Here is a 72089-nt window from a genome sequence, read left to right as displayed (position 1 = left end):
CAGAGAAAAATCCCCACCTGCTTCCTTCAGGGGTATGGGGAAAGTAACCATTTTGAAATCTACCAGAACACTGTGTTCTTTAGTTTTTCACATTTAATTTATTTGTTTCTTTATGGTTGCACTGGGTCTTCATTCCTGTACTTGGCCTTTCTGTGGCCTTTCTATGGTAAGTGGGAGCTACTCTCTGGTTGCAGTGCATGAGCTTCTCATTGTGGTGGCTTCTTTTGTTGCTGGGCACGGATTCTAGGGCATATGGGCTATGATTGTTGTGATGCATGGGCTTAGTTACCCTGGGCCCCCTGCATTGGCAGACAGATTCTTAACCACTGAACCACTAGGGAAGTCCCTTTGTTTTCATTATGAGGCCTGAGCTCAAGAGAAACTATTTTGTCAGAACCTAACCACATTCTAAAGGAGATCAGTCCTGGATGTTCTTTGGAAGGAATGATGCTAAAGCTGAAACTCCAGTACTTTGGCCACCTCATCCGAAGAGTTGACTCATTGGAAAAGACTCTGGTGCTGGGAGGGATTGGGGGCAGGAGGAAAAGGGGACGACAGAGGATGAGATGGCTGGATGGCATCACCGACTCGATGCACATGAATTTGAGTGAATTCCAGGAGTTGGTGATGGACAGGGAGGCCTGGCATGCTGTAATTCATGGGGTCGCAAAGAGTCGGACACGACTGAGCAACTGAACTGAACTGAACCTGCTAGGGTTTTATCAGAGCCTAGATGATCTGGGGGAGGGAAAATACGGAACTCTGCTTCCTGCTAGCCATCCTGCCACACCTAACAGTGTAGAGGAGAAACTGCTAAGTACACGTAAAGTTCACAGAGGCACAGGCTCACTTAGAGACCAATCCCTAATCACAGGACTCTAGAACACTTCCTCTCCCTCCACACCTCACCACCACAGTACTAAAGGCCTATTTACAACAATTCATTTTACTCAGTGTATTATGTCTATCAAGAAAAAATGACAAAACATGCTAAAGAGGAAAAAAGTTTGATGAGCCAATACATGCATCAGAACCAGAATCAGATAGAGCAGAAATGTTGGAACTATTGGAAGAGGAATTTAAAACAACAACGATTAACACGTTGAGGTCTCTGATAGATAAGTAGGCAGCATGAAAGAATAAATTGGCAATGTAGGGAGAGAGATGGAAATTCTAAGAAAAAGTCAAAAAGAAATACCAGAGATCAAAAATCTGTGACAAAAATGAAGAATACCTTTGATGACTAAGTAGACTGGATTTATCATGGCTGAGGAAAGAGTCTCTACCCTTGAGAATATGTCAATAGAAACTTGCAGAATGGAAAAGTAAGGAGAAAAGAGAGACTGAAAAAAAAAAAAAAACAGACTATCACAGAACTATGGAGAAACTACAAGTCATGTAACATACGTGTCACAGGAATACCAGAAGGACAAGAAAAAGAAAGGAGTACAAGAAATATGTGAAGCAATAATGACTGAGCATTTCTCCCAAATTAATGTCACACCAAACCACAGATCCAAGAAGCTCATAAAACACCCAGCAGGATAAATTCCAACAATTAACACTGAAGTGTTTCATACACAAACTGCAGAAACTGAATACAAAGTCTTGAATGAAGCCAGAGGAAAAACACCTTACCAATGGAAAAGCAAAGATAAGAATTATAGCAGACTTCTCCTCAGAAACCATGCAAACAAACAAAGAGTGCAGTGACATATTTGTGTTAAGAGGAAAAGAAAAATGCAAAAATCTAGAATTTTGTATCCTCAAAAATTATCCTTCAAAAATGAAGGCAAATAAGGACTTTTTCAGAAAAACAAAAATTGAGGGAATTTGTTGCCAGTAGACTTACCTTGCAAGAAATGTTAAAAGAAGTTCTTTAGAGAAGTAAAATGAATTAAGTCAGAAGCTTCAGTTCAGTTCAGTTCAGTCGCTCAGTCATGTCTGACTCTTTGCGACCCTGTGAATCGCAGCACACCAGGCTTCCCTGTCTATCACCAACTCCCGGAGTTCACTCAAACTCACGTCCATTGAGTCGGTGATGCCATCCAGCCATTTCATCCTCTGTTGTCCCCTTCTCCTCCTGCCCCCAATCCCTCCCAGTATCAGAGTCTTTTCCAATGAGTCAACTCTTCGCATGAGGTGGCCAAAGTACTGGAGTTTCAGCTTTAGCATCATTCCTTCCAAAGAACACCCAAGTCTGATCTTTAGAATGGACTGGTTGGATCTCCTTGCAGTCCAAGGGACTCTCAAGAGTCTTCTCCAACACCACAGTTCAAAAGCATCAATTCTTCGGCACTCAGCTTTCTTCACAGTCCAACTCTCACATCCATACATGACCACAGGAAAAACCATAGCCTTGACTAGACGGACCTTTGTTGGCAAAGTAATATCTCTGCTTTTGAATATGCTATCTAGGTTGGTCATAACTTTCCTTCCAAGGAGTAAGCGTCTTTTAATTTCATGGCTGCAATCACCATCTGCAGTGATTTTGGAGCCCCCCAAAATAAAGTCTGACACTGTTTCCACTGTTTCCCCATCTATTTCCCATGAAGTGATGGGACCAGATGCCATGATCTTCGTTTTCTGAATGTTGAGCTTTAAGCCAACTTTTTCACTCTCCTCTTTCACTTTCATCAAGTGGCTTTTTAGTTCCTCTTCACTTTCTGCCATAAGGGTGGTGTCATCTGCATATCTGAGGTTATTGGTATTTCTCCCGGCAATCTTGATAGATCTGCATAAAGAAAGGAAGAGCATTGGAGAAAGAGTAAGTGAAGGTAAAAGAAAATCTTTCCTTTTTCTTATTCTTAATTGATCTAACAGATAACAGTTTGTTCAAAATAAAGCAACAATATAGTAGATTAATGTATAAGTGAAGTGAATGATGGCTGTGATACAAAGGATGGGAAGAAATACCTTTGTTACTATAATGTACTCACACTACCCATGAAGTTGTGTGGTGTTATTTTAAAGTGGATTTAGATTAGTTGTAACTATATATTGCAAACTCTAAGGCAGCCACTATGAAAAGAAATAGAACTTGTACCCTTAGAAAGAAAATGGAAACACATAATGTTCAATTAAAACCATTAAAGGCAGAAAAAGACTGGAAGGCAAAAATAGGAACAAAGAACAAGGGCAACAAATAGAAAATAGTAAAAAATGTGGTTGGTATTAATCCAGCATTATCAATAAATGCTTTAAATGGCAATGGTTTAAATATACTAAATGAAGACAGAGATGGTCAGAGTAGATTAAAAAGCAAGACACAACTACATGTAGCCTATAAGAAACCCCTCTTTATATTGTATATAAAGACACATATAGATTAAAAGTATGGAGAAAGATACACTTTGCTGCTGCTGCTGCTGCTGCATTGCTTCAGTCATGTCCGACCCTTTGTGACTCTATGGACTGTAGCCCACCAGGTTCCTCTGTCCATGGGATTCTCCAGGCGAGGATGCTTGAATGGGTTGCTGTACCCTCCTGCAGGGGATCTTCCCGACCCAGGGAACGAACTCATGTCTCTTATGTCACCTGCATTGGCAGGCAGGTTCTTTACAACTAGTGCCACCTGGGAACCCCACACCTTGTTAACACTAATCAAAAGACAGTGAGAATAGTTATATTTCAGACAGAGCAGAATTTAGAGCAAGAAAAGTTATCAGGGATAAAAAAGGGTATGGCATATGATAAAGGGGCCAGTTCTCCAAGAAGTCATGATAATCCTTAGTGTGTGTGTGTCAAAACGTGTGAAACAAAACATAGAACTGCAAGAAAAAAATAGGATGAATCCACTGTTATAGTTGGAGAATTCAGTACCCCTTTAACAAAATGGACAGATCCAGTAAGGACATAGTTGTACTCAAAAGCACCATCCATCAACTGGCTATAGTTGACATCTGTTGACTACTTCCTCCAACAATAGTAGGATACACATTCTTCTCAAGCTCACATGGAACATTCACCAAAATAGATCACATTCTGGGCCATAGAACACACCTTAACACACTTAAAAGAATAGAAATCATACAATGCCTACTCTCAGGTCACCATGGAATTGAACTAGAAGTTAAAAACAAAAAGATAATCAAATGTACACTGCATATTTACTAAGATGGACTGTATTCTGGGACAAAATACAAGTCTCAATAAATTTAAAAAGTTTCAAGTCATACAAAATAATTCTATGACTATAATAGAATTAAATTAGAAATTAATAACAGGCAAATATCTGGAAAAATACCAAATATAGAGCAGCCAAGTAACATACTAGTAAATAACCCATGATTAAAGAAGAAGTTTTAAAAAGAAAAATTTTAAGTTATTTTGATTTGAATTATAAAGAAAACAACATATAAAAATTTACGGGATGTTGACAAAGCAATTCTTAAGGGGAAACTTATAGCATGAAATGCTTATATTGGAGAAAAAGAAAGATCTCAAAACAACCTCAGTTTCCACCTTAAGAAACTAGAAAAAGAAGCAGAATAAAGAGAGTAAACAGAAAATCAACACAGAAATCAATATAAAACAGAAGAACAATAGCAAAACAAAACAAGAACCAAAAACTGGATCTTTGAGAAATCAAAGTTGATAAACTTCTGGTTAGACTGATTAGAAATAAAAGAGAATATACAAATTACTAATATCAGGAATAAGAGAAGGAATATCATTATAGAATATATAGATAATAAAAATTTACCAGTAATACTGTGGACAGTATTTACTAATAAATTTGAAAACTGACATGAAATGGACCAATTCCTTGAAAGATACAAACTAGCAAAGCTCACTCAAAAAAAAATAAATATAAAAGCTACCTGAATAACCCTATATCTACTAAAGAAATTAAAATTTTGTTTAAAAAACCTTCCCTCACTGTAAACTCCAGGCCCAGATGGCTTAATTGGTGAATTCTACCAAACATTTAAAGGGGAAACGATACAAATTCTACACAAACACTTCCAGAAAAATGAAGAGACTAAAAGGTTTCTTCATTGTGAGATGTATGGATGGCATCACTGACTCAATGGACATGAGTTTGAATAAACTCCAGGAGTTGGTGATAGACAGGGAGGCCTGGCGTGCTGCAATCCATGGGGTCTCAAAGAGTCAGACACAACTGAGCAACTGAACTGAACTGAAAAGGTTTCTCAACTCATTCTAGGCAGCTAGCATTACTCTCACACTAATACTAAAATCAGACAAACACTTCAAGAAAAGGTAACAATGGACTCCTATCTTCATGAACATAAAGTAAAAATTGTTAAAGTTTTATTAAATCAATCCAACAATATTTATGGAAGTATGGTACATTCTTATCAAATGGGTTTATTCCAGGAATACAGGGTTGGTTTAACATACAAAAATCAATCAGTGTAATTCACTGTATTAAACTATATAAAGTCCCATGATCATCTCAACAGGTTTGAAAAAAATTTATAGGAGTCCAGTATTCATTCCTGAAATAAATTTCCAGCTGCCTGGAAATAGAAGAGAATTTCTACAAACTGACAAAGGACATATATGAAAAACTACTGCTACCATCACACTTAATATAAAAGATAGAATGCTTCCCCTCGAAGATCAAAGGAATGCGATAAGGATGTTAGCTCTCGCTACTGATATTTGACATCGTACTAGTGGTTCTAGCAAGTGCAATCAAGTAAGAAAAGGGAAAAATGGCCTCCAGATTGTAAAAGAAGAATTAAAGCTATCTTTATTTACAGACAATGTAAAGCACCTGATGGAATTTACAGACAACCTAGTAGAACTAAAAAAGCGAGTTGAGCAGGTTTTCAGGATATTATATACAAAAATCAATAGTATCTCTATAGACTAGCAACACTGACAAATCAAAATGAAAATAACATTTATAAATAACATCAAATATATAAACCCTAAGGATATGTCTAATGCTATATTTTAGCAATCCTTATGCTATATTTTAAAAATTAACCCAAAATGGGCCATAGACCTAAACATGAAATATACAACTATGAACCTTCTAAAAGAAAACATTGTGACCTTGGGTTAGTCAAAGCATAACCCATAAAAGAACACAGTGATAAATTTAAAATTTCTCTTTACAAGATATTGTTAAAGGCAAGCCACAAAGTGGGAGAAAATATTTGCAAACATTTTAAATATAGGACACGTATCAAGAATATATAAGAATTCCTGAAATTCAGTAAGGAAACAAATAACCCAACTTTAAAAATAGGCATAAGATTTGAATAGACAAATTATCAAAAAAGATACATGAATAGCAAATATGCACATTAACATACAGACACTACTATATATGGGCTTCCCAGGTGACTCAGTGGTAAAGAATCCACCTGCTAATACAGGAGATGCAGGTTTGATCCCTGGGTTGGGAAGATCCCCTGGAGAAGGAAATGGCAACCCACTCCAGTATTCTTGCCTGGGAAATCCCATGGACAAAGGAGTCTGGCTGGTTACAGTCCATGGGGTCACAAAGAGTCAGACATGACTTAGCAACTATACAACAACTACTACTATATATAAGATAATCAACAAGGTACTACTGCATAGCACAGCGAACTCTATCCAATATTCTACATAAGAGTTCATAGGCATTTTATTTGTAATAATCAGAGAAAAACACCCCCAAAGTCCCTCAACAGGTGAATGGATAGCAAATTGTGGTACATCCATATAATGGAATATTATTCAACAATAAAAAGGAATACGCTGACATGATAACATGTATGAAGCTTAAAATAATTATGCTGAATGCAAAAATCCAAAAAAAGAATTCGTGCTTATGATTATAATCTGGAGCTTATAGAACTCTAAAAAATGCAAACCAGTCTGTAGAGAAAGAAATCTTGGTTGCCTGGGGGAAGGTGTTGTACAGGAAGAATGGGAGGAAGAAATGGGCTGATGGACATGTTCATTATCTTGAATGTGGTGATGGTTATGTGGCATGTACATACATAGGTGAAAACTTATCAGATCATAAGCTTATTTGTGTGTAGTTTCAGTTCAGTTCAGTCACTTAGTCGTGTCCGACTTTTTGTGACCCCATGAATCACAGCACGCCAGGCCTCCCTGTCCATCACCAACTCCTGGAGTTCACTCAAACTCATGTCCATTGAGTCAGTGATGCCATCCAGCCATCTCATCCTCTGTCGTCCCCTTCTCCTCCTGCCCCCAATCCCTCCCAGCCTCAGGGTCTTTTCCAATGAGTCAACTCTTCACATGAAGTGGCCAAAGTATTGGAGTTTCAGCTTAAACATCAGTCCTTCCAAAGAACACCCAGGACTGATCTCCTTTAGGTTGGACTGATTGGATCTCCTTGCAGTCCAAGGGACTCTCAAGAGTCTTCTCCAATACCACACTTCAAAAGCATCAATTCTTTGGTGCTCAGATTTCTTCACAGTCCAACTCTCACATCCATACATGACCACTGGAAAAACCATAGCCTTGACTAGACGGACCTTTGTTGGCAAAGTAATATCTCTGCTTTTGAATATGCTATCTAGGTTGGTCATAACTTTCCTTCCAAGGAGTAAGCGTCTTTTAATTTCATGGCTGCAATCACCATCTGCGGTGGTTTTGGAGCCCCCCAAAATAAAGTCTGACACTGTTTCCACTGTTTCCCCATCTATTTCCCATGAAGTGATGGGACCAGATGCCATGATCTTCGTTTTCTGAATGTTGAGCTTTAAGCCAACTTTTTCACTTTCCTCTTTCACTTTCATCAAGTGGCTTTTTAGTTCCTCTTCACTTTCTGCCATAAGTGTGGTGTCATCTGCATATCTGAAGTGATTGATATTTCTCCCAGAAATCTTGATTCCAGCTTGTGCTTCTTCCAACCCAGCCTTTCTCATGATGTACTCTGCATAGAAGTTAAATAAGCAGGGTGACAATATACAGCCTTGACGTACTCCTTTTCCTATTGGGAACCAGTCTGTTGTTTCATGTCCAGTTCTAACTGTTGCTTCCTGACCTGCATACAGGTTTCTCAAGAGGCAGGTCAGGTGGTCTGGTATTCCCATCTCTTTCAGAATTTTCCACAGTTTATTGTGATCCACACAGTCAAAGGCTTTGGCATAGTCAATAAAGCAGAACTAGATGTTTTTCTGGAACTCTCTTGCTTTATCCATGATCCAGCAGATGTTGGCAATTTGATCTCTGGTTCCTCTGCCTTTTCTAAAACCAGCTTGAACATCTGGAAGTTCATGGTTCAGGTACTGTTGAAGCCTGGCTTGGAGAATTTTGAGCATTACTTTACTAGCGTGTGAGATGACTGCAATTGTGTGGTAGTTTGAGCATTCTTTGGCATTGCCTTTCTTTGGGATTGGAATAAAAACTGACCTTTTCCAGTCCTGTGGCCACTGCTAAGTTTTTCAAATTTGCTGGCATATTGAGTGTAGCACTTTCACAGCATCATCTTTCAGGATTTGAAATAGCTCAACTGTGTGTAGTTTATTGTACACCAATTATTTCTGAATAAGCCTGTTTAATTGTTTAATTTTTAAAAACAACAGGGCACGTGTATACCTGTGGCAGATTCATGTTGATATATGGCAAAACCAATACAATATTGTAAAGTTAAAAATAAAAAATAAAAACAAAACAAAGAAATTGTAGAGATAAGAATAAGGGGAATAGTGAAAAATAGCTACATTAATTTTTTAATTTATTTTTATTTTTTTGGCCACACCATGTGGCTTGTGGAATGTTAGTTCCCTGACCAGGGATTGAACCCAGGTCCATGGCGATGAAAGCACCAAGTCCTAACCACTGGACTGCCAGGGAATTCTCTATATTAAAAATTTTAATAATAATTTAAACAGTATTTGCATTGTCAAAGGTAATATTTTGAAAACTTTGACTTTTAATTTTATTGAATAGTGAATTGCTATCTTTTCTTCGTATTTACAAAACATTTAAAATTTTAGATTTATGAACACCAATTAGAATGACTGTTTGAGTGAATATTTTGGCTTATATATTATGTATTTTCTTCCAATTATCTTTGAGTACAGAGCTGCTCTAGTGTGTTCTTCATTTATGAATCATATCAAGTAAATTTTCATGCACAAACATTCCTAAAAACAAAACAAAACAAAACAAAACAACAGGGCAAGTCCACTGGAAATTGTTAAGGTCAAGGATATGTGTATTCTTTTCTCATATGTTCCATGGAACCCTATGCCAGGCCTGGGTGTGCAGAAAGCCGTTGACAATCATTTAATTACCTTCATCTCTGCAACATGTACCAGCACAGAAAAAAAAACTCATTGAATGGGGATTGTTACTTGTGCCACTTGGCTGAGTGGAAATTGTGATTTACTGACGTAGCCAAAGTCACGGTGGATGAGGGGAATTGGTGTGGTCACTCATTTCTCTGGACTTCTAGTTCAAGTCAGTTCATTTACATCTGAAATGTTTGCAGCCCTGGGTGGGTTTTAAAGAGACAAAACACATGCCACACAGCCAGGGAACAAAATGGCAAGAGGCAAGAATGATGATGATGGTGGAGGAGATGATAGTCATAGCAGTAATATTATCTACCACTTGCTGGGCACTGACTATGTGCCAGGGCTGTATTGTTCCATGGCTGTTAACCCTCTCCCTGGGCCTATGAGGAAGCTGTTCTCCTCCCAGCTTGGAGAGGAGGAAGCCAAGGTGGTGAATAGCAAGAGCTCATATGGCTAGTAAATTGTAGGGTTAGAATTTGAACCCATATCTGTCTGATTCCAAATCTCTAATCGTTAAACTGCCCCATTTCCAGGCCAGCATAGGTGTTTGAACCCATGTATGAATTCCAGTTGAGCTGTTTAAAATCCTAAAAGATGATGCTGTGAAAGTGCTGCACTCAATATGCTAGCAAATTTGGAAAACTCAGCAGTGGCCGCAGGACTGGAAAAGGTCAGTTTTCATTCCAATCCCAAAGAAAGGCAATGCCAAAGAATGCTCAAACTACCACACCTTGCAGTCATCTCACATGCTAGCAAGGCAATGCTCAAAATTCTCCACGCCAGGCTTCAACAGTACGTGAACTTTCAGATGTTCAAGCTGGGTTTAGAAAAGCCAGAGGAACCAGAGATCAAATTGCCAACATCCATTGGATCATCAAAAAAGCAAGAGAGTTCCAGGAAAAAAACATCTACTTTTGCTTTATTAACTATTCCAAAGCCTTTCACTATGTGGATCACAACAAACTATGGAAAATTCTTAAAGAGATGGGAATATCAGACCAACTGACCTGACGCCTGAGAAATCTGTATGCAGGTCAAGAAGCAACAGTTACAACCAGACATGGAACAACAGACTGGTTCCAAACTGGGAAAGGAATACGTCACGGCTGTATATTGTCACCCTGCTTATTTGACTTATATGCAGAGTACATCATGTGAAATGCTGGGCTGGATGAAGTACAAGCTGGAATCAAAATTTCCAGGAGAAATATCAATAACTTCAGATACACAGAGGACACCACCCTTATGGCAAAAAGTGAAGAGGAACTAAAGAGCCTCTTGATGAAAGAGAAAGAGGAGAGTGAAAAAGTTGGCTTAAAACACAACATTCAGAAAACTAAGATCATGGCATCCAGCCCCATCACTTCATGGCAAATAGATGGGAAAACAATGGAAACAGTGACAGACTTTACTGGGGGGGGACCTCCAAAATCACTGCAGATGATGACTGCAGCCATGAAAGTAAAAGACACTTGCTCCTTGGAAGAAAAGCTATGACCAACCTAGATAGCGTATTAAAAAGCAGAGGCATTACTTTGCCAACAAAGGCCTGTCTAGTCAAAGCTATGGTTTTTCCAGTAGTCATGTATGGATGTGAGAGTTGTACTATAAAGACAGCTGAGCGCCAAAAAAATGATGCTTTTGAACTGTGGTGTTGGAGAAGACTCTTGAGAGTCTCTTGGACTGCAAGGAGATCCAACCAGTCAATCCTAAAGGAAATCAGTTGTAAATATTCATTGGAAGGACTGATGCTGAAGTTGAAACTCCAATACTTTGTCCACCTGATGTGAAGAACTGATTCATTGGAAAAGACCCTGGTGCTGGGAAAGATTGAAGGCAGGAGAAGGGGATGACGGACGATGACATGGTTGGATGGCATCACCGACTCGAGGGACATGAGTTTGAGTAAGCTCCAGGAGTTGGTGATGGACAGGGAAGCCTGGTGTGCTACAGTCAATGGGGTTGGAAAAAGTTGGACAGGGCTGACCAACTGAACTGAACTGAACCGAATGTGCATCAGTGCATACACAAGACCACCCAAATGCACGCACGTTCAAAATAACATATACATACATGCATGTATACACATATTTGAACACGCACTTTCACACCAATTGGCCACCCTGACATACACATATGCACAAACACATGCCCCCTGAAGACAGACAAACATGCACATACACATTTGTGTGACACATATAGCCAAACACACACACACACTGCATGTGCACATACACACAGGCACACACTAAGGCCGTCCTAAGACCATACATTCTGCCCTATCTGGCTTTCCATTAGTAGCAGCCAATGCTTCTCCCATTTTGGGCCCCAAGCATCTTGAGGACACTGCAGTCCTGAGTCTGAAGTGAAATAATGCTCAGGTCCTGATCTGGGAACTGCATGCAAGTCAGGACAATCAGATGCATCACATTTTCCCATGAAAGAAATCTCTGATGGGCTTATTAACCTTTGAAAATATCAGCTCTCAGTCCGAAAGACTTCCTGAGTCCAGATCGAACTGAAAAATAACCTTGTGACAGACCACCCGGTTCTGAGCTGATGGGAATTACTTTCAACCCAGGCCAGCATATCCCTCAGACAAAATGTTCCACATACCAAACCTGACAGCAGCCAGCTCTCGCGAGTAGGAGAGCCAAGTGTCTGCTATCATAGATCATATCCACTGTGGCTGAGACAGGCGGTGATCCTCTGGGCCTGCATCATGATGGGGCTCCAGAATGGCAGGAAGGAGCTGGCCTAAGTGCCTTTGATATCCATGTCCTTGTGCCATAGGACAGAGAGCTTGCCTGTCATCACAGACAGATGTAGCCTTGGCTTTGGGCAATCATTTTCTGTTTTGAGTGTTCAGTTTGGGGTATAATTGTAGTTCAGTAGGTGCTGTCGGAAGAAAAGAGACAGAGTGTCATGTGGAAAATTGAGGATCAACAGATAATTCCAGGGTTGGAAGAACTGACTCATCCACCCCATCATCTTGTGGGGGAGGACAGTCTCCCCGCCTGCTCTCTTTTGGGCCATGTTCAGTCTTTATTATTTCTGCAACTATCAGTGTTTTTTCCTCACCCTACTAAACACACGTGAAGCAGAGCTTTTCTATTGTAACGGCTGCCAGGGACCACAAAGTTTATAGCCTTGTCTCTAAATCGGGTGGCCCTAGGCAAGACCCTTAACTCTGCAGAATCTCAGCTTATGTATAGAAGATGGGAATATCAGTATCTGCCTTGTCTACTTCATCAGTCTGCTATGAGGACACACAGGACTAATGAGAAGTCTGTGCTCTGAGTGAGTGGGAAGGTGGTCTGAGTGAGTGCTCTGAGTGAGTGGGAAGGTGCTTTGTCAGGTCTGATAACATCCTTACCATTGCTTATGGTTCTTCTGCTCAGGTACAGCCTTGCACAGGCTTCCAGGCACATCTTCAAGTATTTTCTGTTTTCCTTCGGAACTAGCAGAAATAGTTTCCTGGCTTCCAGATCTTGATTCCTTTCTAGCACTGCTTCAGACCCTCCCACTACTTGGTGGACTGTGTGGATTCAAGTTCTAGCATCAGAGCCTTGTGCACAGCCCCCACCAGCTCCTCAGACTTTTCACTCCTGCAGCTCCCAATACAACCCTGCCTTTTCTCAGCCAATGACTTTGCTTTCCACTGCTCAGAGAAGAGAGGCTGAGAATCAGGAAGGCCCTCTGATTCTCCACTCAAAACCTATCCACACTCCACCATCTTTACCTCCCTGCCTCCTGGTACAAAGGCCCCATCCCATCAATGGCCATTGTCCCCACTTAGACCTTATTTGCTGCAGCTTCTTTGGGAACCTCCCATCATCATGTACCTCTTCTCACTTTACTCTTTTCCTTGCTAATGGTTCCTTCTCAGTGCACAGAGGAGCTTTGGCCTTGGAATTTGTGTGTGTGGGAAACTTTTGGAGATTTGGACCTTGAACAGGAGCAGGGGAAAACATTCTGGGTGAGGATAAAAATGGGGGCAAATGTGGCCCTTAGGGACAGCTTCAAAGATAGGGTTTTGAAGATTATGTGTAAGTTGCAAGGGTGTTGCTGAAGATTGAAAGGGTTCTTGGATTGTCCAAACTGTTACCCTTCTCCCTCAGTCTCTGTCATCCATCTCCCTGACATCTATCCTCACACCCTTATCTTGAAGAATTCTAAAAGACCAGGGCAAAATCCTAGTCCCTTTAGAGAAACAATGAAAAGTTCAGACCTTGTAAAATCACAATTGAATAACTGAAACATCACTACATTTTTGCTTGACAAATAATAGGACTCATTCTTGCTCCACAGAGCTGGTGATCCCTCTCCCGTATTTTACCTGATGAATCCTACTGCTAGATGCAGCCACGTTGTCTTGGAACTGTCAGAGGATCAACTTCCCGTTTCCGGGTAAACAGAGCCCCATCAGGGCAATCCACTTCTCTCACCAGGAACTTAAATTTGGTGGGAAGCATGTAGAGTCATCCCTCAAGATCCACAGAGGGCTGGTTCTGGGACTCTCTCAGACACCAAAGTATAAGGATGCTCTAGTCTCTTACATAAAATGGCATACTGTTTGCTTATAATATACACACACTCTCACAGTTTAAATCATCTCTATATTACTTATAATACCCAATACAATGTAAATCCTATATTGTTGTTGTTGTGTATTGTGCTAAGTTGTGTCCAACTCTTTGTGACCCCATGGACTGCAGCACACCAGGCTTCCCTGTCCTTCACTATCTTCCAAAGTTTGCTCAAATTCATGTCCACTGAATTGGTAGTGCCATCCAACCGTCTCATCTTCTGTCACCCCCTTCTCCTTCTGCCCTCAATCTTTCCCAGCATCAGGGTCTTTTCCAATGAGTTGAGTCTTCGCATCAAGTGGCCAAAGTATTGGGGTTTCAGCTTCAGCATCAGTCCTTCCAATGAATATTCAGGGTTGATTTCCTGTAGGATTGACTGGTTGGATCTCCTTGCTGTCCAAAGCTATATAAATAGTTGTAAATACAATGTAAATGATATGTAAATATTTGCTGACATATGGCAGATTTAAGCTTTGCTTTATGGAACTTTTAAAAACGTTGTTTCTTTTAATATTTTCGACATACAGTTGGTTGAACCTGTGGATTTGTAATTCAGAGGGCCAACTGAGTTGGAATCAAGTCATTCTGACATCCTGAAGCAATTTCTCTTAAGGTCTTGCCTTTGGGGACATTGGAGCCTCCATCCTTCAAGTCTTTCTTGAGGCTTGGCTGTTCAGCTTTCTCTTTAACTCTGTGAGATATTAAGCATCCTTCCCATCACTTCTGTCTCTGTTTTGTAAGAAAGATTTCTGTCACTTGTAACCAGAGACTCTTAACCGATGACCATATAATGCTGTAAAGCTTTCCCTGTGACGATCTTCAGAAAGCCACCAACTTGCTGCCACATGACCTTCTTGCTTCTTGTGTCCCCTTTGGAAACACCAGGCATTAGATCTTGAATGTACTTTGTCCTCAGAGTCTGCAAGATAAGTACTATCATCATACTCAGTTTTTGGGTGAGAGACTGAGGCTCTGAAAGATGTGGGCATCTGCCCAAGGTTACAGCTGAAATTAAGAATCTTGGTAATCCATCAGTAATTTAGTGTAGCCCAAGAAAAGGAGGTTAATACAGGAAGGTGGGAGCATCTCTGGGCAAGATAGCACACCCCTCCCTTCCTCTCTTTCTCAAGCACCCTAGTTTGCCATTTATGTTTCTGATCCCTCTTCCTGCCTTTCTCTGTAGACTGGCATTCTCTCTGCTTGTTGATTAGTGAGCATATTGCTGGAAAAGTCTGCTCCAAACCTTTCTGAACAGTTACCCAACCCTTTCTGAACATACCCATCAACTATGTTTCTGAGTTTGAAATATTGAGATAAAATCTGCTTGGTGCCTGCACAGCTGGGGTCAGCTGAAAATGTTCCTCCTCCTGAAAGGGTATTTATTTCCCAGTTCCTGTAACCTATGAATGTTATATGGAAACAGGATCTTTGCAAAAATGATTAAGCATTTGAAGATGGAGAGATTATCCTGGATTATCTGGGTGGGTCCTAAATGCAATCTTATGTATAACCTTACAGAGTGAGGTAAAATGCAGTTGGACACAGAACAGAAGGTGCAGTGAAGCAGAGATTATAGTGATGCAGCCATAAACCAAGGAGTGTTTGCAGTCACAAGAATCTGGGAGACAGGTTTTCCCTTGGAGCCTCTGAAAGGGGCACAGCTCTGCTAATACTTTGACCTAGCTGAGTGATACTGATTTCAGATGACTGGTATCCAGAACTGTGAGAGGATTTCTGTTGTTATAAGTAACCAAATTTGTCATAATTTGCTACAGAAGCTATAGGGAACTAATGCAACGTCCAACGAGTCATTTCTCCTGCATTACGTGTCCACTCATTGTCCAATCAGTTTTATCTAGGAGGATGTTAATAAGACAAACACAACCACAGAAGCCTATCCTCTGGGAAAGTAGGTGGTATATTCTCAGAGAAAGGACACGGCTGGGAGACACTTGCGTGCATCCCACTAGCACTCCCTGACACCTTTTATCTTGTAGGTGTGAGAGGAAGTGTTGGGACATATTGGGCAGCAGTCATGCCTGAATGCAGCACCAAGCCTAGGGCTCTCTCTTTCCCTGCCCAAATAGGGTATGAGTTCATAAACAGAGCTCTTAACTGGGCAATGATGAGGTCAGGTTAGAAGATGAGTTTATCTGTCTAGCAAATTCAAATAGTTGTTTACTTAATGCCTCTTTTTAGTCAGATGTTGGGAATAAGTTAGCACCGGCACCAGGCTAGGGGAGGATAAAACCTGCACATCCTGGACAACTGGGAAGAACATAACAGGATCCTCTAATCGTTCATTTAGTCATTTATTCAACAAATGTTTCCTGTGTGCATATGTACCAGGCTGGGTGATCTTATAACACAATATATAATGTCATTGATTTCATGGCATGAGAAAAATAAGCAAGCAGATAAATGAGCAAAATAATTGAGCACAAATTGAGAAAAGAGCTGCAAAAGAGACTTAAGATTCTGAGACAGAAAAAGGTGTGTGAGTTGAAGGGGAATGATAGGTGCCATGGCAATCGGGGTCTGGAATCAGGTGTTATTTGGCAACCCACTCCAGTGTTCTTGCCTGGAGAATCCCAGGGGCGGGGAAGTCTGGTGGGCTGCCGTCTATGGGGTCGCACAGAGTCGGACACGACTGAAGCGACTTAGCAGTAGCAGTAGCAGCAGTGGGGCGGGGTGGGGGCGGGGGTTGGGGGCGTGAGACTTTTGAATGGAAAAGTAGGATGCTGAGGCAGTTGGATTTAAACCTGGGGCTGGGAGAAAAGGTTTGGGCAGGAAGTGGGAATTTGTTATTTAGAGCCATGGAAACGAAGGAAAGGTCCAGAAAAAAGGTCATATAAACACCTTTTACGTGTGAACGAGCTGTTTACAAGAAACAATCTATTGTTTTATAAACAAGTTTATTGTTTTATAAATAGGAATTGTGTCGCTTCCTCCTTCTCCTTCATCCAGACTACATTTCCCAGGGTGCCGCGCGAACCGCATGAGACCCAGAATCTTTCTCAGCCGTTTCCGGCGTAAGTGGCCCGGATAATGATGGCGACCCTCAGAGTGTCTTTATCGCTGTGGAATCTCCATGCAGGTTCTCGGGGTGCCGGGCGAGTCTATTTCCGGGCCCGCGCTCGGCCCCGGCCCGGCGACCTGTTCCAGCCTCTGCCCGGGGTCTGCGGGGCGGGAACGCCATGCCGTGGGCTCTGTTCCGAGGCCGGTGAGTGACCTGCTAGGCGTTCCCTGGAGCGTTCTTCTGGGAGATCTAGAGCCTTTCAGATGACGAGACCCACGCGGGGGCCCCAGTTCTTCCCGTGGCGCGCCCTTAGACCCAGGCGGCTGTATCCTGTCGGACGTCACCCGCGTTTGTTGATTCGTTCCCTTCCCTAAGCAGCACTGCTTGAGCTCCGCTCTTCGTAGAGCACCAAGCTAAGTTTAGGGGTTAAGGGGGACTAACACTGACATCGGTTTTTGCTTGAGGGAAGTCGTGGTCCAGTGGGAAGAGGCAGTGCAGTGTGACCTGGACTGTGATGGGGGATGGAGAGGAGTGAGTGAATAATAGTCGCTCAGTCGTGTCCGACTATATCCGCCCGAATGGACTGTAGCCTGCCAGGCTCCTATGTCCGTGGAATTATCCAGGCAAGGATACTGGAGTGGGTTGCCATTTCCTTCTCCAATGGAGAGAAGAGTGGCGCTTAAACTAGGCTGGAAGGGCAGGGGAGGTTTCCTAGAAAATGTGACCACAGTTGAAACTTGGTTAATCGTGTTGAGAAAACCAAGAAACATTTCAAGTGCAGGAAACAGCATAAGCAAAAGTCCAGAAATGAGACTGAACCCAGGTAGTCTGGGAACCCATTGTGGAGGCAGGAGAAATGAGATGGGAGAGGGAGTGGAATTAAATATCTGTTTTGGATGCATTACATTTGAAATTTGAAATGCCTTTGAAATTCAAGTGGAGGTGTCAGATATGCAGTTACATATAAGGTGAGAAACATTGGAGTAAAAATGTTAACAGAAGCTGGGGGGAATGGGTGAGGTGGTCTGAGGTGAGAGGTGGTGCTGAGCGCTATTGTGTGTCAGGCACTGTAAGAGACCTTGGGTGCCAGAGACCAGTACAAGACAGGGCTGTTGCCTTGGGAGAGCACAAAGTCTACTGGGGACACAGTTTCAATTATTAGTTGGCTGTATATACATGAGTTTATTTCTGCACTCTATTCTCTTGGTCTCTGTGTCTTTTTTTATGCCAGGACCATACTGTTTTGATTTCATGTTAATGGCTTGAAGTCTGGAAGTGTGATGCCTCCTGCTTTGTTCTTCTTAGGATTGGTTTGGCAATCACATGGTCTCTTGTGATTTCGATTCCATACAGATTTGTCAATTGTTTTTTTCCACTTCTGTAAAAAATGCTGTTGAACTCTCAGTAGGGGTTGCATTGAATCTGTAGATAGCTTTGGGTAGTATGGACATTTTAATGATATTAATTCTCTAATCCATGAACACAGAGTACCTGCCCACTTATTATACGTTTGATTTCTTTCATCAACGTTTTGTGGTTTTCAGCAACGCAATCTTTCACCTCCTTGGTTAAATTTAGTACTAAATATTATAATGTTTTTGATACTTTATTACTTTTTCAGGTAATTTGTTGTTAGTGTATAGAAATGGTATTGGTTTTGGGATATTAATTTTGTATCTTGCAACTTTGCTGAATTTGTTGATCTCATAGTTTATTGATGGAGTCTTTAGGATTTTTATAGATAACATCATGTTGTCTGCAGAGAGAGACAATTTTACTCCATTTCAATTCTGATGCCTTTTATTTCTTTTTCTTGGCTGAGTACTCAGACTAGAACTTCCAGTACTGGGTTGTATAAGGAGTGGTGAGAGTGGGCAACCCTGTCTTGTTTCTGTTCTTGGAGAAAAGACTTTCAACCTTTCCTGACTGAGTATGTTAGCAGTGTGTTTGTCATTTATGGTCTTTATTGTGTTGAGGTGTGTTCCTTTTTACCTGATTTGTTAGAAATTTAAAATCATTAATTTTGTCACGTGCTTGTTTGCATCTATCAAAGAAATCTTTTTCCTTCTTTCTATGAATATGTTTCATAATGATTGGTTTGAGTATGTTGAGCCGTATTTGCATCCCAAATCTTCTTTGATTATGGTGAACGATCTTTTTAACGTTCTGCTGAATCAGTTTGCTAGTATTTTATTGAGAATTTTTGCATCTGTATTCATCAGGGATATTGGCCTGTAGATTTCTGTTAGTATCCTTTATTGATTTCAGTATCAGGATAATGCTGGCCTTATAAAATGAGTTTGGGAGTGCTTCCTGCTCTTCAGTTTTTTGGAAGAGTTTGAGAAGGATTGGCATTAATTTGTCTTTAAATGTTTGATAAGTCTCCTGTGAAACCATCTGGTCCTGAGCCTGTTTTCACTGGAGGATTTTTTATTATGGATTCAGTCTTCTTGGTAGTAATTGGTCTGCTTTGATTTTCTATTACTTCCTGATTTAGTCTTGGTAGATTGTATGTTTCTAAGAATTTTTCCACTTCTTCTAGGTTGTCCAATTTGCTGGCATATTGTTACTCATAGTAGCCCTTTATGATCCTTTGTAATTCTGTAGTATCAGTTGTAATGTCTTTTTTAGTTATAATTTTGTTAGTTTGGGTCCTCTTTTTCCCTTGGTCTAGCTAAAAGTTTGTCAGTTTTGTTTATGTTTTCAAAGAACCACCTCTTTATTTTGTTACTCTTTTCTGTTGTTTGGATTACATATTTAATAAATGACTGTGATTGATCTGTGGAGAATGGTCAGAATGGAGGCAAGGAGACAGGTTAGAAGGCTGAGGCAAGAGATAGGATGGCCTTGACTAGGGTAGTGGCAGTGGGAAATAGAGAGTTAAAGAATGATTTATAAGACGTAACAGGCAATTGATTTGTGTCAGTGTCCTCTTGTAAAAATGGGACTAATCATAGTATTTACGGGGTTGTTATGAGGATTAAATGTACCAAGTATGTAAAAGTATTAGTCAGTACTGGCACATAGTAAATATCTAACAGATGTTAGCTGTTAACATTACCATTTTTATTATTGATGCTGTTGGCTAGATGTGGAGGGTAGTGGGGAAGTCAAGAATGACTGTAGGTTTCTGGCCCACGTGACCTATTGGATGGTGCTAAGGATAGGAGGAAAAGCAGGTTTGTGACAGAAGAGAAGTTACGAGTTCTGCTTTGGCAGTATGACGTACATGCGAGATGTCCGTTGGGTAGTTGGATGGAAGATGATCTGGCTGGAGATTCAGCTTTTAGAGTTTCTAGGTAGTTAATAGTTACAGAAGGTTAGGAGATAATCCATCAAGAATGTGAGAAGGGAGAGAAAAATGTAGTTCAGAATCCTGTGGGACACCAGCATTTATAGGGCCAGCAGAGGACGAGGTGGTTGGGACGAATGGCTTCCCCCACCCCAATGGCAGTGGAGGCTGGGCAAAGGGATAGGCATACTAGGGCGGGCAGAGCTGAGATCTGCGTCTCCGCTCCTGTCCAGCTTTCTTCCATAACATCACATGGCCTTTTCAGTATCGTGTCCCGTGATCCAGGCCTCTCTTTCCTATGGAACCCCTCAGCCTAGAATTTCCTTCCCTTTTTTTCTCTGCCCTATTCAGGGTCCCCAGGAAGCATTCTTTGACTCTACCATGCCTTTCTCTGCTCCCAGGCTAAGTTTAGTTTCAGTCTCTGTTATCATACAACCCCCTGTACCTCCCTTGTATGTAGCACTTACTCTGAGGAACATGATGGTAAATTGAAATTGATCTAGGTTCTAGAATCAGATAAACTTTGGTTTAAATCCTGGGTATATCATTTAATAGCTAATTGTCTTTGGCAAGCCTCCAGTATCCTCATATACAAAACTGGGATATCAGTACATACTTTGTGGCTTGGTGTAAGCCTTCCTGAAAATGTGTGTAACTCCTGTCAAATAGGAAACAATTCTTTGGTTGGCAGTAACCGTTATTGTCATTAATATTGCATTAACTACTTTTATCCTGTTGCTTCCTTCACTAGACTTTGAGTGCCTTTTTGGCAGAAACTGTATCTTGATCATTATGAATGCCCAGTAAATTTTAAATGAATGAATGAGTCTTGTAGGTATTAGCATTGTGCATACTGAGGTAGACATGGTGTTAATCATTTTTATCATTGACTTTTTCCATTTAGATGTCTTGTTGTCTTGTCATTTTTGCCATCTTATTTACTAAAACTTATTTAACAGAATCTGGTAGCCCAAAGATCAAGAAACCTACTTTTATGGATGAGGAAGTCCAAAGCATACTCATCAAGATGACAGGCTTGGATTTACTGAAGATTTTTAAGCCAGCAGTACAAGAAACGAAACCACCAACTTACAAGCTAATGACCCAGGCACAGTTGGAAGAGGTATGTGAACGTAGGAATATTGGTAGAATATCTTTCTTTAAAAGATTAAACAAAATTTTCAGGGTCCCTCCAGATTTGAGGGGGAGTTCCAGGCACAGAACTGAGAAAAGAAACTTGTGCAGTCTGGCAGAGAGGAGTAGGGAAGATTGCCAGAATTAGACAGACTGCACATACGGGTCAGGTCTGGCTATCAGGCGGAACCACCTCTGCTCCAAAACCAGCCTAGCATCCTTCCTCTGTTCTCCTTGCTCCAGCCTCCTTCCTGCAGAAACATTGGTTGTGAGCTGCTTTAAGGCTGAGGCTTGGTGAGATTGTGAGATCCTTCTGAACAGTATTCTGTTCCAGGCAGGTGTCCTCCTGCAGTCATGGGTATTGAGTGCTTTGTGGAAAACCCTTTCATGTATGAATATGTGAAATATTGTTGCTTTTCTTTCAACTCAAAAATCATTGAGAGCCATAGCAGAGTTCAAATACCCCAAAGTATATAGCACATGAAGAGTGAAAGGCCCCTTTCATCTCTCAGAGAACCACTGTTAGCAGTATGGCATGGAGCACTGTGCTCAGTGGTTAAGGGCATGGGCTCTGGAGTTAAATTGCCTGGGTTCAAATTGTAGTGCTGCAGCTTGTTAGCAATTTACTTAACATTTGTGTGCCTCTATTTTCTTTCTCATAAAATGACCTCTAAACAGTAACGCTTGGCTCATATGGGCAGTTGTGGCATTAAAGGAGCCAGATGCACTCAGAATATTTGAGCAATATCTGGAACATAGTAAGCACCCAGTAAGTGAAATCCTCTGTCCTGTTTTGGGTGGCTCTTGTGGCCTGGCTCTGTCTCAGAGCCTCCCTTTTCTGTTTTTGAGAGTGGTTGAGCCTGTGACGGATGCTGTCATCACAGAGACAAAGGCCAGGGCCCAGGAGCCCAAGTTTGGCTTTTCACTCACTTATTTGTACCTACAGGTTCTGTCTGAAGTCTTTAGCACTTTTCTTTATTAGTATCTGCTTTTGTCAGATGATCCTTTTGGTCTGTAACTTTGTGGCTTTCCCTAAGATATATTTTATTTCATTAGGCTACAAGACAGGCGATTGAGGCAGCTAAAGTCAGATTAAAAATGCCACCAGTTCTGGAAGAGCGAACACCAATAAATGATGTGTTAGCTGAAGATAAGATTTTGGAAGGAACCGAAACAGCCAAATATGTGTTTACTGATATATCGTACAGCATACCACATCGGGTAAGTATATGTCTAATCACAAAATGATTCTGCCCAAGCTAGATTGACTTCAAAAAGCTCAAGCTTTTTGAGAAGATGGAATGCTTGCTGATGCCCCCAAAGCTCAGACTTCTCAAAGGATTTTCACTTTTCAGAATTTGCAGTAAAAATATCCCACTTGCCCAGATAATTTTTAGGTACCACTTCATCTGCTGTAGTTTTTATTGTCTAGCTCCTCTTCACTTGATTGGCAGTTCCAAAAGAACACTCTAGCACTTATAAAATAAAATACATTAGTTTTGTGTTTGAGCCTTTTCAAGTAATGAGTGAAAAGAGTAATTTGCATTTTAGCCCACAAACTGCAGTAGAATATTTAATAGTGATAGGGTTGAAAAAAGGGCCACCCCATGCTAATCTTTTTATCATATTGATTATGGTTAGAAGACGCGATGTGAGCAGTGTCCATGTCTGTAGTCAGTCACCTGTATATCTGACATAATGAATGGGATCAGAGTTTCATTTTATTAGAATTTTTGCTTTGAAGTATTTTAATATACGTTTGCAGTGCTGTGAAGGCTGGTTATGGGAGCATTCTATAACCTGAAAGGGAGAAAGGAACTTGGAATTCAAATTGCCAAAATCCGTTTGAGGAACAATTGTGTTACTTTACCATCTATTTTATTTTTTTCTGTTTGCAGTGCTTGATGAAAGGTTTAATTATATTATGCTTAAAACACATTCAGAGACTTATTAAAGTTCTGAAGAGTTGAGAGTCACTACCATCTGGTTAAACATTAATCAGATGTGTAGCATTTATCAGCTGTGTGGAAAACTCTGTGTAAGTCCTTCTGGGTTTTGTAAAGAATTATAATCCAGTTCCTGACCTTTTCTAGTTCTGAAACAAAGTTAACAGTATCTATGAGGTGTCAAGAATGCTGCCTGTGCTAAATTAGATTGCCAGTTGAGTGGTACAGACAGTGAGTGGAATTCACCCAGTAGGTGAAGGAAGCATCGTTTGGCCTGGGATGATCTTTGATTTTGCCCTCAACACCTTGGTTGCGGTCACCGTACTTGTTTATCCAAACATTCATCAGAGCAATAGTTCTTTAATTTTTCTTCTGAGATGAGCTCTCTGAGCTTATTTGTCGCAGAAATGCTACAGTTTAAAATTTTAGATGTTAAGTTGAAACTCTGTAGTTTGAAACCTATGCTTTAGCTGGATCACCTTGCTAGAGTAGCTGTAGAAATTCTCTCTGTGGGGTGGGGTGGGGTGGGCTCCCCTAGTTTTCCCTTGGCGTTGGAACTACCCGACAACCTGGATGAATCTTGAGTCCGAGACGTCTGTTGTACGTGCTGAGCCCCAGAGTCGACTTTCCAACGCTTTTCTCTTCACTCCCTCTTTCTCTTTTGAACGTGTATAATCAAGTCAAAATTAGACAATGCTTTTCCTTGGCCATTCCAATTTATAGAAGAAACCCTTAGGAGAACAGGAATGTTATTTGTGTAAGGAGTCCATATAAATACATAAATAAAACAAGAATTTCCTTAGAAAAAAAAAAAAAAGAGTGAAGAGACCAGAGGCAGGTGCACCAGTCTCTCTGACACATTTGTCTCTTGCCAGAATGAGGACTCGCAGAGGTGTGGAAGTAAGATTCCACATTCTTGGGTTTGTTCCATTTATCCTTGTCACTTTAAATATGGACCATAAAATAGTCAAGTCTTATCTGGGTGAGACTTTAGGATAAGAAAACAATTTAAAAAGGTTTATAGCACTTCTTTTTTCTGAAATGGATTTAGATGAATCTCAAATCAACTTTTTTTAGTTGAATCATTTTATGCATTCAACTCACTTTACCACTGTAGTTCATATTTAGTAAATACTTTCATTAGATTTTTGATCGTCAGAGGCACTGCAGTGATTAGTGAACTGAACTGAACTGAAAGTTTCTTAGTTGTGTCTGACTCTTTGCGACCCCATGGACTATACAGTTCATGGAATTCTCTAGGACAGAATACTGGAGTGGGTAGCCTATCCCTTCTCCAGGGGATCTTCTCAACCCAGGAATCAAACCGGGGTCTCCTGCATTGCAGGCGGATTCTTTACCAACTGAGCTATCAGGGATGATTAGTGAAGGAAGTATCAAATCTCGCCAAATCTGAGGTTTAAAATTATTATTGAAATCATACACGATTGCATTTTGTTTGCCCGTTGCATTTTATATTGTTGATTGCAAACTATTCTTATAATGGTGCTTAGTGGGACACTGGAACTAAAAATCAGCCCTCACAAACTCATCCTTGTGTTTTCTATTTCAGGAGCGTTTTATTGTTGTCAGAGAACCAAGTGGCACGCTACGCAAAGCCTCTTGGGAAGAACGGGACCGCATGATTCAAATTTATTTCCCCAAAGAAGGCCGTAGAGTTTTAACACCAGTAATTTTTAGGGAAGAAAATCTTCAGGTAAGATGACTTTGGGGTCATAGAGGCGGTGGTGATTTCTTTGTTGAACCTGTTGGCTCTGGTGCTGCTGGGTATTTTGCTTTGATAAACACAGGCATTTCTAATGATAAGTAGGGTCATTGTCTTGTAGTTGGGTTAGCTGGGATTTGAATCCAGGTGTGACATGTGGTTTGTGTGTGGTTTCTGCCTCCCTCGTGCTGGGCACAGATGTGGCCTGTGTGTGGAGGGGCAGGGCTGTCATGGTGTCTGGACAGGTGTTGCACTTTCTTCTCATTTAATTCCAACTCTGCTATGTGGGTTTAGACCATGTACAGTCAGGACCGGCATGTTGATGTCCTCAATCTCTGCGTTGCCCAGTTTGAGCCAGATTCTGCTGACTATATCAAAGTGAGTATATTTTATAGTATCTAAAGTATGAGTGTCAGTATGGTTATGAGTAAGATTTTTTAGTCCAACACAATGAGTTAGGTTATAAGCTTCAATACAGGGGGAGGAAAAGGGAAATGCCTGAACACCTGTCCAGTGCTGGATGTACACAAAATAGATATTTTCATCCTTTCAACAACCCTTTAAGGATGAGAGAACTTAAGTTTAGAGAGTCAAGTAACTCGCTGAAAGTTGCACAGCTAATAAGTGATAGAGTTAGTACCCAAACTTGATGGCAGAGATTTTTTCTTCAGTTTATTGTACAGGAAAGTTATTTACTAAAGTTTGCCAAAATGCAGTGTATGTGCCTTATGTTGCAATTTAATAATCATATAGTACCTTCTGTGTGTAAGGTGTTACTGTGGAGGTGATGACATGAACTAGGATAGGGAACCTCGTCGAAGCTTGCAGTCCAGGAAAGATTGTGGGGAAGTATAATCACCACCATAGGTCTAAGATGTTGGGTGCTAAGAGAAGGCTGCAACATGCTCTCAGGGAAGGCCTAAGAGGGCTTTAGGAGGATAGGGAACATTGTGGCAAGTGGATGGAGAAGTATTTCAGGTAGAAAGGAAAGTACGAACAATAGGCAGGACACAAAAGTAGACTTGAGAAATGGCCAGTCATCTGTTTTGCTTGTACATGTGGTGAATACCTAGGGAAGTGGTTCAAGATTAAGCTAGAAAGGTAGATGGGGCCATATCACAGGTAACCTCAGATGCTAGGCTGACGAATCTGGACTTCAGTCAGCAGCCTTTTTAATATAGGAATGCCCTCATCAGAGTCCTCATTTAAGATCAGTCTGGAAGAACTAAAGGAACATTAATTAGTAAGATGGAGTGGGATAGTTGACTGGGTAGGGGAAAGGAGAAGTGGAAGTCCGTTATTTCCAGTGGTCCATATATGTAATAGGTGCTTCATATGTAGTGCATGGCTGCTGAAGAGTAACTGATCTGGTTATAAATGTCTGGCAGACTTGTTCCAGGTTCCACACACTTCCAGTGGCGAGCTGTCCTTAATCATACCTGCTAGTTAATGACTGATCGTGGATGCAGGATCAGGAGACCTGGTTTACTAGTACTTTCTTGGACAGCTCGCATGCTAGTGGATGTATATCCAGTAATGTTGGCTCACTTTTACTTTTGTATTTCTGAAAAATTGCATTTTGTATGGATAGGTTCATCATCAGACCTATGAAGATATAGATAAATATGGAAAGTATGACCTTTTACGTTCAACAAGACACTTTGGTGGAATGGCCTGGTATTTTGTAAATAAGAAAAAGATTGATGGTTTATTGATTGACCAGATTCAGAGAGATTTGTAAGTATGATCTTAGTAAGTAAAGAAATTCTCACTATCATTACAGTAAACCTGTATTTCGGTTCAGTTCAGTCGCTCAGTTGTGTCCGACTCTTTGCAACCCCATGAACCGCAACATGTCAGGCCTCCCTGTCCATCACCAACTCCCAGAGTCCACCCAAGCCCACGTCCATTGAGTCGGTGATGCCATCCAACCATCTCATCCTCTTTCGTCTCCTTCTCCTCCTGCCCTCAATCTTTCCCAGCATCAGGGTGTTTTCCAATGAGTCAGCTCTTCGCATCAGGTGGCCAAAGTATTGGAGTTTCACCTTCAGCATCAGTCCTTCCAATGAACACCCAGGACTGATCTCCTTTGGGATGGACTGGTTGGATCTCCTTGCAGTCCACATCCCACATAAGCAGGAGGCTGCTGGTGATCATGAGCATGTTCAAAAATTACTTGCCTTTAGGTGCATTAGCTGTGAATGAATTTAAAGCTTCTCAGCTGTAAATGTTCTGAAATTATTTAACATTTTTTGCAAGAAATTAGAGCAACACAGAATGTATTTCGCTGAAAATTATTTATCAAGGTGTACTCATAAGTTATTATAGAAATACTTATCACATGTAAGCTTTACATCTGAAGCAATTCATTTGCATGCTGCTGCTGCTGCTAAGTCGCTTCAGTTGTGTCTGACTCTGTGTGATCCCACAGACGGCAGCCCACTAGGCTCCTCTGTCCCTGGGATTCTCCAGGCAAGAACACTGGAGTGGGTTGCCATTTCCTTCTCCAATGCATGAAAGTGAAAAGTGAAAGTCAAATCGCTCAGTCGTGCCCGACTCTTAAGCGACCCCATGAACTGCAGCCCACCAGGCTCCTCTGTCCATGGGAGTTTCCAGGCAAGAGTACTGGAGTGGGTTGCCATATTTGCATACTGGGAGGGAATTTTGAGTACTTAACCTTTCCTGCTCTGTGTAAGTAAAACTTCCTGTGGGAATTCTCAGCAGGACAGTTTGCTGCAAATCCCAGGTTAAACAGTAGAGGGTGCATATCCTTGGCAAATGGAGCCCATGCCAGAATTCTGCACAGATTTCAAACTTAAGTTCCACTGTTAGGTCTTGAATTGAGGTGCTTTAAAACATTTTTTTACATGAGGATTTACTTGCTTTTCATTTCAAATACAGGCTGGGTTTGAAGCTAAATCGTTCTGTGAAACAGGTATTATACAGTAGCATGAACATAAAGAAGCCCTGCTGTGACCAAGATATAGAAACCCAGTTAAGCTCTTTATGGACTCACATGCTTAGCTTTTAAGAGAATGACTGTTATCTTTTGTTGCCACATTTGTTGAACTATTAGAGTACAACAAACACAGTAGATAATGAACATTAAACAAATATTTTTCCTCTGGAAAGTTTGGTTTCTCAGCTCTGGTTTTCTCAGTTTCACCAAGAGATGACCTTTAGGGTGAACAGGCTTTGGGATGAGCCCAGAGCATTTCTCTAAGGTCACCGTGGCTTAAGAAACTCTTTACCCCACTCCCACTCCACTCTAGAAGGGCTTTGAGGTGGCAAATGGTAGGAAGGTGTTGACTGTGTGAGAGGATAGAGGTTATTTAGTTTGGGGAAGGCAAAGTTTTAATGTTGATAAAAACTGCCTATAGATTTCTCAAAAGGTTAAGTACAAACTGTAAGAATTGAGCTCTTGTTCTGGCTTCATCATGGGTAGTTGTGTGACAAGAGACAGACAAGACAGATTGCTGAGGAAGAACCTGAATTCTCTTCTATCTAGAGTGCATAATTTCAAATTTGCTTCTCTAGGATGCTGGTTTTTAACTAATGGGATCCTGTGAATTGACAGGTGGCTTGGGAGTCTTTCCTTGGACTTCTAGATGCCTCTCAGAAGCATTTATCCACTAATTCAGAGTCTCAATGAAAATTCCTCAGCAGATGTCACTGCTAGTTTGCACCTGAAGGCAAGTGGACTGAGCATCCCCATGTCCACCAGCCTCTGGCTTATGTGGGATGAGGGTACAGACCCACCCTCTCTATTACTATCTGCTGGTGATGTGGGCCAGCCTGGAAATCACCCACTGTTAGAACACTGTTTCTATGAGAAATGATGCTCTGCTTTCAGAAAGGATACAGCCACATTTTTAATATATTCACTTTCATTATCTGGGTACCCGTCTGTATTGACTCTTGTCCTGTGAAACCTAAACTAGCCAATATTCCTGAAAATGGTTTGAAAATATGAAACTGAAAGCTGTAAAAGTTTTTTTTCCCCCTGGCCCAAAGGAAGTTTGAAATGTAAAGTTCAGCATATACTTTTATAGGACTGTGAAGCCGAAGAAGAAAACTATAAAGTTAAATATGTAAAAAGAAAATGAAAACAACAAACCCTTTATAACAGTAAACCCTTCCCTCCAGAGTTGATGATGCCGCCAGCTTGGTCCAGCTGTATCACATCCTCCATCCTGATGGCCAGTCAGCTCAAGAGGCCAAAGAGCAGGCTGCTGAGGGATTACAGTTAATTAAGGTAAAGGGACTTCTTTCACATTCATTATCATGTAGTGATTGAGTGAAGAAATCATAGGGTTCAATCCCTGGGTCAGGAAGATCCCCTGGAGAAGGGAATGGTAACCCGCTCCAGTATTCTTACTTGGAGAATCCCATGGACAGAGGAGACTAGAGGGCTACACCCCGTGGGGGTTGCAAAGAGTAGTACACAACTGAGTGACCAACACACACACAGATTCGTGGTCTTAAACCAGAGTGATTAGAGCCCCGTATTTCTTCAGCCTGGACAATAGAAACAGCTGCCACCGGAGTACAAGGAGTTCAGATAGTGGGGCGGCAGCTCCTGTGCTCTTTAGAGCACATGTCGCCCAGTTTGGTCACATTCCTGTCCAGAAGCAGGGAGGATAGTGCATTCTCATTTTGGAACTATATCGCTCTCAAAACTATGGGATTACACAGATTTCTCTGTAAATGTTGAGATGGTTTTTTTCCAGGATGTGGGGAAACCATTGTATGATTTTCATCTTTTCTGATGCTCACAATAGACATGTATTTGTGGATCTGGCTTCTCTCCTAATATTACTTTATGCTACTGCAAAGCAGTTATAAGGCTTACTGAGGATAAAAACAACCAGTGATGACATTATAGGTGGAGTAGGAAAAGCCCATTCTTTAAAGTGAAAAATCATCTTGCTAACTTCCATCCTCTGGATTTCTCTTGAACCTAATGCTTCTTATTTTGATCCAGCAGTGTAGGTTTTCTTAATTTTTTTCTGAAAAATGACAATCATGTTTGGAAACTTCTGGTGTTTGGAATTAGGTTGCTTTAACTGTGACACTGTTTTTCTGTCCATGTAGTATGCTTATTGTTTGGTAATCAGAAAAATATTGTGAAATGTGGAGGGTTTTTAAACTGGGACTTCACTAGGAACTTTATCAATAGTATATTCTCTATTTTAAAACTTTTTTTTTTTTTAAACAGGTCTTTGCAAAAACAGAAGCACAGAAGGGAGCATATATAGAATTAACACTGCAAGCTTACCAAGAAGCATTCATTAGCAGTTCTGCAGCTTCCTAAAAATATTTTTTAAATAAACTTCATTTTACTAAATTCTAGCTGGTTTTCTGTCAATACTGAAAAAAAAAGTCAAGAGTTCCTTATAAAATTGTTTTTTAGACTCTAAATAGTGCCTCTATCAGAAATACAAAGAAAAAACTATTTACTCCACTCACTTTCCGAGGCTATGAGAGGATAACTGAAGTATATTTAAATGCCTGGTTATGAATTTCTCTAATCATGTCAGATGAGTACAGTGTAAAAAGAAAGAATAAAAGTACTATGTCTCTGTGTTACCAAATGGGTCAGTTGGTAATTTAAACAGAGCCCAGCTTAATGTGGTCAGGGGAGTTGACTCTAGCAATAGGTACTACCAGACAAAGTCAGAGGAAGGCATAAGAAAGTTATACAGAATGAGGGGAATAATGCAGTGAGGTCTAGCACCGATACTCAAGTCTAAGAAAAATATGAATGATGCTATTTGAAAATAGTTATTCAAACAGAAGAGAAAATGGGCTTATACCTAGAAGAGGTGTAGTTTTGGCTCAGCCAAACTGGAATCCTGTTTTCATTTTGCAAAAAGGAAACTCTGAAGTATCTTCATTATTTCAAAAGATTTTATGAGATACGGTCCAATGACAGTATGAAAAAAATCAAAGCCCACAGCTGTTTTAGTTAAGCGAACAGTGATTTAGATGCTGCACAGAAACTCCTCCGAAGATGAGGGCATTGTGCTCCTAGTGGGCAACAGCGTCTACATATAAAAAATGTAAGGAGTTTCTCAGAGTCCAAAGCATGGTGGTCAGGGTGACGATCGATACCTGTCCATAATAATCATCTGTTTAGTTGAGTAAATGGGAAATATTATTTAGTCGTCCAAAATATCTTCATCTAGGTTGATATCTGTTGTGTCAATATCTTCTATTTCCAAATTATCCAAATCTACTTCCAACTCAAGTAAATTCTGCAAACAAAAGGAAGAGGGTGAGTTCTGTAGTACTGTGTTAACGAAGAGTTACCTGTGATTCATGATCCAAAGAGAACTAAACCAACAGTCAGAAAGGGGTATCTTTCCATTTCAAAGCCTCTGCTCTGAAACTGATTACATCACTTAAAACACAGGCCTGCACAGCTAGCACACGTTCACGTGGAAAGAGGGTGAGGCTGGGGTCCAGCGGGAAGCTGGATATGATGTCAATACCTTTTCTTCTTTGTTGGCTGTCTGGGAGGTCACGATAACAGGAGTAGGAGAAGCAGGTTTCCCATCAAGTTCCTGAAAATCCACAAAACAAAGGAATTTGTTCAGGAATTCGAAGTTTTTGCCAAAGGGAAGACTGATCGGGATTAGGAAGTGGGAGATGGTACTTAAAATCAACAAATCTCAACCAGACTATCTTGTGTAGCAGTCCACTGACCTGCTGAGCTGCAGATCTTGAGGGCTGAAAGCCTTTTGCCTCTTCCATAACATTTCTTTCTTCATTTGGCTATCAGGGAATGAAGCAATGATGGAATGAAATATTCTGAAAGCATAATTCATCTATGAACTTAGCCCAAATCCCAAATACTAGCTCTCAATCAAATCAGAACGTATGTAGTACAGTTTAAAACCTTAAGCTGTGAATGCCCTTCTACTTGCAGTTACGCAAAATCAGGCGCCCCAGGCACTCACAGTGACAAGTGGGTACTGTTTGGCCGGCCATAGGTCGGCATGCGTTTCCTTCACCCATTCTTCTACAACAAAGGCTTCCTTTAATCCAGGGAAAAGGTTTTCATATTCTGTTGGATCAGCAAGGGATTCTGCTGCTTTCTGATTGACTTTTGAGAGGTTTTCTCTCCAGAGTTTCACCACCCTGTTACAGATATGGAACCAAAGGGAGATTGGTAAGGACTCTGTTTTTATCTGAAATATTTCCTCCCAAAATGAAAAGTCTGTACCTTGAAACCTGACTGGGTAGGTAAGTCCGTGCCAGGAAGGCAGCTTCTGGCAGTCGTCCAGTTCTAATCAAAAGCTCCAGGCAAGCATCAAGCCTACAGATTAAAGACAGGCACTGTTACCACGAATAAACGCCGTAATAATGGCACTTAGCACATTAGAGAAATGTGAATTTAGTGCTGCAAAGTCAGCATTCCCTCTCCAGCTCCCACATGTATACCTCTTTTCTGTCACTAACTTATCACCTGTGAGTTACATAATGGACTCCAGGAGTGTGAGAAATAAGATAGCTTTTGTGACCATTTTCAATCTGCTTAACTGTCCTAGGCAGACTAAAGGGGCTTTTTAAGACAAGGTAGCTGATACGAACACATTTAAGGGCTTCAGGAGATACAGAGGAGAAACTCGTTTCTCAAGTATATTACTGAGGGCAGCATCTCTAAGATGAACAGTGCTAGACAATGCAGTGGTGCCCAGTAGGAAAATATCCAAGTGTCCATTCTCTTTATTTCAGTTTTTTCCTGTGTAAGTTTGATAAAGTGGATACTGTGTTTTAGAATTAAGAATTTTTTTTTTAAAAAGGTAATACTTGGATATTACAAAGTAATATGCCATATATTACATAATATCCTCAGCACCAAAGTCACAAATGTTAATATTCTGCAAAAAACACGTGACTACTAAATACAATAAAAACATACCAAGTGGCATAAAAACATTAAAAACAACTAACAACTTAAGAGTTTAGGTCTGATTATGCCACCAAATAACTCTCTTCAGAATTTTTTGGGTTTTTGAATAATTGATAAGAAAAGTAGAACCAGACTTCCCTGGTGGGCCAATGGTTAAGAATCTGCCTGCCAATGCAGGGGGGACGTGTTGCAGGGCAGCTGAGCCCATGTGCCACAACTATTGAAGCCCCCATGCTCTAGCGTCCCTGCTCCCCGGTGAGAGAAGCCATCACAGTGAGAAGCTAGTGCACCACAACTATAGTGGTCCTCACTCACTGCAGCTGGAGAAAGCCCCTGCTCAGCGACAGACCCAGTGCAGCCAAAAATCAGTGGACCTATTCTTGTTAAGTTGCTCGGTCGTGTCGGATTCTTTTGCGACCCCATGGGCTGAAGCCCACCAGGTTCCTCTGTCCATGGGATTTACCAGGCAAAAATACTGGAGTGGGTTGCCATTTCCTTCTCCAGGGGATCTTCCCAACCCAGGAATCTAACCCATGTCTCCAGCATTGGCAAGCAGGTTGTTTACCACTGAGCCACCAGGGAAGCCCAGACCTTTTCTCACAGGTATATAAATGTATGCATGCTGCTGCTGCTGCTGCTGCTAAGTCGTGTCAGTCGTGTCCGACTCTGTGCGACCCCATAGACGGCAGCCCACCAGGCTCTGCCATCCCTGGGATTCTCCAGGCAAGAACACTGGAGTGGGTTGCCATTTCCTTCTCCAATGCATGAAAGTGAAAAGTGAAAGTGAATTCGCTCAGTTGTCCAACCCTTAGCGACCCCATGGACTGTAGCCCACCAGGCTCCTCCGTCCATGGGATTTTCCAGGCAAGAGTACTGGAGTAGGGTGTCATCAGATCTTTTCATTAGTTGACCATTATGAAATAAAATGCAAAAGTATTCATTAATTTTGCCTTACAGACTTTCTGAACCTCACAGTTCATCATAAAAACTTTGGTATAAAATACATACACATTCACAGTTTTTATGATGAACTGTGAGGTTCAGAAAGTCTGTAAGGCAAAATTAATGAATACTTTTGCATTTTATTTCATAATGGTCAACTAATGAAAAGATCTGATATGTACTAACTGCTACACTTTTGAAAATATATGACATTTTAATGCTTTAAATGCAAATCTAAAAGTAACTAGCTAGTAACTAGTAACTAGCATCCTGATCCCCCTTTTGGATTTTTTGTTGTAAACAGATCAGAATTATTCAATTTGGGCAAAATCACCTGCCATTCAGGTACCAAATGACAGCCTCTTGCTGTCATTAAATAAAATACCTTAGCCAGGAAGTGGCAGGGCTATTGAGAAAGGGGTTTAACATTTCTCTTCTCTGAAGCTCAACTCTGCTCAAACATTTAGACAAACTGTGGTAAAAGCATCCTTTGCTGAAGCAGCCCTGTCCCCCTGCCTGCTCCTACCAGCAATACCCCCTGGCCAGGCATCAGTGCACTCTCCAGGGTTTCCTCTTCACGTTGCTCTTGAAAGACCACCCTCAAAAGTCAGTGCAGACAGTGCTTCTCATTACTCTGCCTGCCTTTAGACCGTGGGTTAATACTTACTTGCCCTGTAAAAAGTAGCTCATGAATGCCACATTATTCTTGCCGTCTCTCTCTGCGCCCTCTGCTAGCTTGTTCACCATACTAGCATTACCAGAGGCAGTGGCCAAAAGCAGCAGACCCCCATAGTCCTGTGCATGATGCAGGCACTCCTGGGCTAGGCCAAACTGGCATTTACTAATGGCAAGTTCAGCAAGCTGTTTCCACTTCTGTTCTGACTGTAAGAAAGAGTTTCCACATTAAAATATCTTTTAAATCAACATCTGAATTTCCAATACCAACATTATTCTGTTAATCTGAGCATTACTGTGCTGACAATTTTATATTTTCTATAATTATAAAATACATGTTTTATGTATACTGAGCTGTGCTTGTTAAGTTGGTTCTGTCAATCAAAATAAGAACAGAATGACAAAATATGTAATTAGGAAATGGAAATTATTCACATACACAAAATTAATTCAAACACAAATCAATTTTAATGCTGTATGAATAATTAGCCCATTATATTTTTATCTTGTAATTATATAGTGAAACTAAAACTAATAAGTTTTCAGGTGATTAGACTGTAATTTAAGGAATGATTTATAACCCTTTTTTAAAAAGAATAGAAAAAAAGATTTTATGTCCTTAAATATTTAATAATAAATATTATTTCTGTCATTTGGTAGTGTCTCAGAAATCAAATAAAATGCTGCTCATTTGGATAATCTTAACATAGCTAAAATTTCTTTAGTACATCTGAAATGAATTCACCTGTAAAAGCTAGACTGAAACCATAACTGGAGCCCTCAATATACGATCCATAAAAATGTCATTAAATTCAAAATGTCAGAACCCTTATTTAAAACTAACATCTTCCGCACTAGTTTGGGATACTGACACATTACTGCTTGTCTGCATTATTTGAGAGTTCCAGATTCCTTTATCTACTATCTTCCAGCTATTCTTCTCTTCCAAAATAGATCCCATGTTAAGATTAAAAAAACAAAAAACTTTAGCTTAAATTAGAATGCTAAGAATATATTAATAAGAATATAGAATTAATAATTTTTAAAAAGACCAAAGAGAGGCAATAACCTCACCAAAATTAGTTACTAATTTGCATTTCAGAAAAGTTAAATAACACAACTTACACTAAACACATACAAATATCTACTGACCTTTCCATCAGTTACAAAAAATGATAAATTAGTACATACCTCTGCTTCCACTGCTAACTGGTATGCAATTTTTAGTTCTCCAAGCTGAAGAGCAAGTTCAAAGCGATGCTCAGGGTCTGTGGAAACTGTAAGAGCTTGCTGCTTGAAGCCCTGAACAGATAAGATATGTGTGTGTGTTTATGTACAGCAAAACCTGTGTGTGTAGTCTACATATACAGTGCACACACATGGCAAATAATCCATTTTCCCCTCAAAACTAAATACGCTGCCGACATTGGAAGCCCTGTTACTTAAACAAAAGTAACAATAACAACTACTCTTCAATAAGAAGACAGAAAAATTAAGGAGCCATTAAATCAACTGGTAAGAACATACAGGAAAGACAAAATTCAGTTGCACGCCTGTTTTCTAAGCATGGAAGCTGACCAATGCTTGATAAACTCAAGTAAAACAACAACTAGTAAAATTTAGAAGTATAAAAGTAAATATCAAAAATGATTCTAGAAAGTTGACTGGACAAGAACCATTTAAAAAAGAAAAGGCACAGTAGTGTACACCTAGCTGTCTGTAATTGCCCAAGCTGGGCCTTAGAGATCTAGTCCTGGGCCTCAAAGAAAGGAAAATCAAATGTAAAACTTTACGATTTTCAATCATCCGCAGGTCATTTAGCAAACATTTTGCCTTCAGGTCCAGACACTGCCTGGGTGTTACCTATGCCTTTACTGTTGGTCTCATCTCATGTCCAGTTTACTCTTCAGCAAGTATTCCAGAGGGCAGAAGTCTAAAACCTCCTTCCCATGCTCCAGTCAGCCATCAGAAACAAGCTTTTAAGCCAACTACTATAATCACTATATTAGCTTCTCCCACAATACGGTACTGATGGGGTCTGCCCTATGGGCAAGTTCTTCAGCTCCAGGGGATTGGTATAATGAGACAAAAAGTTCAAGCTGCAGAAGACTTCCTCAGACTGAAGGTGAATGCTGTTAAGTCAGGATGCAGAAATTGGACAGTTCTGTCTCACTAAATAGTCAGCATGGCTGTATCACTGTGTTCAAAATAAGTTCCCAGACTATACAAGCTGCCCCTCCCTCCACTCACCCCTGAGGTACAAGGTAACAAGAAATTCTGAATAATCTGCATTACTCCTTTTCTCCCCTAGCACTAATGCAGACAACATACAATCCAAGAGTGGAGGATAGATAATCCATAGTACTAGTCATATATAGGTGAGGGTGAAGCAAATGAAATGAGGTGGACTATATATGTTTACTTTTGTTTTCCACCAAATCTCCACTGAAATGACACTAAAGGGATTCTTCTTTAAAGCACAAACTCCCAAGGACACATAAAAAGGCAGAGGAGAAATCAGTCTTAATAACAACACTTTATGAAGCTTGAAAGCTGGTGAAGGAGTTAAACTTACTGAAATAAACATTCAGTTAAAACACCAGAGAAGACTAAACCAGGAGTCAAGACAGCATAGAAATAATTCAATTCACACCTCAGCTGTGTCTCGTGAAGGGCAGTGTTAAAGCCAGCAAAGAAATCAAACTGCCTAGGTCTACATAAGAAGCAGTTAGACACCCCAGGTCCTCACGCCTCCCCACATCCTCTCAACACACATGGAAGACGAGGCTTGATGTCCAGAGAAGGTAAACTAGAGGGTCTCCAGCCTGAGGGATACCTACACACCCAGAAGAAATACCGAGTGGCAAAAGGAAAACAGGAGATTATGAGAATGGATACTTAACTAAATGTTTGAAATACTAAATACTGAGACACCAAGCTGTACTCTACCCACCGCACCCCCACCCCCACCCCCAGAATGATGGTGATTGGGGAGCTTCTCTGTAAACTAACCAAAGGGGCTAGACTTAAAAATACTAAAATGTCAATGAGGGTCATATGCCAGCCTGAGCAGTGCTTGGTACAATATTAAGTGCTCATTAAATTTACTAAATGAACAAATTCATTACATGAAGAAACTGACATTGAGGTTTCCCAATCAATTGGCCCAGCCACATCACATATTTTAAGTTCATACTCAATAAGTTCACCCATGAACTCAGATCTTTTGACCTGCTTCTTAGACCTCCACTCTTAAAGGAGTGCTCAAAGATCATCAGATACCTGAGGAAAATCTTTAAAAGGAAAGACAGAAATCAAACCAATAATAGCAGGACAAGTAACAGTAATCTGAAGAAAGCATACCAATAAGGGAAAGAGAAAACTCCAACTATCACTTATACCCTAACAGAGGGTATGAAGAGAAACTCTGATCAATAAACAAGATTTTAAAAGTCCAAGAATAACAAAATGAGAAAACCAGTGCCAAGAAGTCCAACATCTGAATAACAGGTCCACAGAGAGAATATGGAAAACATAGGAAGGAAATCAACAGAAACATGATTCAACAAAATCTCTCAAAAATGAAGGAATGCGCTTCCAATTAAGAGAGCTCATCTAATACCTAGCAGAATGAATGATGACTGACTCCTAAGCCAGGGCCCACCATCATGATAACATTACAGAACAACAGGAGCAAGATCCAAAAAGCTTCCAAAGAGAAAAAACAGATCAGGCACCAAAACTCAGGAATATAAATGGTTTAGACTTCAACAATAACTAGAAACCAGAAGACAAAATAGAATTTTTTCTTCAAAATTCTGAGAGAAAACTATCTCCAACTTAGAATTCTATATCCAGTTAAGTGGCCAAATATGTTCTAGGGTAGAACAATGGCACTTTCAGATATTCAAGGTCACAAAAACATTTACTTCCTATCAATAAAAAACCCTTTTCTCAGAAAACCACTGAAGGACATACTCCAGCAAAATGAGGGAGTAAACCAGGAAAGAAGATAGGGGATATAGGAAACAATGGCTCAAGACGAAGGGAGGCCCCAACATGATGGGGAGGGGATACTCATGATGAGGGAAAAAGTCAGCTGAGCCTGAAGGAGACTGAACACACTGAAAGGAGATAGCAAGGAAATCTGGAGAAGCAGCAGAGTAGGAAGAATAACCCTAAACACAGAGAAATAAGCAACGTTAATAAAAGAATCAGTTATTAACTCAGGGAAAACAACTGAAAAAAGGGGAAGCTATAATATGGCTCAGCTGTCAACAGGGTTTAAATAGTCATAATAATATAAACAATGGATACTGATCTAATCAAAATTATGATGTAACGATTTAAGTGGCATGTAGGTTGTTGAAGCAGGGGGAGTGAAAGAAAGATAAATTCTTCATTTTCTACAGAGTGGGAGGTCCCAAAAAATACCTAAAACTGAGAAACAGCAATATAATAAGCATGTTGCTACTAAGTCATGTCAGTCGTGTCCGACTCTGTGCGACCCCATAGACGGCAGCCCATCAGGCTCCTCCGTCCCTGGGATTCTCCAGGCAAGAACACTGGAGTGGGTTGCCATTTCCTTCTCCAATGCATGAAAGTGAAAAGTCAAAGTGAAGTCGCTCAGTCGTGTCTGACTCTTAGCGACCCCATGGTCTGCAGCCTACCAGGCTCCTCCGTCCATGGGATTTTCCAGGCAAGAGTACTGGAGTGGGGTGCCATTGCCTTCTCCATAATAAGCATGTTAGACATGTGGAAATAAATGCCAATAGTCAGCTAAAAGAATTAAGTGATTACCACTAGGGAGCGTAAATGAGAGAAGGGAGAGGGCTGTGTTCTCCTAAGCCTTCCAAAGCTTTTGTGCACGTAACTTGGATTTTAAAGCAGCACTTTTCACAAGAGTCAGAAACAACTGAAATGTCCACCAACAGAGGACTAGATAAAGATGTGGTACATAGATACAATGGTATACTACACAGCCATAAATAGAATGAAATAATGCCAGTGGATCTAGAGATTATCATACTAAGTGAAGTAAGTCAGAAAGACAAAGACAAATATCACATAGTATCACTTATATGTGGCATTTAAAATATGGCACAAAACCTATTTAAGAAACAGAAACAGATTCATAGACATAGAGAACAGATTTGTGGTTGCCAAGGAGGGGAGAGGGACAGAGATGGACTAGGAGGGGGTTGGCAGGTGCAAACCATTTTGTATAGGATGGATAGACAACACCCTACTGTACAGCACAGAGAACTATACTCAATATTCTGCGATAAGCCACAACGGAAAAGATTATAAAAAAAGAATGTATATATGTGTATAACTTAGTCATATACAGCAGACAGGCACAACACTGTAAATCAACTATGTTTCAAGAATAAACAAACTCTGATTATAAAAATGCTACTTTAAGGAAAACGCTCATCACTAATGATAAATTTTATGTGTATTTTACAGAAAGAGAGAAGCTAGCTAGGATAGAGAAAAATACAGCATAGAAAAGAAAATACTCATAGAATGGAAAAGAAGTCTAGAGAAAGGGAAGACTAATAAATCACCTTCAACATATAAAGGGGATATGAAGGACAATGAGAAAGGAGAAGGAAGCATATTAATAAGTGACCTAAATTTATAAGAGAAAGTCCACTGCCATAAGGAAACAATTACAGTGACAATAAAGAAAGAAAGTTCAAACTCATACAAACATTCTTTCAAATTGCTGGCTTTAAAAACACACATAAATAAACAAACAACCCCCCTTACCTGCTTTTCCAAGAAGTGTGCAACTCTGGTCCTCTGCTCTTTCGGGATGGTCGGGAGGACCTTATCGGCCATGCTGAAGTCCCTCCGCATGACGGCTGTCTGGTACTCCAGCACTGAAACCAGCAGGGAGTAGCTAACGATGTTCAGTTCCTTATCCCCCAGATAAAGCCTGTTGTCTTTAGGAATATAGCCCAGGAGATACATTGTCCTGTAAGAGAAATGGAAACTAATTTAGAATTAAGCCCAGATCAGTACATACTCTCTCCCTCCCTTCTTCCCTCTGCTTCTTGCTCAAAATCTTTTCATTTGATTGATGCAGTTTTAGTTAGCAAATTGCCACCTATTAAAACCATAACACTGAAAAACCAGGCCTATCATTGTTACAAGCCAGCAACTGGTTTTATTTTTAAAGTATACTTTTAAATTTAGGATATTAAAAACAAAAGCAAAACGATAGTCAGCTACCTGTCCAAGTGGGCAATGGTGACTATTTCTCCTCCAACATAATAATTTAATCTGTTCACAGAACTTGTGTAAATGAAGCAATCGCCTACCCACAGCCCTGTTTTCACAATTTCCTGAATTTCACCAAGAACCTACAGAAAGAAAATGAAGCCTGTTATTATCTTATTCAACAACAAATAACAAACTTTCAATAACAAAAAACTGAATGTAATTAGGGGTGATGGATAGAAAAAGAGATGCAAAGAAAGAATCCTATTTCAAGAAAGAAAATCTTTCTTGGAATGTCTATCTTCTTTCTTCATTTAAGAACAGATTCCTGAATGAGCATCTATAAAGTCTTACCGTTGAGTTAAAGCTATAATCTAAGAAAGTGCTGACTGAAATTCCTAACATACATGAGACTGGCATAATAAGTATTTCACAAAATCTTCTAAGACACCTCTACCATGGACGATTTATCTTTATATTTGGAAGTTCATTTAATTTATTTTTTTAAAGATAATTATAGACTCTCTTAATTTATTTTTTAAATGGAGGAAAATTGCTTCACAATATTGTATTGGTTTTTGCAGTACAACAAAGTGAATCAGCCATAATTAATATATATATCTTCTCCCTCTTGAGCTTCCATCCCTTCCCCACCAAGTTCCACCCCTCTAAGTCATCAGAGAGTACCAGGATAGGCTCCCTCTGCTTGAAAACCCATTTTAAATAACTCTAACTAAACTGTCTTAGGACCGTAACAACTTCTAACCTCCTTACTGAAAAACTGTCAAAGCTGGTCTAAAGATTTCCTATAATCAAAGCACAAATCTCTTTTAACAAATACTTTCAGGCCCTGATCTTTGAGCCAAGACTTTAATTTCCACATTTTACCATAACTCCTTAAGTGTTTATTAAGTTTTCCCAAACCTAATTTACAATAAAATGTTACACTGAGTGAAGTTCAGCTGTAAGTACATAATTCGTTTAAAAACAAAGCTAAAGTTTCACTGATGCAATTACCTCAAAACCATCTTCAATGCCATCTTCAGTAACTCCTTCATGTGTTTCCTGTGCAGCCAAGACTTTTTCTGACAGATATTTAAGGATAAAAAATGACTCCTCAGTTGCAATACAGACTAGCTCTCCAGAGTCAGACCAGAAAATCTGTGACATGACAAACAAAAACACAGATAAATGATTTTGGAGTCTATGTGAATGTGACAAACTGCATATGCTGTTTCCTACAAGATTTATCTTCTTACATTAGAATAAAAAGTAAGCACTTAATCTGATACACACACACACACACACACACACTTGGGAGGTTGGACAGGGCGCTGCTATTTTATTTACAGAAATGGAAAGCCCTAGGGAGGCAGGAAGGAGCGCTGGCAGTAAGTGCTGGCAGTAAGTGAGATTCAGAGGAGTACAGACTATTTCTAGCTGCTCTACAACAGTGTCTCTCCCTCCCCCCAACCCCATTATGACCCCCACACCAAACCTTTTTTAGGCATTTTTTTCCCACTTTCCTTTATGAAGTTTTAATATCACAGATACTACACATCTGAAAGTGAAAGTTGCTCAGTCGTGTCCGACTCTTTGCGGCCCCATGGACAGTAGCCTACCAGGCTCCTCTGCCCCTGGAATTCTCCAGGCAAGAATACTGAAGTGGGTAGCCGTTCCCTTCTCCAGGGGATCTTTCCAACTCAGGGATCAAACTCAGGTCTCCTACGTTGCAGGCAGATTCTTTACCAACTGAGCCACCCAGGATGCCCACTATCCATCTATACATTATGTAATACATAAACATACACACAGTATACAAACACATAACATGTATGAACATATGAACATCTATGTTTTATAGATAAAATAGAGTACTTTTTCTCATCAATTGGTTTCAGGAACCGATGTCTGCCCCCTTGAGGATGATGCCTCCCTTGCTGAGACAATGCAGACACTAGCAATCAGAACCAGGACCCTGGGAGATATCTGTCTCCAGAGATAACTTCCTGACAATGAAAGCTCTCAAAGAAGCAGGCAGATCTAAAGGTAGAAAACCATCACTGGTGAACGGCCACCTAAAGTTTAAACAGCCGTTATCAGATAACGTAGGCAAAGGCTTTCTGAACTGAGTGGGAGACTTGCAGGTCTTGCCACGTGAAGAACTCATTGACTTTTCCTCTTCAAAGCATTAAAGCCATTTAAAATACGACTAGCACTTGGCATTTGTACAACTCTTTATACTTTTCAAAAAGCCCAACATCTACTACCTTATTCAAATACCCCAATCCTCCTTTTAAAAGCAATCCCGAGGTAAATGGCCCCATGTCCATCACAATGGGACAGGGACAGCAGGGTACCAGGGTATTTCTTGGCCTCAGGGACCCAGAGTTTGTCACAAAGAGGTACATTCCAAAAACAGCAAAGACGGAAGCTCACGTGTTTGGGTTGAATTTCAATTCTGCGTATGAGTTCCGTATTTTCCCAGTCATAGAAAGCTAAACCATTTACAGACCTGACTCCCAGTAAGAAGCCTCCATAGATACCTACAAAGAACAACAAAATATTTTCAGATCTTTACATGTTTTTGAGGCATTACAAAGTTTCTAAAATTGTATCATATATAAACAGCACTTACTTTCAGCTCCAAAGTCTGGTTTAAATGATTTTTTTTCCTTAAAGTTCTTAAATATCTTTACAACACTGTTGCTCTCTCTTATTGCATACCTAGGGGGAAAAGGAAAGCAATTATAGCCTATTACATACATACTACACTGTAATTCCACCAAATATTACAAGTATCTTCAAATGTATTTAAGTAGTGAATTACACAAAAATATAAAATTAATATCTGAAGATTCACTAATATATTTTTTTCCTAAGAGATCAGTGAACTGCTTACAGTTGGACAAATAATGAACAGGCTTCACAATGTCTATTACACAAATTACTAGGGCTTACAAACCATTTTAAAAGATCCAAATGTCCTTCAACAGGTGAATGAGTAAACCAACTGTGGTCTATGCATACAATGGAATACTACTCTGCCAAAAAGGAAACCAGTTATTGGTCCATGCAACCGTAAGTTGCTGTTTAGTCGCTCAGTCGTGTTTGACTCTTTGCAACCCCAGACTGTAGCCTGCCAGGCTCCTCTGTCCATGGGATTCCACAGGCAAAAATACTGGAGTGGGTAGCCATTTCCTTCTCCAGGGGATATTCCCAGATAAGAGATCAAACCCGCACATATCCTGCATCACAGGCAGATTCGTTATCACTGAGCAATCCGGGAAGCCCATGTAATAACATGGATGCAGCTCAAATACATTATGCTGAGCAAAACAAGCCAGACAAATATATACCGCACAACTCCACTGATGAAATCCTAAAGAAGACAAATCTAATCTAGTGGGGAACAAGGGTGGGGTGCTGCCTATAAGAGAAACAAGGGGATTGTTTTTGAGGTGACAGAAATGTTGACTGTGCTGGTGGTTACAGGTTACATCCATGTGTCCAAATTTGCTGAAAGATACACTTAAAACAGTGCCTTTTATTTTGTATAAATTATTCCTCAATAAAAAGTAACTTAAAAAAACAAAAACTTTTATAAGTGGCTCACTAGGTCAGTCATGCTTAGCAACAACTTATAAATTGTGTATACTCTGGCTTCTCTCTTGAAAGGGGGCTATGGCTGGATATTCAAGAGTATTATGAGAAAGGGATGGAACAAGTACTTTGCTCCAATAGGAAAGATGCTGAACAGGGAGGGCCTGGGCTGGATAAACCTGAAAAGAGGGAACTATCAAAACAGAGGGAGATGTGTGCTGAGAGAGGTATGGCAAGTCACAAACCATAACCGTGCTCACGGTAACAAAGAACTTTTTAGTATATGGAACTGTGCATAAATGAGTTTATTTAGGAAACTGATGAAAAGATCTTACCTCTCAGGGACCTTTTTGTTAAAAACTAAAAAGCATGCATCTTACTGAGCAATGCTGAGGCCTAAGTTGCCCACTGTTGGCAGAAGAGGCAACACAAAATACGGAGAAAACAAAACCAAGAAAACTATGAAGATGTAACTCAGTGTGTAGTCTGGAAAAAACCAAACCCCCCATGTTTATTACATGCACCAAACAGGAATCAAAAAGGAACCAGTCAGTAAATATCTAGTATAATATTGAGAGGTAGATTTTTTTCTGTTTTTAATGAGACAATTTTATGAACATTTTGAATTCAGACAGAATTTAAGAATGGGAGATAAGTAACATCATCATTTCTGTGATGTTTTATCACAGATTCATTAAGTTTTTATCATGATTACATTAGAATCTAGTATCTCTCCAAGTGGTTCAGATGAGGGCAGCAGCAGCAGCTCAGGATGCAGGTTCTGAGGGGGGAGGTGGGACCTGCCAAGGTCTTTATCTGAGGGACTACTCTGCCTTCAGCCCTGCCATGGGCTCCACCAAGGAAAAACAGGTGTTGGGTCCCCAGTTTATTATTGGGTCAGATTGAGTGAGCCAGCTCAAAACCGAGTATAAAATGTTAAATGCAGCTCATGCTGCACATTTGCCCCTGACTAATCCTCCAACACAGGTCTGGTGAGAACTGGTCTTCAACATGGAGAAGCACAGCCTACTGAGCCTTGCAGACCTCTTCAATACAGCTGCATACAGAATGCCCACTGGTTATCAGGGGCAGCTGATATGACACAGACAAAACTTACTCTGAAGAGTCGTGGGCCCACGCGAACTCCTGGGCAGACCCAAAGCTCTTGTTCCTCAGTGCCATTGCCGTGTAGATGATGTACTCGCCGTCACCACACACCACAACAAACCTACAAGTTAGAAAAGCCAGGGTGGGGAGAAGTACAGAGGACCAATGACATGCAGAAGTTAAGAAACAATGATTTATCTTGTTTCTAATATGGTGAAATATTTCTAATAACAAATGTTATTTCAGTTGACTGTTACAAATGAACCTAATATCTTTTAAAGTTATATATTTCTTGGAATACAGAGCTAGACAAAAATACTACACCCAACAAATCAAAAGCAGATTATGAAGATGGGGTTACTGCTGAAAATATTATTGCAATGGCCTCTCTTACAAACAAAGGGTCAGGAAGATAAGAAAGGCTGGAGACGTATAGGAGAGGACTCCAATAATTCAACTAGCATTTGTTGAGTACTCAGATACCTGGCATTTTGCTCATTACATCTACACAATAAGAAGGCATGACCTTCTTGCAAGGCTACCATCACTTTAAAGCTGATCATTCAAATAAATGAAAATATCTTACCCCACTTTTCAATGACTGTTAAATTTATGATATTTGTAATAAACAGGGTATTTTTAACATTTGATAAGAAAAAAAGAATGTTGCATGGTCAAAACTTTCTCAACAGACATATTGGCTGTTATTAGACTGCCAAAGGTGAAATGTAAAACTTAAGCAAAAATTGTTTTATGATATTAAGGGGAAAATATGTAATGTGTTCTTATTCTTCATAAGAAAACTTTATTGCAAGTAATTATGGAGACCATTTACTGAACAAGGCAGCATACTTGGTTTATATACTTGGTCTTTTTTAATACTCAGGACAGCATTATAAAATGCTCAGATCTACTTTAAAATAATTTTTAAAGCTTACACGTTTAAACTCATTGTATGAGAAACAAGATGTTCAGTGCTTTACAAATCTTAAGGGAGAAACAAAGCTGATGGTACAAATTACAGAGAAGAAGCAGAATTATTACCTTTCCCAAAACTTTTTCAAAAGACAAAGACCTCACAACTCTTAAGAGCAATGAATCAGCAAATATGTAGAGAGCACCTACTAAGTCTTGGGTAAAACAGGATTCTTGCCCTTGAAGGAGCATAAGGACATGTCATAAGGATGCATACCAACACATATGAAATAGAGTCAACACAAAACTATTCCACTGTTCAAAACTGTGTAGTGGGAAAGGCCAGGAAGGCAATTATGCTTCACTGTGCATGCAGACAAGATCAACAGGCCTGGCTGCCTGCCACTGTGTTGAGGACTGTGAGGTCAGGGCAAAAGCTCCATGAGGAATGCACATCACAGGCAGGGCTGCGAGACAAGCTGTGGATATGCAAACACACAGAGGCCCGGAGGGAGATTCTGGTGGTGGCTTACCGCCCGTTAGGATTGTGCTGAATAGTCTGAGGGTATATTTCACAACTACCCATATCTTTTACTGCCAGTGGCAGTCTTTCTCCATCTTTAATTTCAGCATCTCCCATTGCTTTTAGGTTGGCCTGCTGGACTTCTGAATGTTTGGCCCAGATTATCTTTCCATTGGCATCCATGGACATGGCAGGTTCCTCCCGACCAAGCTGGAAGAATGACAAATGACTTTTAGCCACAAAAAGGAGAACAAATGAAACTACAACAAAATAAACATTTTCTATTTTCATTTAATGGAGGGCTCCTTTCTTCCACTTAACTCTCCTCGCCAGTACCTAATCTCTTTTAAGTACATAGCTCAATGACAGAGTGCCAGTTTAACAAAGCTGGTGACTTAGAAGAAAACTGCTCCCCCTGTATACCCTATTCAGAGACAGTGCAATGAGAGATTACCTTAACAATGATGCTCCCTTCATCATAGCCCAAAGCAACGTTATTGGACCCTCGCAGGCTGGCCACACACCATACTCTCTCCATTCCATAATTCAAAGTACTCTCAAGGCGATAGGTGCTTGAATGCCAAATACGCACAGTTCCTGAAAAAACAATGTGAATCAGCCATTTGACTTGAATACCCAAAAGTGAACTGTCAGGTGGACCAGCCACGTGGAATTCTTTATATTCAAACACAACACACTTCCTGGAAGCTTCATTTTTGATCTGTTGTCTGTGACTTTATAGAGCAACATAAACATATAATAGAAAGTACATAACAAGCTAAAACAAAGAAATGTCATTTTTATGTGTGAAATGACAGGATTCCTGGGTACAGTGCCTACTACATGCCAGATGCTTTCTATGTTATTTCTCCACATCCTTGCACTATGATCCTATGAGGCAGGTATATCTATTCCCATTTCATAATGTATCTAAACCACACATCTATGAAGTGGCAGAGCCTGAATCTGATCCCAGGATTTCAGACTCCAAAGCACAGGCTTTTTCCGTCTTCCCCTAGCACTTCTAGGTGTCCTCTTATGTACCTAACAGAGTCAAAACACATCAGAATCATGATGATGATAATGATAGTAACAATGTCCTTGTACTCTACTATAGCTTAAGTAATCTACTCTATTAAAAAATAGCAAAATCTTTTGAAACTTCCAATGAAAGCGTAGGGCACTAAGCTGGCTTACGTATCCACTCAGCAATGAATGATAAGCATAGGAATAAATATACATTTCTAACTTACCATCTTCTGAACCTGTGATGATAATGGGCAGCTCAGGATGAAAACTGGCACAAGACACATTTTGGGCATGTCCCTCCAGTGTCTGTACACAAGTTTTATTCTATAGTCAATACACAGAAAACACTCTTATTAGTGGAAAACAATAACTCATCCTTAATTTTCCCCGAGCACAGATACACAATCAATGATAATGGTCATAAAAATCTAAACAATATTCAATACAGAGATTTTTGAAAGAGAATCATCATATTGTGTACATGTTTTCTCATTATTTGATAGTACAGGCAAAAGTAACTATCATATTTAAAGAAGAAAACATACACACACACACACCCTGAAAGAGCTGGTTTTCATCTAAGTATCAGTGCCCCCATTTCCTAAGATGTCTTTAATGTTTTTATCCTGCATTTAAACACAGATTTGAGTATCTCACGATAAGTGGTTTTCTAGGCCTCTTTTTATTAACTATTCGTGGTTATTTTGATGTGCTGCTAAGTCGCTTCAGTCATGTCTGACTCTGTGCGACCCCATAGATGGCAGCCCACAAGGCTCCCCTGTCCCTGGGATTCTCCAGGCAAGAACACTGGAGTGGGTGAGAAACAAAAAAATTAAAATTTAAAATCTTGGAGATAAAAAGTGTAGAAATAAGAGTTCATAATCAGGTTTACAAGAGTTTATGTGGCAAAATGATAGCACTATTGTGATGTCTGACATTGGTCACTAGTGTGCTAGTTTTGAAATACAAATGGAAGTCTGCCAATGAGGATACTAAAGGATATAAGAATTCATTTTAATTAAAACCTTGAAATTTCTCATTTCTAGTAGTAAATGAAAAATGAACATGATGGCATTTTATTTTTAAACTCTTAATAAGCATTTGTTGTTATTTTCATGGGGAATTCTGAGACCACAGTTTAGGTGCAATTCCTGATGCCTTATTATTATGCTCAAAACAGAGTTCAACAACCCAAGTTTGAACTGTCCTGTAAGAAACAGTGAGACGTACATCTAACATAAGTAAGCTATGAAAAAACTGTACCTGATAGTCCCATATTTTCACAAGACGGTCATCTGCTCCTGAGATGAGGTATGGCTTGTCACCACCACTGTAGTAATCAATGCAATTCACACCTTTCTCATGTCCCTCCAGAGTGAAGTTTGGGGACGATGAGCCCAGCTGCCACACCTTCAGAGAGCAACAGCATCTGCCAGTCAACATGGGGCCTTCATTTCAGAAGGCAGCTCCACCACACCCCTGACAGGTCACAGAAATGCCAAAGCCCAGCAGAGAAGCTGAAGAATGCTCAGTTTTTCACCCACGTGTTTGGGTTCTTTCTCACTTTACTTGAATTTCCAGAGGGCAGAATCACTATGGCATTCTCTGAAATGCCAAATTCCAGGCTTTATCCTTAGAGATTATGATTCAGTGGAACTACAATGAAATTCAGGAATCTAGATTTTCAACAGACACCCCAGGTGTCTTGACTTTGAGAAACACTACTGTAAGGGTAGGAAATGATGTTATGAGAGAGTTATTAGTAACACAAAGCTAATGAAAATGGACTTAGTGAGATGTATTAAAAGGAAAAAAATTACTGCTTTAATCAAAAAATTTCAAGTATGAAAAAGCAGTCAAATATTACTACAGCACTGCTATTGAGCTTTATCTCTACAAATATTTATTTTGTATGACCACTACATGGGAGGCCCCGTGGGGAGTACAAAGATATGTAAACAAACTTTACTAGGGCCAAAGGTAAGACAATTTTGTCCTCAAGTTATATCGAATTTAGTGAAGAAAGTTTGAAACTAATTTCAAAGTTTTCAACCTATGTCAAAAACAAGGATAATTTAGTAAAAGAAAAATGATAATAAAGTAATTCAAAGCCCTAAGATATTCAACATGTACTATTTAATAATAAGTTGTCAAACAGAAGACAACAGTTTATATAAGTTAAAGGAAAACTAATAAAAATGTTACATAGATGTAAGCCTGTTCATGTAAGCGAAGTTAAATCTATGCATATGGAAATATTTTAAATACTACAGTGGGAAAAGGAATATATGTGCACTCACTGCAACATGCATCTAATACAGACAGGGCACTGTGCTGCTTGCCAATGTGTGTCTGCTTGCGGGAGAAGGGTAACATACAGTTCCTGCCCCAAACATCAACATTTCAGGAATAAAGATTTCCCATTATTATTCAGCAGGAAGGCCATAAGAGGCCAAAAAGAATGGAAGGAATGGGATGAGAATGGCTCTGTCTAGGGGTGAAATGGATGTCTGAAGGGAGCTTCTCAGAGTAAATAACTGCTAAGCCTTGAAAGATGAGTAATTCTCCAGAGGAAAGAAATCAAAAAGGGAGAATAAAGAATACTGTAGGCAGAGGGACCAGCTGAATGAGGTAAGGTTCCGTGAACATTCATGGCTTCTTGAGAAAATGGTGAGGAGACCAGGTTTACAGGACATGACTCCTAACATTAGCTAAGGTTGGTCTTGCAAACCCTTGTATTCCACACCAAGGCATCTGGACTTTACCCTTAGATTGGGAACTGACAAGACGGAACCCATGTTTTAGAAAGATAACTGGCAGTGGTATGGAGAAATAGAGTAAGAAAAAGAGAATGGAGGCAAATGAAATAGATTAATAATCAGCAGAAGGAAACAGCAAATACACTAACAAAGAGGAAAACAGTGACCTAGAGAAGACACAGGCATTTTCTTATTCTGGGTTTGCAGAGGTTTAAAACTCTTACAATATACTGCTTCCACGTGGAGAAACACCCCTCCATTAAGAGCACTGAGTTGCCACACCATTTTTCTAAACAGAATATGCCCTTCTGAATCAAAATAAGAAGTCCTATTTTGCTTCAAAATGAGCTTTTGAGGGAAACTTCTAAGATAGGAATAACTTTCTGGGAAGACAGCAGTAAAATACCTAACACAATTATATCTCACCAACAAGCATAACTGACACAAACAATGGGCATCTTACCTTGATTGTCCTGTCCAAAGAAGCACTAGCAAACTGGTTGTTATCTTTAGGGTTGATCACAATCTGCATTACATAATGGGTGTGTCCTTCAAACACTTGTGAGCAAGACCATTTTTTATCCCAGTCCCAGAGTTTAATAAGCATGTCATCTAGACCAAAAGAAAGTCTCCACTTAGTTGCAATATCTATTTCTTTCATTCAGAACTAAGGTGCAGAATCTCTGTGCCTTTTTAAGGAAGAAAATCTAACACAAATCATATATTCCATGACTTACAGACACCGAATCAGAATTGAACAGATTTTTTCAAAATGCTTATTCTAAGAATAATTTTAACTTTCTGAAGAATGGAGATAAAAGAGATTACTAATAGCAAATATACAATTTTCATGGAAAAAATTTAAAATAGACTCAATGGGTTTTACAGAATGATAAGAGAATAACAAGTTTAATTAGCGTCTAAGTATGACTGAATAATGATGACAATGACTATTTCAGAAACAAGCATTTCTCTTTTAATCAGTTCAGTTGCTTAGTCATGTCTGACTCTCTTCGACCCCATGGACTGCAGCACGCCAGGCTTCAACTGGTTAAAAAAAGTTCTGAAATACTTCTCAATTTCTAACTTAAAAATGTTTCAAAGAGCTATTACCAATTTAGTGCAACTTGTTTTACTGCTACTGCTAAATCACTTCAGTTGTGTCTGACTCTGTGTGACCCCATAGACAGCAGCCCACCAGGCTCCCCCGTCCCTGGGATTCTCCAGGCAAGAACACTGGAGTGGGGTGCCATTTCCTTCTCCAATGCATGAAAGTGAAAAGTGAAAGTGAAGTCGCTCCGTCGTGTCCGACTCTTAGCAACCCCATGGACTGCAGCCTACCAGGCTCCTCCATCCATGGGATTTTCCAAGCAAGAGTACTCGAGTGGGGTGCCATTGCCTTCTCCGGCAACGTGTTTTAACTGCCTTCCAAAAAGCTCCACTGCTTTATACATAATACCAAGGTGCAAACTAGTCTGAATATAAAGATAAAACTGACTAGAGTATATGGCAATCTGCCAAAAACTCACTCACTCAGCAGGTAAATTAGCTTTCTGTTCAGCAGATGTTCCACATCTAGACCTTCAGGTCTTCCCTGACAGGAATCAGAGCAACTGCTACACAAATCCTAAGTAGAGCTGACATTCATTAAAATACAAAAGCAAGCAGCACTGATAGCATGTTAATGGATTTAAATAGTTTAAAGGCTGCTTGAAATCAGAACTCTACTTGTAACAGCAGTAAATGAATTGCATGTCTCACTAAATGAAAATGAATTACTCAAAGAGACCTACATGACCAATAGGGGTCATCTCTTACCACTGCTGGTTAGAATGAAAGGCTGGGTTGGATGAACAGCAATACAGCGAATGTAGTCTGAATGTGCCTCAAACATATGAACTCTCTCCAGAGTGTTGTAATTGAATACTCTAATCTGCATGTCATCCTAGAAATGAAAATTTAAAAACCATCATTACTCTTATGAAGTAAACTGCACAAAAAAATATACTATAGGCTCAAGGTATAAAGTTCAGGCTTCAAAACACTGCACTAATTAACAAAAGAAAGCAAGAATCAAAATTCTGCAACTCATTTAGGTAATCACTGACCAATTCAGAAATGGGATTAGAAATTCATATGCTTACTTACCGCTCCTGTTACAACCCAATTCTTCCTTGCAACAAACTTTGCAGCTCGGACAGGAAGATCACATACTTCAAATGTTTTCACCAGTGTCTTAAAAATGTAACAAGAACATACCACTTTGAGTTATGAAAAAACAACTGAAAAATCTTTTCTGTTATATTTAAAACATCCAATTATTTAGATCACTTCTAATCTTAAAAATATTCTCTAGCTAAAATATAAAAGCAGTCGAATGGAAAACACTGACCAATCATCTTTTCTTAAACAGATTCAAACCTAAAATACTTATAAAAGAAAAAAGAAAGCAAATATCCACAAGATGAATCTCCCCATCCTCTGTGCTCCAGTCCTTCCCTACTTCTCTAGCCCCATCCTTAGCTACTCTCAGCCTTACCTTTGCTCCCATTCCCTCCACCTGAAAACCCACCCAAAGAACCTTATACTCCACTTTTACAACATAGCACTTTCATAATTACATGCTTAATGTCAGTCTTTCCTGCTAAGCCCCCTGAGGGTGGGAATCTTGTTCACCACTGTATACCTAGAGCCTAAGAACAGCAGATGAAAAACAACCCACGTGTAATAAGTATTTATTGAATGAATTAGCTCTTAGTTTTGTTCTTTTAAAAATTAAACCCATAAATTCATAAAATAAACTTATAAACAATATACAATTCTTTTGTATACTTCAGCAATATACTTCCATACAGAAGCTGTTTCTTTTTAGTGATGAACTAAGTGATTTCTAATTCCTCACAGTGATTAAGATGTCCTTTAAAGCTGCTCAGAATAGAATTATATACACAGGATAGAAAGCTGCTCAGAAAAGAATGATACACACAGGATAAAGGTGGAAAACTAGAAGACCGTGCCAGAAAGAACAACAACGAATGCATTTCTTTGTCCTCCCACTTTGATACTTTGTTCTCTAAAATTCTGAAAGTCAAACTATCCCTTTTAAAAAATTATTTCATTCTTTTTTTATATATACAATTTATTTTTTGGCTGTTCTGGGTCTTCCTGCTGCACAAGTTTTTCTCTAGTTGTGGAGACTGGGGGCTCTTCTCTAGTTGTTGTGCATGGGCCTCTCATTGCAGTGGCCTTTCTTAAAGCACAGCACAGGCGCAAGGGTGCACAGGCTTCAGCAGTTGTGGCACATGGGCTCAGTAGTAGCTGTTCCTAGGCTCTGGAGCACAGAATCAACAGCTGTGGTGCACGGGCTTAGCTGCTCTGCAGTACGTGGTATGCTTCTGGTTTGGGTATCGAATCCGTGTCTCCTGCATTGACAGGTGGATTCTTTACCACTGAGCCACCAGGGAAGCCCCAAACTATCACTTTTCTGTATCTGTTTCTGTACTAGAGAATAGTGAAAAGAGCATATTATGATTGATTAACCAGGTGCACCAAATTTAAAAATAGGAATTGGTTCATAAGAACTGTTGAGCCCAATCTGGCTTCTTGAGCAAGACCTCAAAGATTCTTCAGAAAAGACTGGATAAGTGGGGACATGAGCTCCAACCTGCACAATCATTACCAGCTGACTGTGATACAGACACACGTTGAGCAGGCAGAACATGCAACCTACAAGATGACATGGTAACGCACAAAAGCTCTTAGTTCAGTTCAGTTCAGTCGCTCAGTTGTGTCCGACTCTTTGCGACCCCATGAACCGGAAAACACCAGGCCTCTCTGTCCATCACCAACTCCCGGAGTTTACCCAAACTCATGTCCACTAAGTTGGTGATGCCATCCAACCATCTCATCCTCTGTCGTCCCCTTCTCCTCCTGCCCCTAATCCCTCCCAGCATCAGGGTCTTTTCAAATGAGTCAACTCTTCGCATCAGGTAGCCAAAGTATTGGAGTTTCAGCTTCAACATCAGTCCTTCCAGTGAACACCCAGGACTGATCTCCTTCAGGATGGACTGGTTGGATCTCCGTGCAGTCCACGGGACTCTCAAGAGTCTTCTCCAACACCACAGTTCAAAAGCATCAATTCTTCGGCGCTCAGCCTTCTTCACAGTCTGACTCTCACATCCATACATGACCACTGGAAAAACCATAGCCTTGACTAGACGGACCTTTGTTGGCAAAGTAATGTCTCTGCTTTTCAATATGCTGTCTAGGTTGGTCATAACTTTCCTTCCAAGGAGTAAGCATCTTTTAATTTCATGGCTGCGGTCACCATCTGCAGTGATTTTGGAGCCCCCCAAAATAAAGTCTGACACTGTTTCCCCATCTATTTGCCATGAAGTGATGGGACTGGATGCCATGATCTTAGTTTTGTGAATGTTGAGCTTTAAGCCAACTTTTTCACTCTCCTCTTTCATCAAGAGGCTCTTTAGTTCTTCACTTTCTGCCATAGGGTGGTGTCATCTGCATATCTGAGGTTATTGATATTTCTCCCAGCAATCTTGATTCCAGCTTGTGTTTCTTCCAGCCCAGCGTTTCTCATGATGTACTCTGCATTGAAGTTAAATAAGCAGGGTGACAATATACAGCCTTGACGTACTCCTGTTCCTATTTGGAACCAGTCTGTTGTTCCATGTCCAATTCTAACTGTTGCTTCTGACCTGCATATAGGTTTCTCAAGAGGTAGGTCAGGTGGTCTGGTATTCCCATCTCTTTCAGAATTTTCCACAGTTTATTGTGATCCACACAGTCAAAGGCTGTGGTATAGTCAGTAAAGGCGAAATAGATGTTTTTCTGGAACTCTCTTGCTTTTTCAATGACCCAGAAGATGTTGGCAATTTGATCTCTGGTTCCTCTGCCTTTTCTAAAACCAGCTTGAACATCTGGAAGTTCACTGCTGAAGCCTGGCTTGGAGAATTTTGAGCATTACTTTACTAGCGTGTGAGATGAGTGCAATTGTGCAATAATTTGAGCATTCTTTGGCATTGCCTTTCTTTGGGACTGGAATGAAAACTGACCTTTTCCAGTCCTGTGGCCACTGCTGAGTTTTCCAAATTTGCTGACATACTGAGTGCAGCACTTTCACAGCATCATCTTTTAGGAGTTGAAATAGCTCAACTGGAATTCCATCACCTCCACTAGCTTTGTCATATTGATGCTTCCTAAGGCCCACTTGACTTCACTTTCCAGGATGTCTGGCTCTAAGTAAGTGATCACACCATTGTGATTATCTGGGTTGTGAAGTTCTTTTTTTGTATAGTTCTTCTGTGTATTCTTGCCACCTCTTCTTAATATCCTCTGCTTCTGTTAGGTCTATACCATGTCTGTCCTTTATTGAGCCCATCTTTGCATGAATGTTCCCTTGGTATCTCTAATTTTTTGAAGAGATCGGTAGTCTTTCCCATTCTGTTGTTTTTATTTCTTTGCATTGATCGCTGAGGAAGGCTTTCTTATCTCTCCTTGCTATTCTTTGGAACTCTGCATTCAGATAGGTATATCTTTCCTATTCTCCTTTGCTTGTCACTTCTCTTCTTTTCACAGCTATTTGTAAGGCCTCTTAAGGAGGCAACAAACTCAGGGATCTGCTGAGCAGTAAAAAATAAAGCAGCCATAGCACTAACAGTCATGGTTCAGGTCTACGTTAAGTGCTATGGCTGATACAAATGACCTAAGGGATGGTCTTCCTACTCCAGAAACTAAACAAGATAAAAAGGATGAAATACTACACACTCAACATATAAATCACCAATGAGAAGTAAGTAAATAAAGAAATACTTGTATGGTGCCTGACAGGTTTCATACACAATTTAATCTAATTTGATTTAATCATTCTGACAATCCTGTGAAGTAAGAAAGGCAACATATCATTTTCATTTAGGTAAGTAAATCAAGCCTCAACATGGTTAAGTCTTCCCCACATCATTTAATTAGCAGGATGGCTTCAAATTCTAACATACTGATTTTTTAACTGCTGCACCCATCACCGCAAAGAGTATATAATTCCTCATTTGAAATTCAAGAACATTTGAATTTACTCCCTAAAACCTTTTCGGCTCTTTCAAGCATCTTGCTCTCCATATACATGAGTGCCAAGTAACTTCTGTTGGTGATAAAGGAAGAAAAGCAGGGACATCCAAAACAAATCAACCATTCAATAAGACTTACTGAGTATCTACTGCGAGCCTGACTGTCAGGTGCCCACTTGAAATAACAATGGGAATTAACACTAGGAAAAGCCCTGTCCTCACAGAACCTTATTTTCTTGAAGGAAAGAAGGAAATTTTAAAAATTACCAATGAGATGAATTATGAAGGGGGAAGCAGATGGTCCTGCAGAAGGGCACAGAAGGGTACAAACACAAAGATGAAGCAAAGTAGATGACCTGAATCAAGCAGTTACATTATAGTAAAAGTAAGGGAAGTACACCTGGGCTTTAGAGCATACCATAGTGAGAGGAAGGAGAGTGAGCGATGGTAAAATGGAGCTGACAGAGGGAACCCCTAAGAAGCATGGCGGGGGTGGGGGAGGCACCAATGTATCTGTTAAGCACAAAATCAGAAAGATTTTAAACATTTGGATAGAATAGATCCCCTACCCCACCAAAAGCAGTTAGCAAGCATCCTTTCCACAGCAAGGCAAAAGGAATTCACAAGATTTGAAACTGCAGAGGACAGAAATTCTGAATTAGTGATATACTGATAGGAAAGTTTATTATTCAGTAGTTCAACACATAGTTACTGAGCACTTATTGTATGTCAGGTTAACGTCATAGACACTGGGATACAGCAGAAAACAAAATGTTAATGTGAATAAAATATCACTGGTGGGGTCCTAGTTGAATGTGCAGTCCTTACTGTTTCATTAGAATGATATAAGCTGTTAAGTTTACTTTTGAACTTGGTTCCTCCTAAGGCCTATTTTTGCCATCTTAAACCCCTCAAATGCGAATTTTATCTGGATTTTAAAAACTTAACCTTGGATGTTGGGGATAATTACTGTATAAATAGACACAAAACTGTATAGTATAGTGCTGACTATATGTTCTATACATTGAAAGAAAAAGATTAAGGATGGCCAAAAAAGACTGGAAAAGATAAACTAAGTTGAAAAATATATTACTTACTCAGAGGAAAGCATTTAAGACACATAATCTGTAAAGACATATTTCCACATGTAATGAAAAGCTGACTGCAAACATCTCTCTGATATTGTCTATAATCTGTATGGCTGCCTGAAAGTTATCTGCACCATGCATTATATTAAGCATGTGGGGGAAAATTAGTAAAAGTAAAAATCCCATTTTTAAGATTTTTAGAATACTCACTGAATGGCAAATTAAGCACCATTAAATACTATTATCTAGAGCAAGTGATCTTATATTGGTCAGTTTCTTCAAAGAAGAGCTAATACTACCTACATGAGAACTTAATACTTCAATATTGGATACAATGAGCCCAGAACAGTTTCTACCACAAGCTCTATCTTCATAAATGTTAGCTTATCTTTATTAAAAATACTTTGTACCAATTTATTTGGAAAAGCAGTATATATATATATACACACACACATACACACACTACCATTATATTTATTTTCTTTCATTATAAACAGTCTAAGACAGTATTTCTAATAAAGTCCTTAAAAATTTCTACCTGTGTTTCATGATTCCAAACGCACACGCTACCATTGTAAAGACTGGCCAACATCCATGGCTCTGTAGGATGCAAATCCACACTCTTAACTCGATCGGATCGAGCAGTAAGTTTTCTCTTGATATCTAGTCGCAGAGGCTAAGGAGAAACATGAAAAACAAGCAAACAAAATGTTATATTGCCATGTCAAATGAAACATGTTTGCGATCTTGAGTAAAAACAGACCGTGAGTCTGGGTGAACTCCGGGAGTTGGTGATGGACAGGGAGGCCTGGCATGCTGCGATTCATGGGGTCACAGAGAGTCGGACACGACTGAGCGACTGAACTGAATTGAACTGAACATGCATACAAAACAATTCAGTTTTTACTTTGCGAAACTGTAGCCACAGTTTAAAGTCTAAAGCACCTACTTATTCACTCATACATACAAAAAATACGACTATTTAAAAAACTTTAACTCATAGCAGCACTTGTCAAACTTTTTGGTTTACAGACACCTTTACAGTATTAATTTTTGAGGACACTAAAAAGCTTCTGTTTATGTGAAGGGTGAAAGGTGAAAGGCTCAGTTGTGTCCAACTCTTTTACAACCCCGTGGACTGTAGCCCGCCAGGCTCCTCTGTCCATGGAATTCGCCAGGCAAGAATACTGGAGTGGGTTGCCATTCCCTTCTCCAAAGGATCTTCCCAATTTAGGGATCGAACCCGAGTCTCCTGTATTGCAGGCAGATTCTTTACCGTTTGAGCCACCTTATTTATGTAGATTATATTTATTAATATTTATCATGTTAAAAATTAAAACTAAGACAACTTTAAAATATTCATGTATTAATTCATTTTCAAAAACAAACTAAACCTATTCACGTTAAACAAAATAACTACAGCTTTGAAAGAAATTCAGTGATAAGAGTAGCAATGTTTACAGTTCTGCAGAACTCTTTAAATTCTGACTTAACAAGACAGTTCATTTCTCGTATCTACTTTGGCCCTCAATATGTTGTGATATGTTGTTCTGGTTGATACATGAGAAAAAAAAAAAAAAACTGGCTCATAGATACAGAGAACAACAGATTGGTAGCTGCCAGAGGTGGAGTGTAGAAGAGGGAGAAATAGCTAGAGGGGGTCAAAAGGTACAAACTTCCAGTTATAAAGTAAATCATGGAGATGTATTGTACAGCAAAGCAGTTAATACAGTGTTGTGTATTTGACAGGTGCTAAGAGAGTAGATCTTAAATGTTCTCATTACAAGAAAAAAACACAAAAACACACAATTTTATAACTATATATGGTGACAAATGTTAACTGGACTTATTGTGGTGATTGTTTTACTATATATAAATATCAAATCATTGTATTAGACACCTAAAACTAACATAATAATATGTCAATTATACCTTTACTATTTTTTTAAATTGAATTCTTCAGAGAATCGTAGATGTATTTTGGCAATAGTGTTATTATAGTAAATGCTAGACAATGTAATGTGGGATCAATAAGGGCCATGTCCATGAAGGGCTCTGGAGTCAAATGGGAATGTTTATAATATTTTAATGGATTTAAGTTATAATAACCAAATGGAAATTAGAAGAATTTTGAACCAAAGCTAAAATACTCTCTTGTCATAAATACTAAGAGTTTAAAACAGCATTTTTCAACCTGGATTTGTCATCCGAACCACAGAAAAAAAAATGATCTGAATAACTATTTTCTCAGTTCTTCCAAGGATGGCTTTTTAGGAGAAAAGTTAATTCATTATACACACTGATGGCTTATGGCAGTAGTCTCAGTTCTCTCTTGGAAGCAGATATGAGGAAGACTGATTTAAAACCTGTTTCTCCTTCAGCAGGTTTTAAACACAACCTAAGAGTTTACTTGGCAAGTTTAGTTACCATCAAATTTTTATTTTTGCTATCTTCTGTGATGTTCATGAATGGGAGAGAAATTTAACATTACTTTTCTACACAAATGAAGCCTGCTAAATGATTTCAGCAGAGGTAATTTCCTGAGACATAGCAAACACCTCACAAAGCTCTTATTTATTGTTTTGGACATCTATTAAATCTGGGTCACTGACTACTTCAAACCTGGTTCTCACTTCTATAAATGCCTCCCCTACTTCTGGCAACAACCTCCACCTCTTACTTTCCTTTAAAAGATCTAAGTTCTCTGGCTCTTCACAATCGCCACAAAAATGTCTTCTCCATCTCAAACTTTCTACTTTTAAACCATTATTTTCACATTCCTTCCTGAAGCAGGACTTTTTCACTTCATCTATTTCTGAATCTTGCCCCATTAATTACCTTCACAAATATTAACTTTTTTTCTGGTCTCTCCATAGTTAGCAAACATGATGTGTCTATTATATGCCAGGAATCATGGTGGGAGTTTAACATAAGCCAGCATATCTCATACTTTTTCTCCAGCCAATGAGGAAATTGTACACTTTTAAACTATGCACATTTTACCATTAAAAAATGTTTTAAATGATTGATTACTGAGTAAAAGTGAAGGTGGCCCAAGGTACAAAGCAATACCAGTATAACAACATGCCCCTAGTGCACAATCTCAAGAGCCAAGGGCTCTTGCTGCATTTCTCCCAATATTTTAGTGCCTACTTTGAATGAGACATCGTACTAGGGACTGTGGAATACCAAGACAAGTAAGGTACTCATAAAAGTGACTGAAAGTGGCTCAGTCATGTCTGACTCTTTGCGACCCCATGGACTATTCAGACCATGGAACTCTCCAAGCCAGAATACTGGAGTGGGTAGCCTTTCCCTTCTCCAGAGAATCTTCCCAACCCAGGGATCAAACCCAGGTCTCCAGCATTGCAGGTGGCTTCTTTACCAACTGAACCACAAGGGAAGCCCAAGAATACTGGAGTGGGTGAAAATGAAAGTGAAGTTACTCGGTTGTGTCTGACTCTTTGCAACCCTAAGGACTGTAGCCCACCAGGCTTCTCCATCCATGGAATTTTCCACTGGAGTGGGTAGCCTTTCCCTTACTCCAGGGGATCTTCCCAATTGAGGAATCCAACCGGGGTCTCCTGCATTGCAGGCTGATTCTTTACCAACTGAGCTATCAGGAAAGATACTCATATTACAGCCTTAACTCTAAACATCTCCTTGTATCTCCCCAAGGCCGAAGGCATTTAGGACTTAGCTTAAACGTCACTGCCATCATATAATCTTTTGGATTACCCTACTAGAAGTATCCTTTCCTGCAGGATCCTACAGAATTTAACGTTTAATATTTGTGCACGTCTCTTTTTGGTTTCTAGAGTAGATGCTCCTTAAGAGCTCATTCATGTGTAATATTCAGCACTTTATATATTTGGGTATGGGAGGCTTCCGTGGTGGCTCAGCACTTAAGAATCTGCCTGCCAATACAGGAGACATGGGTTCAGTCCCTGAACTGAGAAGATCCCGTGGAGAAGGAAATGGCAATTAACTCCAGAATTCTTGCCTGGAAAATCCCATGGACAGAGGAGCCTCGGTGTGTCCATGGGGTCACGTGACTGAGCGATTAAACAACAACAAAAGAGGTTTAAGAACAGATAGGATAATCAAGATCTAAAGAATCATGATGCACTCAAGCTTCAGTTCCACTGCTCATCTCAAATGCATGACAGTGGGCAAGTTTACTTAACTTCCCTCAGGTTTGATGTATACAAAACTATTGACTATTATCTATCCCTTAGTGTAATGAGAATTAAATTCAGTATTAAGCAGTAAGAACAGTGCCTTGCCTATTTTAACCACTCCATGAACATTTATAACTCACTCTCCCACCTGCTACGAGAATTAGGAAGCAAATGTTTAGCAAAATCCATGGCACACAGTAAACGCTCTATGGTAAATGAGTGAACAAATTTACATTTAAAATCTTTTGTAAAAGATTTTAAATGTATTAAAGAATGAAATATTTAATTATAAAAATACTCTTAAAAATTGCAAAAGAAAACTAAATTAGGCAGATGCAAGGGGCTGTTTCCAAAAATGTCCATTTTGAAAACCACAGCACACTCCAGAGCAGGTCCTTGGTAATACAAGGTAGGAGGACTCAAGTTTTGTTCTGGGGCTCTTATCTGGGGACCCAAGAAGGCTCATGAATGAGTATTGGTGGGTGAGAGTATCTGTGAGTGAGCCCATTAAATTTTTATGTTTATGCATTTTTATGGAAATATTCATAATGTTCACAAGTTTCCCCAGGGAATCAACTTCTGTTGCAGTTAAAACTCTGCAGCAATTAGCCTTAAACTTTTTTCCCCCCTTTTAACTGCAAGGTGAGGGACCTGGACTTATTAATCCCTAAGGTCTTCAAGCTCCAAAATCTCTGAACCTGTGTTGCCTAACAAGTTAAAAAAAAAAAAAAAAGCAAGAAAATGTTTAAATACAAAATACACAATCTCTTGCATGCTTTTGGAAAGAAATTCTCACACTATCGCACTGTTTTTCTTACTATTATAACTTAAATGCAAAAATATTTTAGCGCATATTTGGGGGTGATAATAAAAAAACGGTGTGATGATCTGTCATTTGTCAAAAATGCTGTATGACTGTCATTCTTCAGTTCAGTCACTCAGTCGTGTCCGACTCTTTGCAACCCCATGGACTGCAGCACGCCAGGCCTCCCTGTTCATCGCCAACTCCCGTTTACTCAAACTCATGTCCATTGAGTTAGTGATGCCATCCAACCATCTCATCCTCTGTCGCTCTCTTCTCCTCCTGCCTTCAATCTTTCCCAGCATCAGGATCTTTTCAGGGTCATTCTTCAGTCACTATATTTGCAAATGCAGACAAGCAGGCCAACCAGTTTTATAAAATACGTCCCAACTCTTCGCTTCTCCCTTGACACTTAAGCTGGGATTCCAAAGCATCTGAAATTCCACTTTTGACTCTATAGGATCCATTCACATTTCGAAAGGTGGGGGGGATGGGGGCGCCTCCCTGTTTAAGTTCGTAGTTTGCGGCATACTATACCAAAATAAGCAGAAGAGTGCAAAATCAGCTGTCACCGTTTTAAAGGCACAATGAGGTAGTTTCATCAAAACCTACAGAATTCAACATTTTCGGCTTCCTATATTTCCCTACACTGCAGACCGCAGAAGCTCTAGCAAACGTCGTAAGCACCGAAATCAGGGACCGTCCAGGCACTGTCTTCCCAAACGACCTGCCGCCTCTTCCCTTCCAGAATTCAAACTGGACCAGGACCCCTCAAGGCCTGAGGCGGTGGCTGCAGCAGGAACCCAGGCCGCGGACAACTGCGGGTCCCAGGCCAGGAGCCCCAAGAATTGGCCTTGGCCACATGGGGCCCCACTGCCTCCTGCAAGGCCTGGACTTACCATGGCTCCGTCGGTCCGAGCCCGGGCGCCCTCACTCGCTACAGACCAAGAAGTCCTGGAGAAACCCACCGACCCGCTGACCAGGCGACTGACTGACGTGGAACTTCCGGGCGGAGTTCTCGCGATAGTAAAGACCAGAGCGAGCGCCTGCGCAAAGTCGGCGCAGGGCTGGTTTCCTAAGCCCCGCCCCAGTTTCCTAGGCAACAGGGCCTCCAGACTGCCCTAAGCGGACCTGGCGCCTCCGGAGAAAGCGGGGTGTGGCCTCTAGAATCCTTTGCAGTGCCTTGGGGCAGCTCATAGTGGAGTAGAAACAAACTGAGAGTTAAAAAAAAAAAAAAAAAAAAAACAAGAAAAAGCGAAATGCTACTTTCGAGTGCTAACGGCCGGAGAAACTCCCCCACAGTGGAGTTGTGTCACAGGAGCTGAGAAGTTCTGTCAGAGGGAGAAGGCGGAGGAGAGAAGGGAAGATGAAGCGAGGCTCTCAGCCCACTTTTACCTTGGTCTGCCTGAGAATGAGGCCCATGTAGTCCTTTCCCGGCCCTGCTCGGGGCACCGATTTCTGTTGGAAAGACGTGGGCGGCTTTCAGGGCTGAGCTTCATACTTCTGAGATCGAAGGGCAGCGAAGAGTCTTCAGCTTTGGAGCTCCCCAGAGACCTGGCTGCGATTCATGGGGTCGGGAAGAGTCGGACACGACTGAGCGACTGAACTGACTGAGGAGATAGGAGTATCGTCAGGGCCTGCAGGATCTCCTTTTGTCGAGCATCGACCTCATTGTTCATTCATTTATAATTATATATCAATCTTCGGCTATGTGCCAGAATACTTTCCTCTCATCTTCACATCAAATCTGAATTACCTCCATATTACTGATGAGGAAGTCAGTTCAGTCAGTTCAGTTGCCCTGTCCTGTCTCTGATCCCATGGATGGCAGCACACCAGGCTTCCCTGTCCATCACCTACTCCTGGAGCTTGCTCAAACTCATGTCCATTAAGTCGGTGATGCCGTCCAACCGTTTCATCCTCTGTTGTCCCCTTCTCCTCCTGCCTTCTATCTTTTCCAGCAATAGGGTCTTTTCCAATGAGTCAGCTCTTCACATCAGGTGGCCAAAGTATTGGAGTTTCAGCCTCAGCATGAGTCCTTCCAATGAATATTCAGGACTGATTTCTTTTAGGATTGACTGGTTTGATCTTACAGTCCAAGGGACTCCCAAGAGTCTTCTCCAATAGCACAGTTCAAAAGCATCAGTTTTTTGGTGCTCAGTTTTCTTTATGGTCCACCCTCCATCCATACATAACTACTAGAAAAACCATAGCTTTTACTCTATGGACCTTTGTTGGCAAAGTAATGTCTCTGCTTTTTAATATGCTGTCTAGGTTGGTCATAGCTTGTCTTCCAAGGAGCAAGCGTCTTTGAATTTCAGGAAACCAATGAGGAAACTAAAGTTCAAAGAAGTGTCCCAGCCAAGGCCACACAGTAAATCGTAGAATTAGGATTTGATATGTCCTCAAAGTCCTGTGCTCTTTCTCCTCCACTGAAATACATCTTCATTAAGGTAGTTGAACTCTAGCATAAGGACCTGAGCCGTAGGGATTGCAAAATGAACTGCTAGAGCATTTGCCTACCACCACCTTCTGAGTTCCCACTTTTTAAAATAAATTTAGTTTAAAATTTTCTAAACACAGTGGGCCAAATAACTTTGACCTTTTGCTACATGTAAATGTGTAGCAAAGGCCTGAAAGTAGCCTTGGAGCTTTTGTAGACCTTTAAATTATCAGAAAGGAAAAGAGTTTGTGTGTGTGTGTGTAGAAAGTAATATTCAGAGGGAGACATATAGACTCTGCATCAAGTAATTTGGCTTTTAGCAGGAGCTTTATTGCTAATGTAATTTCTTTGTGGGTCTTAGTTTTCCTCACCTTAAAAAAAAAAAAATGTTTGTACATCACTAGGCACCCAAGAGTTTACCTAGTTGGTATTGATGAGAGGCTTAGCCCCAAGTATCATACTCACTTGGACTATATATTTTCCATTAAGTTCTGTAGTTGTGCATTATACATTATTTCATGTAATGTACATACTGAATTTGTACTATATCCAAAGCACTATACTAGATGCTGCCTGAAGATTATACCTCTTGGATTTGGGTTGAAAGAAATTTCATTTTAAAGGAATAAGATTCTCAAATATGAACCAATACATAAAATTACATTATGTGTGTGTGTATCCCTGTATGTTCAATTGTGGGTTTAAAAGTAAAGAGTAAAACCATGTACTCTTTGGTTTAGAGAAGACTAGAAGGTTAGAAAATAACTCTGGGGAAGAAAATAAATAGGAACAAGCTTAGCAAATTGATAAATGGTTTCCCAAAGATTGGACACAATTGGATTTCTAGGGTGACTTTTCAACTCTTCCTTTTTCCGAGTGGAAGCTCACTTGTGCTTCTATTAATACCCTACATACATCCTTTCCTCCCTTTTCTGTTCCCACCCCTTCATTAAAAGTTGAGGAAGTGAGAAGAATTCCTTGAGGAAAAATCTAGTTGGTATTTTTAAAATATATACATGTCTCATCACTTAGCAAAGTGGTGAGTAGAAGAATAAGAGCCTAGTTTCTCCCTTCAAAGGGAGTACAATTTAAGAAACTTCCGTGGAAGTCCAGCAGTTAAGACTCTGCACTTTCAATGCAGGGGTGAAGGGTTTGAATTCTGATCAGGGAACTGAGATATCCTGCATGCTGTGTGGCCAAACTAAAAGGGATTACAAATTTATAAGAAGTACGAGTGAAAATACTCAGCATAAAATATCCAACTGGGGAGATAATTTTTATAAGCAGGCAGAATTTGAGCTGGACTTTTGGACCACAAAAAGTCTAGTTTGCTTGAAGAATGGTATTCTTTAGAAGTGCATGAAGCAGATGGCTAGAAAGAAAGGATGGTGCTAAAATCCGAAAATTTACTGAAATAGGAATGGGACTTTGATTCAGTAAGCAGTTGGTAACAATTAAGCCAGAAAATTAACATGTTTATGTATGTACTCTGTAAGATTTATCTTTCATTGTTGTGTATGAAGAAATGGATTGGAACAGTGAGACAAGTTTGGAGGAAGTGGGTATGGAAATAACAGTAATATTGAATAAATTTCATTGAGTGCTTACTTTTTTAATTGAAATATGCACTTTGCATGCTACAATTTATATAGTAATACTAACATATAGTCATTATTTTCTTCAATTTGTAACTTCACAGGCAGATTCTTTACTGTCTGAGCCATCAGGGAAGCCCAATAGATGAGACTGAAGTGGGTTAGCATGCCCTCCAGAGGATCTTCCCGGCCCAGGGATTGAACCCATTCTCTTATGTCTGGCAGGCAGTTCTTTACCACTAATGCTACCTGGGTAGCCCCCAATACATGAGACGATGAAGCCCAAATGGGTTAAATAATAAGCTCTGTGCCACACTGCTCAAGAGCTGGTGACATACTTGAGATCTGAACCCAAGTTTATTTCCAAAATGACTGCTTTTTCTACTGGACTATGAGTTTTTTCTTTTTCACTAAGAAGTTAGAATCAACAAGATACACAAATGATTTGACTTTGTTTTGAAGTTAAGGGATTGGGAGATATTCTAATGCTAATATTTTGAATCTCGTGAACCAAGAGGAATATCTTTACTTAGAGGAAGAAGTGGAGCCAGAAAATGATACAGAAAAGGCACAATTAGAATAAGACAGCAAGAAAAACTGTATGCTACAGAAGGAAAGGGAGATAGAATATAATAGGGTGACTTATAATCATTCAATTCATTGACAGTAGTCTAGATGGCTTTAGAGAATTTAAGGAAACTTGGTTTTGGGGGGGAAAAACTATTGTCAGTATCCATGGGGTCGCTAAGAGTCAGACACAACTGAGCGACTTCACTTTCACTATCATGCATTGGAGAAGGAAATGGCAACCCACTCCAGTGTTCTTGCCTGGAGAATCACAGGGACAGGGGAGCCTGGTGGGCTGCCGTCTATGGGGTCGCACAGAGTCGGACACGACTGAAGCGACTTAGCAGCAGCAGCAGTAGCCTTAAAAAAATTTTTTTTTCAGTCAAGTAATGCTAGAGGGAATAGGTTTGCAAAGGATTAAGAAATGATTGAATGATAAAGCAGTGAAAGTGGTGAGTATAAAATATTTTACCAAAAGTTTAGTCATGAAAAGACAAATGTTGATGTCTCACTGAAAGTGGATTGATTGTTCCTGTATTTGGGGTGTAGTTGACATTAATTACCTCGTGATAACTACTCCACATGGATAGAGTAAACCTTTACAGTATTGAGTAGGAGCTAGCAAGACAAATGTCAAAAGGGTATATATAGGGCATTTTAAGTGGAAGGACTTGAGAGTTCGATTTTTCCAGAGAACTAAAAGTAGTTAAGCATGCTTGGGCCAAAGAGTAAGAAGGGAGAGGATTGAGAAATGGGACAGGAAGATAGATGAAGCTCAGATCCTGAAAGTCCCTGACTGCCAGGGTAAGAAGTCAGGACTTTACCTTGAAGGCTCTAGGGAACCATTGAAGAATGTCAAGTAGGGTAATCTTCATGCTCTATTACTGATTCATCATTGCATGTCAGTTACTTTCCCTATTAAAGGAAATGTTAGGTTCTCAGGTGGATTTCTTCATGAAGTGAATGAGTCTTGACCACATAATCACATACTAACCAGCAGGAGACTAAATTGAGTTGGAGAACCACTGACTTGTCTTCTAAGAAGAATGAAACTTATGGTTGCCTGACACTAGAGGCAAAGTTTTGACTGATTGCAAAAGCATTGTTCGACTATAATATGCTGTACACTTAGTATGATTACCTTTCAAAATTTTAAAACTTGTTAAATTTACTCCATGCGAGCTTGTTGGGGGATTTGGGGTAGATGGAATGATTTCTTTTGTTTACCTGAAAGCATAAATATCCAGATCGTTAGTCATGTTTTGATTTTGATACAAGTATAGCTTTACCTTTTTAAAAATTGCATTAGCCTCATATCTTTTAGATTTCCCTGGTGGCTCAGATGGTAAAGCGTCTGCCTGCAATGTGGAAGACCCAGGTTTGATCCTTGGGTTGGGAAGATCCCTTGGAGAAGGAAATGGCAATCCACTCCAGTACTCTTGTCTGGAAAATCCCATGGACGAAGGAGCCTGGTAGGCTACAGTCCATGGGGTCGCAAAGAGTTGGACACGACCAAGTGAGTTCACTTTCAAATCTTTTTAATAAACATATATAGAGAAGGCAGAGTTTAAAGTGAGATTTGAATGAATAAAGGGGGTGATTTCATAGGTGGGAATTGCTAGACATTGAAAATATGGCAGCAGAGTTTTGGGAGTTTGTCATTTAGTGACCTGTACAGCTGTCCACACATTAGACTTTCTATCAGTTCTTCATATGTGGGGTGCTAAGACTATCCATGGTTAAGTCATGACCAGCAGGTTCTGGAGACTCTTTTTGGCTCAGGGTGGTCTTGTGGAATGAACTCTCTGGGTCTCAATTTTGTTACCTACAAAATACATTTATTTTGGAAAAATGAACTCTAAACTCCCTTTCTATTTAGTTTCTTTAGAATTTTAAGTCTGTGATTCTATATTCTTTTCAAATGAAATGGGTGAAGGGAGTGGGTGCAGGATATATTAATAGACTTTTTTTTTTACTTCATTCGAGTGCCAGTGAAGTAGCTCTTTCTGCATATTTTATAGCATGCATTGCTTTTTTTTTTTTTTTTTCAGGAAGTCACCTTAAGTCAGCAAATTTTTGTTGAAGCTTTATTATCCTTGGAACAATGCTGTATACGCTTGAGGATCCCCAAGGAATATGCTTTGACAACCAATGTTTAACTTTCTTTCCAGAGGAAAGATTTTACAAAGTTTTATATAAGCAAATTGATCAGTTTAGAACAATTATGTTTCCTTAAGAATTAGGTCCTTGTAAATGATAGTTCTGCTTATAAATAAATGAATAATAATGACAGATAGCCTGAATATCAGGCATATAGCAGTTACCTTTAAGTTAATTGAAAAAAAATTTAATGTAAAGGTGAAATATCTGGAGTGACAAGGCACTGCACAGTAAAATTTCCATCAAATTGCCTTATTCCACTTTCTTCTAAAGAATTTGTCAGCTCAAGTTGATCTAAGGGCATTACTTGATTTGAATTCAAATGTAGTTCAAGCCCCAAGGTTTAGAAATGGAGTCCTTGGGCTCTGAGCTCACGATATGTTTTTGTACCTGAAGATGATAATCCAAATCACGTTGAGCCGCACTGTTTCAGGACTTTGCATTTGATGTCAAAGCAACTTCACATGGATAGTGCTTGATCCGTTCACTAAAATCCAAATAGAAGAAGAAAGTGTTTTCTTTGCTAAATATGGCCATACTTTGGTGCCTCTGACATTGACAATAAATACAGATATAACTTTATCCTGAAAAGATTTACATATAAAGTGAATGTTAATTGAATCATATATATATATATCCATACATATATACAGATGTATGTACATATAGAGGTAAAGTCAATATCTGAGGGAGTTAGAAAAAATTACAGGTGTTTTTGGTTATTTATATTTTCTAACTTTTATGAATGTAAGCTGTATAGTAAAGAAAATAAATTACTTTATGCAAATGTAAATGTAGCAAAGGAGCTTGTCATATGAAGGAACCTTAGTTTCAATCTGACTATAAAGCAAATAAATACATCTTATTTTCTGCATAAATCCCGCTTTTCATTTTATAAAGTCCATTTGAGTTGCAACTCAACTTTTGAGTTGCAGAATGGTATAGTCATATCCAGGCAGTTGCCAAAGCAGAATATGCAATACCTGTCTGAGGGCTTTGAGAAAGGTTTTTTTGCTAAGGTGTATTCCTCATAGAATACAAGGAAGCAGCTTTGTTGAAACGTTTGAAGTTGTGGGCAGGGGTGGGGCAAGGTGAGGCAGTGATCAGGGAGGAGAGGAAGAATGAGACCCACTAAGGAGCCTGGTGGAAGGGCTAGAAGGGTTATATTTAGCAGATATGTATTAGGATGCCAACAAATGTATTAATATACCAATTATTAGATAGCTGCTACCTTGAATGTCTCTATCATCTTAGCTGAAGCTGATCAAGTGTCTCCCCTGGGTTTTTCCCTATTGTAGCCACTAAAGGAGTAACAACATACTCCCCTGAACTTATGCAATAGCCAGCAGCTAGTCTGGTATTAGGCATCTCTTCTAATTGATGAGTGCTGATGCCTTAGTATTTTGAGTATCAACTCTGCCTGTAAGGTAAGGATAATGAGCTGGTCCTTGCTGCATCTATTTGAGGAATCAATGAAAGGAGAAAGCAGGTATTTTAAATTATAAGGTAAGCCTGGTTGGTCTTTGGCAACTTCAGCCTCTCAAGTATCCTCTCCTCCCTTTCCCACCAACTCTGTGTGCCATTACAGGGCCTTGTTCTATGACTTTCTCAAACAAAACTCATCACCTAGCCCATCATATTAAAGTGCAATCAACCAACATGGGTTTTTCAGGCCCCTCTCAGAGTGTCAAGAATTTTATGGGGGACCACATTCTAGGGAAAGAGACCAAATTCATTTTTTTCTTTTCTTCCCAAATTCATTCATTTGTGGTTTTGTATAGAATTATAGGTTTAGCACTAATTTTCTCTGAGCACATTAAAGCTCTATCAGTCTTCCCTCTTGCTGTTAAAAGTCCATTGTCAGTTCCTTCTTTGAAGATAATCTTTTTTTCCTCTGATTGTTTTAAGGTTTTCTCTATGTCTTGATTTTATGAAGTTTTAGTATGAGCTGTTTAGAAATGGGTTTTATTTTGCTGGAATCTACTGAGTCTCTTAAATCTGAGAATAGGTCTCTTTTATCAGTCCTGAAAACTTCTTGACCCCATCTGCTTTTCGCTCTTTTATATCTTCTAGCATGCCAATGTTTGCACCAACCTTGTACCACATTTCCCATGGCTTCTACACACTTCTTTAGCCAGTGTGAATTTTTTCCATTTTCTTCTCTCTGTCCTGCATTCTGTATAAGGTCTTCTGACCCTACCCTCCCGTTCTTCATTTCTCCCTCATAGTGTCACCATGTTGTAAATGTGATCATTGAGTTTAAAATTTCAATTATTATCTTTATTTTTAGTTTGGTTCTTTTTTTCAGATATAGTATGTAATTTTTCATAGTCTCTGAATAGTTATTTTCATGGTTATTATTTATTTCCATGAACATGGAAGCCTGGGTTTTAAAATCTGGCTTTAATAGCAGAAGTATGTGTGGGTTTATTTCTTCTCTCTGTTGTTTTGCTGGTTCTTGTTTCCTTGATGCTTAGTCATCTCTGATTGGATAACTAGTCACTGCCTTTAAATTGTTGTTGTTTAGTCGCT

General features: G+C 39.8%; 2 protein-coding genes and 1 non-coding gene across 4 annotated transcripts; 1 reads left to right on the top strand and 2 right to left on the bottom strand.

Moving 5' to 3' along the window:
* Nucleotides 1-8720: 8720 nt before the first annotated feature.
* TRNAE-UUC (transfer RNA glutamic acid (anticodon UUC)) lies at nt 8721-8793 on the bottom strand. Its single transcript has one exon. It is a non-coding gene; the product is annotated as a tRNA-Glu (tRNA).
* A 4767-nt stretch (nt 8794-13560) lies between these two features.
* MRPS22 (mitochondrial ribosomal protein S22) lies at nt 13561-30289 on the top strand. Of its 2 annotated transcripts, none has more exons than XM_061420395.1 (8): nt 13561-13649; nt 21099-21262; nt 22330-22494; nt 24790-24933; nt 25237-25320; nt 26534-26679; nt 29089-29197; nt 30161-30289. In XM_061420395.1, exons 2-8 carry the CDS (start codon nt 21134-21136, stop codon nt 30254-30256), a joined length of 873 nt encoding a protein of 290 aa, XP_061276379.1. In that variant the 5' UTR covers nt 13561-13649; nt 21099-21133; the 3' UTR covers nt 30257-30289. The 2 variants fall into 2 exon arrangements, with proteins under 2 accessions (XP_061276379.1, XP_061276371.1); XM_061420387.1 differs by lacking the exon at nt 13561-13649 and adding an exon at nt 16845-17051.
* A 545-nt stretch (nt 30290-30834) lies between these two features.
* COPB2 (COPI coat complex subunit beta 2) lies at nt 30835-63822 on the bottom strand. The gene is made up of 22 exons (XM_061420378.1): nt 63692-63822; nt 58348-58485; nt 52790-52876; nt 52460-52586; nt 51105-51253; nt 49146-49292; nt 48107-48206; nt 47308-47450; nt 46864-47063; nt 45426-45536; nt 43344-43432; nt 43145-43251; nt 41723-41866; nt 40718-40848; nt 40253-40460; nt 35669-35779; nt 34470-34684; nt 32171-32263; nt 31905-32085; nt 31651-31719; nt 31437-31508; nt 30835-31199 (listed from the first exon to the last, which is right to left on the bottom strand). Exons 1-22 carry the CDS (start codon nt 63692-63694, stop codon nt 31104-31106), a joined length of 2721 nt encoding a protein of 906 aa, XP_061276362.1. The 5' UTR covers nt 63695-63822; the 3' UTR covers nt 30835-31103.
* Between the last annotated feature and the right edge of the window lie 8267 nt (nt 63823-72089).

Source organism: Bos javanicus, chromosome 1 (assembly GCF_032452875.1).
Source record: "Bos javanicus breed banteng chromosome 1, ARS-OSU_banteng_1.0, whole genome shotgun sequence".
Taxonomy (NCBI): Eukaryota; Metazoa; Chordata; class Mammalia; order Artiodactyla; family Bovidae; genus Bos; species Bos javanicus.
The sequence above is the reverse complement of the archived record's forward strand: the minus strand, read 5'-3'. Positions and strand labels throughout refer to the sequence as shown.

Bases quoted from the DNA above. Each gene is read 5' to 3' on its own strand.
- MRPS22 (XM_061420387.1), top strand. From the start codon at position 16,877: ATGATGGCGACCCTCAGAGTGTCTTTATCGCTGTGGAATCTCCATGCA. The intron at 25,321-26,533 runs GTGAGTATATTT...TTGTATGGATAG, and splicing joins ATTCTGCTGACTATATCAAA to GTTCATCATCAGACCTATGA. The intron at 26,680-29,088 runs GTAAGTATGATC...CCTTCCCTCCAG, and splicing joins GACCAGATTCAGAGAGATTT to AGTTGATGATGCCGCCAGCT.
- COPB2 (XM_061420378.1), bottom strand. The intron at 40,849-41,722 runs GTAATTGCATCA...TTCTTTCTGTAG, and splicing joins GCATTGAAGATGGTTTTGAG to GTTCTTGGTGAAATTCAGGA. The intron at 35,780-40,252 runs GTAAGGGGGGTT...TTATCTGTTCAG, and splicing joins CACACTTCTTGGAAAAGCAG to GGCTTCAAGCAGCAAGCTCT.